A 72089-nucleotide genomic window follows, 5' to 3' on the forward strand; every position below is an offset into this window, starting at 1 on the left:
AGTTCTTTGTTGTTGTGTGTGTGTGTGGAGATTCTGCCTTGGATCGCTTTCTTCCTTGTATTTCTGATGAGTTGGTGGTGGGTGTTGGTGGCGGCTCCGAAGCTGCTGTGGGCTTCTGTTGATTTGGAGTTCCTCCAGGCCTTTTCGAGGTGGCGGCATGTGTGTCTGGACTCTTAGAATTCGATGGTGAACCAGCTGGCTTTCCTGGCGTGTGTGTTGTTGTTCTTCTTGAGGGGGGCTATGGTGTTGGTGCAGTTGGAAAACCATCTGTGCAAGGTTCAGCTGCAGTCTTGGGATCATCGTTATCCATGATGGTTGGGGTGGAGTTGCAGAGTGAGGTGGTCAGCTGGTCATCAGTGATTTTAGTTCAATTTCTGTGTGGGAGCAGGTGCTGTGTTCTGTAGACGGTAGGTGTTCTGAAGGTGAAATAGATGCAACAATGATCTGTCCACGGGAGATCAGTGGTGTGTCTGAAAGTCATGGAGTTTACTGTGGTGAAGATGTGTTCAAGGGTGTGTTCTGCTGAGTGTGTGGGCTCAGTCACGATCTGGCAGAGACATATGTTGTGGAGGTTGTCCAGGAGGGATGTGGTGTTGGGGTCTTGTTGGTTGTCGAGGTGGAATTTGAAGACTACCAGCAAGGTGTAGTTGGTGGACGCAATGGCCTGCAGGGTGATGCTGTCCATGATGGAGATGATGAATGGTCCACAAAGGTCCGGGGGGCCGGGACATGAGGGTTCCCCAGAGGGTGGTGGTAGGGCTGGCCTGTATCTTGAAGTGTAGGTGTTCCATCAGGTCTGTGGGCTGGTCAGAAAGTGTGCTAAGTTAGAGGGTGAATTTCTGGGTGATGGTGATTCCCCCCCAGGGTTGGCAGGGCAGTCCTTACAGGAGATCTTGTATCCTTGGGGAATGGCGATGGTGATGTCAGGTCCTGAGGTGGTGTTAGTGCAGGTTTCAGTGAGGGATGCAACATCCGGGGTGGTGCTGTCTAGGAGGTCCCAGATTTCAGTGGCGTGTTTGTGTAGGGATCAGACATTGAGGAGGATGCATTGCAGGGTCTTTGTTGCAGTTGGGTTGCTGCGGTGGGTTGTGCTGGATCCGTGGTCTTGGTGGTGCTGCAAGAGCGGCAGCAGCAGTGACAGCCGAAGTTTCCGTGGGTGTCGGCTGGTGATGCTAGCTTGCAGTGCCGCTGGGTTGTAGTGTTGGTCGTTCAAAGATATCCCTGGGCAAAATACTACACTCACGTAGATTACGCTACTTCGCACTAGGTGAATTGCACGTAGCGTAGTGTAGCTGTCATTTTTTGCTTGCTCGCGGTCCTTAACATCAAGTTGGCGACCGCGAGCAAGCAAAATGACATCCTGGTGAGACCTTTTCCTCATTCGCGATCAGCAACATCAAGTTACCGATCGCGAGCATGGAAAATAAACCTCTCGGCGAGATTCTAATCGCGGGGAGGTCAGGTTTCTCATTACCAGTGGTCGCGAAAGCTCGCGACCGCTCGCGATGAGAAACTACCAGTCCACATTAAGAAAGCTGCTGCTCGAGTAGAAATATACTCGAGGGGCAGAAAATGACTGCTTGCCCTGTGCAAGATGTGCTTTGCACTGATTGCACAGTGCGGACAAACATTTGACACTGTGCAATCAATGCGCACAGCATTTTGCACAGCGCACTATGCAGTTTGCGTAGCTACGGTAGCTCGCATAGTGCAAAGTGTACTTCGTGTAACTACACGTAGCGCTACTACGCAAACTAAGCCCAGGTTTATTTGGAGGTCCAGGGGTTCCTGGCGCTGGTCGCATTCGGGTTCTGGACGGGCGCAGACGGGCTGGCCTTTGGTGCACCAGCGGCGGGCCCTCACAGAGGCCGCCATTAAGTAGGGGTCAGGGAGGGCTGGTCAGCCGGGAGGCGGGGAGGGGAAACTGGCTTCGACTGTTCGCGCTGGGGTAGGGGCTGCGGGGCTGCAGCAGCGTGGAAAAGCAGGAGAGTGAAAACAGAGTAAAAGTGAAAAGAAGGATGGAAAGTGATTGAAAAAGAGTGACAGTAAAAGGGTGGAAAATGTAGGTGAAAGAAAAGAGGTGAAAGGAAAAGACAAACAGAAAAAGGGAGCAAAAGAAAGAGTGAAGGGTCCACTGGACCACCAGGGATGAGGCGCAGGTATAGCCTTGAACACCAAAACCCGAGAATAGGGCCTCACTTGATGGTGGTGCTACGAGGGTAGGAGAGCAATTCCACTCACAATTCATCTGTGGTCTTGCTTGCCTGTCCCCTCAGTGGCGGCCATTAGGTAGGGGTCGGGGATGGCTGGACAGCTGGGAGGCGGGAGCGGGGAGGGGAAACTGGCTTGGGCAGGTCGTGCTGGGGGAGAGGGTCCACAGGATCAGCAGCAGCAGGGAAAAGCAGGAGAGAGGTGCACAGAATAAAGTAGAGTAAAAACATATTAAAAGGTAAAATGAGGATGGAAAGTGATAGAAAGAGAGTGACAGTAAAAGGGTGAAAAACTAAGGTTAAAGCAAAGAGGTGAAAGGAAAAGGCAAGCAGAAAAACAGAGTGAGAGAAAGAGTGAGAGGTCCACTGGACCACCAGGGATGAGGCGCAGGTATAGGCTGCAGGTGGAGGAGGACCTTGAACACCAACACTGGAGAGTGCAGGGACTCGGGAGGGCCTCACTTGATCGTGGAGCTGCAAGGGTGGGAGAGCAATTTCACAGACATTAAGTCAGTGGTCTTACTCGCCTGTCCCTGCAGTGGCCGCCATTAAGTAGGGGCCGGGGAGGGCTGGCCAGCTGGGAGGCGGTAGATGGGATGGGAAACAGGCTTGGGCTGGTCGCACTGGGGGGAGGGGCCATGGGAGCAGCAGCAGCAGGGAAAAGAGGGAGAGAGGTGCACAGAATAAAGTAGAGTGAAAACAGAGTGAAAGTAAAAAAGAGGATGGAAAGTGATAGAAAGAGAGTGACAGTAAAAGGGGTAAAAACTAAGGTGAAAGGAAAGAGGTGAAAGCAAAAGGCAAGCTGAAAAATGGAGCAAGAGGTCCACTAAATCACTAGGGATGGAGCTGATATAGGCTGCAGGTGGAGAAGGTCCTTGAACACCAAAACTCGAGAGTGTGAGGGACTCAGGAGGGCCTCACTTGATGGTGGAGCTGCAAGGGTCAGAGAGCAATTTCACAGACATTAAGTCAGTGGTCTTGCTCACCTGTACCCGCAGTGGCCGCCATTAAGTAGAGGTCGGGGAGGGCTGGACAGTGGGAGGTGGGAGAGTAGATAGGAAACTGTCTTGGTCTGTTTGTGCTGGGGGGAGGGGCCATGGGGGCAGCAGCAGCAGGGAAAAGCGGGAGAGAGGTGCACAGAATAAAGTAGAGTGAAAACAGAGTGAAAGTGAAAAGGAGGATGGAAAGTGATAAAAAGAGAGTGACAGTAAAAGGGTCAAAAACGAAGGTGAGAGGAAAGCGGTGAAAGGAAAAGGCAAGCAGAAAAACAGAGTGAGAGAAAGAGTGAGAGGTCCACTGGACCATCAATGATGAGGCGCAGGTATAGGCTGCAGGTGGAGGAGGACCTTGAACACCAACACTGGAGAGTGCAGGGACTCGGGAGGGCCTGACTTGATCGTGGAGCTGCAAGGGTGGGAGAGCAATTTCACAGACATTAAGTCAGTGGTCTTACTCGCCTGCGGGTGGAGGATTGCCACGGGTGGAGGATTGCCACGAACACCAACACTCGAGAGTGCAGGGGCTGAGGAGGGCCTCACTTGATGGTGGAGCTGCGAGGGTGGGAGAGCAATTTCACTGACAATAAGTCAGTGTTCTTGAACATACTCAAAGTCAATAGGACAACTTGGAGAACCAATAACAACATACCTGTCAAGCCAGCGGGAAACTAAGGAGGGGAGGGGTGCTGCACGACCAAGCACAGCCAGAGGCCTAGCATCATAGTGCACTGTGAGGTCTAACATTGCCCGAGTCAGAGGGGCTGGTCAGGGGAATGGTGGGTCAATCTGGAGCACAGCTTACAGTGTGCACAGTAGCAATAATTAAACAGACAGGAAGTGAGATACTCAGCTGTCCATCAGGTGATCCCATCATTCTTGCTTCAGCTCCTGTGCAACAAGGTTTGGCAGCCCCCATCAGACCCAGTTCATAGTGCGGGCAGATTTAGGGGGAGAGTGTGATTTGTTTCTGTCCTGAACCTGGGTGAGGACTGCCACTGCCTGCAGTGCCTGGGCTCTGTCTGACTGGGACCATGCTGCTCTGTCAGGGTCCCTGTTTCGAGCTCCACTTTCTTTGTGCCAGAGTCTGTCACAGAGAGCGAAGGCAGGGTCAGTGTCGTTCGGGGGTGAAATTCCATTGCTCTCGGTGAGAGAATGTCCATGTCCTGAGTAGAGAGTCGGTTCAGGAAGTGGCTAAAGAAGTCTTTTGACTCACCATCTCCGATGATCCTCAGCAGGCAGGTTGGAAGAGGCCATATTTTATGTCCAACTGGTGAAGCCGGGTTGGAGAGATAGGAAGGCCTTACAGCGGTCATTAGTTTTTCATTAGAAGTCCACTGCAATGGGGACCTCATGACCCTAGTATGTGTAGGGGTCATGGAAGGGGACCGCAGTTAATAGTTCTTTGTGTTTCACAGGAAGTAAGCGATGAGAGTCCAAGAACTTGCTTTATGATCTCGACGAGGCTGACCTATGGGGTAAGCTTGCTGTACCTCTAGCGTGGATCATAGATAAGGCCAGTGAGAGCGTGATGGTGACCCTGAGGAATTTTCTGAGAAACATAAGAGGCGGACGTTGTCCCTTCAGCTCCTAGCCTCTAGGTTGATGACTTTGCTACACAGGAATAGGAGTTCCTCGTCCCGCTTTGGCAAAATGTTCAGGTGGTCCTCCAACGCTGTGACACGCAGTTCAAATCTGTTTGTGCGGCTCTTGAATCCCACAACACCCAGGCATATGGACTTGGTCTTAGCAACAGTGATTTCTTGGAGGATGCATTTCGAATGTGGTAGCTTGTGTGCTGCCAGTGGTGGATGGGGGCTGACCGGGCGCCTGCGGTGCCATATCCCGAGTATTGGCCATGGAGTGGGTTTGGTTGACAGCCTCAGTACGCAGGAGCTGGCAGGCGGGTTTGCGGATGGTTTTTCCAGGAGACATCATCAGTCCTGCTGTCATTTGGTGATGTGCACAGCTGCACTCAGACCTGTCAGTTTCTCCCCTTGGAGTGCACCTGGGTCCAGTCCACTTGTACAGGGGGTTAGGGGTGGCGTTGAGTCCCAGTTCGACTGGGAGGGGGTGCCCCCTGTCAGCCCCACTCTCTGGCCTCTTTACTGCACCCACCGGGGAGGGCTGCATAGTTCCATTGGTATGGCCTTCAGGGCAGGGGCCCATAGGTTAGCGGAAAGGCAGCTTGTGTCTGCCATGATGCTGGCTTGGTCGCATGTTGTCCAGTCTCTCCAGGTTTGGGCAGCCTAGTATCAACAGAAGGCAGGTTCCCCTGTGGTGCTTCCTTCAGGGTGCCATACAGCCAGTGTATGGTGGTCCTTGCAGGTTATCAGCGTGGATCACGTGGGTGGAGAGTGCAGGCCGCTGCTACCCCCCTCTTGCACCAAGTGGGGAGAAGTTCATTGTACCAGGCCCTGGCGCAGATGTTTAGCCGCTTTGAGTGGGGGTCCAGTGGCTTGCGTGGTAAAGGGCTCTAATGCTTCAAGGACCCTCTGGTGCAGGCCGGCTGGGGGCAGGGGTGTGGCCAGTCCCATCCACAAGCCTTTTCTAGGGAGTAGGTCTGGTGTTATATTACATATTAAGTGGGGCACCACTGGGCTGTGATGATGTGGCAGTAAGACTGGTCCCCTGTGCTGCAGGCCCATGATGTCGTTGGGGCTCCCTACATCGCATGGCATCTGTCAGAGGAGGCCTGGGGAGAGGGAGCCCAGTTGCCACTGGTGGGAGAGCCTGGGTTGTTATGGCAGGCATCAGGTTCAGGGCAGGGCCAGTCATCCCCAGGGTCAGCAGCTCTCGGTCAGTGATGTGAAGGCTGGTTGCAAGGCATGTTGTGGGTCAAGGCTTAGCTAATGCTATCAAGCCTGAGGTGGGGCCAGCGTCAATCCAGTGCTGGACGGGCCCCCACAGGACAGTGGCTGCACTCTCGGAAGTCTGGGGATCTCAGTGGGGCCCATTTGCGGTAAGCCCAGATTGTCATTGGAGCTGCCTGCGCCCCTTGTTTCCGGCCAGTGAAGGTTCATGTGAGGGGGACCAGGGACTCAGTTACCTTTGGCAAGAATGCCAGTGTGTGGATAGCCCCCACTGGTTGCAGTAGGTGTGAAGTCTGAGGCTGGGCCGGTTTATGCCAACGGATGGTGGCCCTCGACCGGTGAGATGCAGGCTAGCCATGTGGTGGACTGTGGGCCAAGGCTGCACTCACGCATCCAAGCCCAGCACTCTTTGCATGTGGGTTAGGCCAGGAGAAGCCGGCCCTGTCTTACTTCCTCAGGCAGCCATCAGGGACTGGCAGCCAGTAGTTCCCCTCAACAGGTGTGTCTGTGGTGTGTTTCTCACGGCTCCCTCCATGTTGGTAGGGCCACAGCTGCCCTTTGAGGCCCATTGCTGCGCAAAGTTCCGGACTCAATCAGCCATCTTTACCTGTGGCCAGGCCACACTCCCTCTTGCCGTTTGAAGGGGTTGCACTTCACATATTTGGTTTTTGGCTGGAACCATGGGATTTTATTTGTGTGTACCCACATAAAATGTCCCAAAATGAAAGATATATATTTTTAAGCCTTATTTTTTCTGTCATTAGCCTGTTGGTACTGCAAGTTTAGAGAATTAGAAATAACACATCCACTGCTATTTCTTCAGTCATTCTTTGTATGGGGGATTATGCTCTTTCATTTTGATTACTGACAAACATGTTTATCATTGTGGATGGTCCAGACTCAGTGAGAATAACAAGTTTCTAGGTGTTACTTTCAGTTCACTTTAGTTCCAGCAGAGATATCTTTTGTCATTATCAGCCATTAGTTCTCAATTTCTGAGATTTCTACCAACAAGATCCTACCAAACTGAGGTAATTTTTGGATGACTGTAAAGGAGAAGACATGGATATTTCTAAAGTTTCTCACTAACTGAAAGCTATTTACTGATATGTGTATGAGTTCTGCTCACACACATATTGATGCAAATGTTTATTTTCTCCTTCATTCTTGCAGGTTACTTCAGTCTCAACCTTTGTCCCTGTGTATTTATGTTCCATCATACATGGTCACAACCTGATCAGTCTTGGAGAGCAGGATTACCGTCTTCATCATTTGGTCTCACCACCATCAACCTTTTGTTTTGTTGCAGATATGAGCCTTTTCCTGTTGTTTCCTGCTTCTCTTTAGCTTTCAATCTCTAATCTTTTCTAACTCCCTTTCCCATCTATTTTCCCAACCTCTCCTTTTCACCTCTAATCAAATTCTACTTTGTTTTCTTTATCAATTTCACAGATTCATGATTGATATGTATATATATTTATGTTTGCTCTTTATCAATAGTTTGAAGCATAGCTTTCTTGCTTTAAACTTAATATGGTATGGTATTTAAAGCAGTTTCCTGGATTGTCAAGAAATGTGGCTCTCTGATTAAAAGACAATGGGCCATATGTAGGTGATCTCTATTTACTGATTCTTAAATACCAAATTTTACCGATTCGGTATTTAAGAATCGGTAAATAGTATGTAGGTAAAAATTCAGTAAATGTTACCGATTCGGTTTTTGCTGATTCAGTAATTTCCCATTCATTGAATGGGAAGCCATTAACTATTACCGATTTGGTAAATACCGAATGGGTAATAGGGGGAACATATTCAAGGGTGGCAGGGTGTCACTTTGACACCCTGTTGCACCCCTGAATTGTGCATGTGTGCACATGTGGCACACATACGTGCACTAAGGGCATGTATGTTTGCCACATGGCACTTTTTAAAAAGCACAATATTGCTTTTTTAAAGGTTTTCGATATTTAACACCAACTAGTAGTTGGTGGTAAATAACAAATTCTTAAATCAAAAATGCACTCACTTGAGTGCTCCCTACATAGGATTTAAGGATTCGGTAATTTACCAATTCGGTATTTTAAGGATTCGGTAATTTACCGAGTCTTTAAATTACCGAATCGGTAAATTTCTGAATCCTTAAATCCGGCCACCTACATTAGAAAAAGCTAGATACCGGTCAGTAACGTCAAATTTACTGATTTTCGGCTGTTACTGACCAGTATTAAGCTACCTACATATGGCCCAAAGAGTTTTAGCTCATCTTGCCAATCTTAAAGCAAACATTAAAATATAGTAGGAAACCCATATTGTTGAAAACAAAATATTGAAGCTTAAAAAGTGCTGGATGGCTAATGTATTTTCATTTACAGGTTCAGGAAAAATATGGGGTTATCATTCCATGTGTTAAACATCCTGACATTCACCTAACATCTCAAGAGATTTATGATGAGAGAAGATGGGTGGCTCTAGAGTTACTTATTAGGAATGTTGATTTAGCTATTGTCAATGTATAATAACAACTCAAATTGACAATTTATTTTGGGGTACAATTTATGAAAAGCTAATTAAATATTCTGATGACAATGTAATATTTGGTGTACACTGGAACCAGATATCTGAAACCTTTTCTTGACAGGAATTCTAAATGTACTTTTATCCCAATCAAAATGTATAAACAATTTGTCAGCGCCTCAACTTAGAGGACACTTATTGATGCATGGAGACTTGGCAGTCCAACGTTAACTCTTTCCATGCTCATGACAAGCTGAGCTGGTCATGAGCCACGGCGCTCCGGTGCTCATGATGAGCTCAGCTCGTCATGAGCCGTGGAACGCTCGCATGCAGGGATAATTCCCCTGCTGTGCTGATCGTATCACGGGAACGGGTGTGGTCATGACGAGCTGAGCTCGTCCTGAGCACAGGAGCGCTGGGCCTCATGACGAGCTGAGCTCGTCATGAGCATGCGGGCGCCATGCGCACCCCCCTCCCCCCAGCACAGCGGGACAATAACCCCCGAAGCGAAGGGGTTAAGGGAATACACCTTTTTCTCTCCAATGCATCATGGCCAGTGTAAAATTGATCACATATTTGCATCAAACCATATTCCACAAACCTTAATCAATTCTGAGATTGGCAGAGTTCTAATATACAGTCATGCTCCTATCGGTATTAATCTTGAATCCTTATGTGCTCTGAATGCAAGCAGCAATGTAGATTTACCAGTACACTTTAAGTGGATGAATCCTACATTCACGCCTTTCAGAAATTTGCTATTGAGTTCTATATTATTCACTCTACTAGCAATGTTTCTATGTAAATGGTTTAGGCCTCCTTCAAGGAAGCAGCTAAGGATTTCATAATCACCTATATGTCAAATAAAAGAAGAATGCAAAATATAGAATTTGATATATAGTATTCCTTGGTGACTTTAACATTCCTTGGAACAATTTCAATTCCCAGCTTTGGAAATGTTTCAAATCCTTCCTTCAGGAACTCAACTCCTTACAAGTTGACTATATTCTCCCTTATGATTGGACCGACCACCAGCATATCACCTTTTCCCTAAATATGAAAGCAATCACCTCCAAGGGCCAACCAAAGAAAGCCAAACACTGGATCCACAACACCTGTAACATTAACTTACTTTATGTATCCAATGTTAGTTATGAAACCTTGCTTCCGCCTTCAACCATGACTGATGCCCAATACCACTATGATCACTATTTCAAGTCCATGTCAAAAACCATGGAAACCATAGCCCCTAAAACTAAAAAGATTCCTGTCCAAACCATAAACCCCTGGTCCAACAGTGATATTAACAAAGAGGCTCAGCTCCTTAGACTTTCTGAAAGAGCATGGAAACAAACCCCCTCCTTGGTCCACCCTAAAGTCCTACATCAAAGACGCAGCACGTACAATAGGTCCATTAGGAATTCAAAAGCAGTTTTCTTTCAAAATCAACTAGAGACTGCTACTAATGAACATAAGAAACTGTTCGAAATTAACAGAAACCAATCTACCTGCAAAAGTGATCTTTCTTGCACAAACAACAAAGCACCCTCTAATTGTGAAACCGTTGCCTCCTTTTTACTGAGAAAACGTTGTTAATCACTGATGACATCCAGACTGCTCTCAATCATCTTCCACCCTAACCGTTCCTTCACCCCTCCAAAATGGACCATGTTGCTCACCCATATAACCACCTCATCTCTCCCAAAAAGGATGCTACCTGGTCCAGCTTCATAACCCTTGATGAGATTGGCACTCTTAATCTTCTGACCGCCTTGAAATATTCTAACCACTTCATTGATCCACTCCCCTCCAAACTCCTAAATGAGTCAATTCACCTCCTACTACCACTGTGGACTCAGATACTCCATGCCTCTCTCACTCAATGCACTCATGGCACCTATCCAGAAAAAACTTAACTCCGACCAGCCCGACCCTAAAAACTACCGCCCCATCTACAACATCCCTACTCTAACCAAACTCCCAAAAAATGTGTGCACTTATAGCTCCAAAATCATATTGAACAGTTCCAAATCATAAACTATTACCAATCTGGCTTCCGATCGGGTCACAGTACGGAAACTGCAAGGTCCATACTGTCAACAATGCCCTTTGCTCGCTTAACCTTAACCCCTTTGCTGCAGGGCTAATTACCCCGCGGTGCTGGGGGGAGGAGGGCCGGCGCAGCGCCGCGGTGCTCGTGACGAGCTCAGCTCGTCCCCCTGCATGGTGGTGCTGTGCTCATGACGAGCTCAGTTCGTCATGACCACACCCGTTTCTTAGAACGCTCAGCACAGAGGGGAATTATCCCCGCTTTGGAGCACCGCAGGAGTCATGATGAGCTCAGCTCGTCATGAGCACAGCGCCGCCATGCCTCATGACGAGCTGAGTTCGTCATGAGCACGCAAGGTGTTAATGAACCTTGCTTCTTGATCCTACTGAATCTGTCAGCAGCCTTTGACACCATCAACCATGCTACCATGCTCGACCTTCTAGAATGCAGGAAGGGCTTCTCCCGCCTGGTGCTAAAATGGTTCTCCTCCTTTCTACACAACAGGTCGCAGAGCTGCTTAATTAATCACACTCCGAGCAGACTCCACTATCTCTGGGCGTAACCCAAGGTTCTATCCTCTCCCCAACAATGTTTAATCACTACACGGAGCCCCTAACCAATATCTTCAAATGCTCCCACATCTCCTACCCTATATATGCTGACGACATCCAACTCTGTATGAGAATATTCTCCATCAACGACATCCACACCCTCAATTTCACCCTAACGTTAACACAACAGTGGCTGACTTGCAATCACCTCAAACTTAATGCCCTTAAAACTGAATTCTTACTGATTGCACCACCCACTACCTCTTCTAATGTCAAAGACTGACTCCCCCTTCTTTCTGCCTTGAACTGTTCTCCACACATCATCGACTCCGCCAAATCCATAGGTATTATTTTAGACAAAGGCCTCTCCATGCAAAAACACATCAGCACCATTACCAAAGGAGCTCAACATCTGCTGCATATCCTCAGGAAACTCAAGTCTTTCCTCCCCATGACTGACCTTAAAGCTGTGATTCATGCAAGATAATACAAATTTAAGAGAAGTTCATATTTTCATTTAGAACCTTTCTAATTCATACTGACTATGTTGACTATGTTTTAAATATTCAGAACTATGGTCCGATATGTAAAGTGATTTAAAACTTAGTTGTTCACAGCATATTATCGATAAAGTTTTGTTGAAATGAGAAACATTCATGAAATGACAAGTATTTTGTTTATGATCATTGATAATGCATCAGGACTGATGTTTAATATAAGTAAGTGATGTGTAAAAAAACGGGTCATGTGAAAAAGAATGAAAGTTAGAAATGCGTCCATTTCTTTGCCAATAAATATTTTCATCAATTTGAGACCATGTTGGTGTGGCTTTTTTCTTCTGGCTACGAATGTTGTCAACAACCAGGATCACAATTGGACTACACATATATATATATATATATATATATATATATATATATATATATATATATATATATATATATATATATATATATATATATATATATATATATATATATATATATATATATATATATATATATATATATACATTACCTACTGGCGGTCGCCAGTAGGTATATATAGTTAGGATTTTTTCACTATGGGATTTCTGAAAATTCTATGTCTAATAACTTTGGCGTTTGTGGACGGAATCGGCTGAAATTTTCAGGAAAATGGCACATTCTGTTTCTGAGCAGCTCCTGGAAATTTGGGGGGGTTTCGTCAAGGGGGGGCTGAGAAAAAAGGGGGGTCCCAAAACGCGTTTTTAACATTGAGTTTTCCATAGGGCGGTTGGACTCACTTTTAGCTCGAACGGCTGAATGGATTTGCACGAAACTTGGCAAAATTGTAGGGACTGTTAGCCCGATGTGCCTTTGCTAGGTCTCAATATATGTGCTTCAGTGCATTTTGAGAAATTAACGTTTAAATCAAGATATATATCTGTAACAGCGCTCCGGGCAGCGCTCCGGTTCGCGTACTTTTCGCTTATCGGAACTTTGCGAAGCAAAGCTGATTGGCTCTCCGGTGTCTGTCAACATTCTAAACAGTCCGGTGCGGCCGCCATCTTGTCTCTCGGTAGGATCGAGAGACAAGAGGAGGCCAAAACAAAGGAGGAAATGAAGGAAAGGGGGCAAGGTAGACCCCTTCTGACCCCCTAGGATTGATGAGGGGATATTAAAGAGCCACGCTGGGCCCAAAAAAAAAAAAAAAAAATTCTGTTTTTTTCACCGTAGAGACGCGTCTTGGTACGCGAACCGGGCAGCTAACCGGGAAGCTAACCATCAGTGTAACGGGAGTCTGACGAGTAGCTGATTGGCTGTCAACATTGTAAACAGTTCGGAGCGGCCGCCATCTTGTCTCTCGGTAGGATCGAGAGACAAGAGGAGGCCAAAACAAAGGGGGAAATGAAGGAAAGGGGCAAGGTAGACCCCTTCTGGCCCCCTAGGATTGATGAGGGGATATTATAGAGCCACGCTGGGCCCAAAAAAAAAAATTCAGATTTTTTCGCCGTAGAGACGCGTCTTGGTACGCGAACCGGGCAGCTAACCGGCAGTGTAACGAGAGTCTGAGGAGAAGCTGATTGGCTGTTATCATTGTAAACAGTCTGGAGCGGCCGCCATCTTGTCTCTCTGTGGGATCGAGAGACAAGAGGTGGAAAAAAGGTGTAAATGAATGAAAGGGGTAAGGCAGACCCCTCCTGAACCCCTAGGATTGATGAGGGGGCTATTAAAGTTCCCTGGGGGGTGAAAAAAAAAATGCGATTTTTTGCGGTAAAGGTGCTTCCTGGTATGTTAACCGGGCAGCTAACCGGCAGCGTAACGGGAGTCCGACATATTGTGTTTTTTGAACGTTTGTGATATGTGCACGTGTGGATTTTGTCTAATTAAGGTTAAACAAATATATATATATCTTTAAGCGTGTTTTGGCGCGCTTACGTTTTGGGTTTGGTTTGCGCTGCAGAGACGATACGTCACGGTTATGCGATGCATCATGAGGCGTCTCACGGGCTACGTGATACGTCACTTAATAAAGAATATATTTTACAGCTATAGATATTAGCTTTTAAAAAACCAATGAAATTCACAGAAAAAACCATAGGTTATAGACCATATATAGTTAGGAATTTGCATTTACAAAACCTTGAAAATTCACTGAAAAAACCATAGGTTATAGACCATATATAGTTAGGGAGTAGCATTTAAAAAACCTTATTTTATTTGCACAAAACCATTGAAATTCCATATATAGTTAGTTGCACTAACTATATATCGCGGACCCGCAATCCACTGCTAATGATGTCACATATTACATCATTCATGACATGGCCAGTGACATCACTGATGACATCACTGATGACATCTCAAATGACATCACTGATGACATCACTGATGACATCTCAAATGACATCACTGATGACATCACTGGCATCTCATTTGACATTACTGATTACATCACTGATGATATCATTTATGTGATAATACATCTTCAGACTCTAATATAACCTTAGATACACTCAGTGTAAACAGGCACTCACAGACTGTCACACATCCATGAAGTTACTCACACACCTAGTCAGTCATGCAAAGAATCAATCACACCTCCATTTCCTCAACTATACAGTTATACACACCTTACTTATTCAAACATATACTAACACATATTTACTCTCTTATACAATCCTTGATACAAGTTCACAATGATTCATACAGCTACTCTCACATTCACTGGCTCTTATGTTCAGTTATTTATATATGTCAACTCTCACATGGAGTGTGTTTTACATATGTACTTACTTTGACATGTAGAACTGAGATATCCATTCACTCACCAATATACTCATGCACACAGTCAACTGTCCATACAGCTGTTTCTACATGCACTTTTGAAGCCATACACCTAGGGAATCAACTGCTCACACATCTATGCACAGAGTTATACACCCCCCAGCCACCGAAACACATACTCAGTCTCCCATACAAATACTTGGGCAACCATTCAATAACCCATATAGTTACTGATATAGCTACTGATTTAAACATGCAGCAGTTTACAGAAGAACATAAATAATGATTGCCAAATTAAGACACTTTAATCACTAACCCATGCACTCAGTGAGACACATTTAATCATTCTCTCATACAGTCAGTCATGCACCTACTAAATCCTTCATCCAGACACTTATACATCCACTCATTCTTCAATATGTAAGACATATTTTAACTTTACAGAAACATACAGTCACTGGGTGTTGTCATCAGTGATGTCATCAGTGATGCCATTTGAGATGTCATCAGTGATGTCATCAGTGATGTCACTGACCATGTCATGAATGATGTAATATGTGACATCATTAGCAGTGGATTGCGGGTCCGCGATATATAGTTAGTGCAACTAACTATATATGGAATTTCAATGGTTTTGTGCAAATAAAATAAGGTTTTTTAAATGCTAATCCCTAACTATATATGGTCTATAACCTATGGTTTTTTCAGTGAATATATATATATATATATATATATATATATATATATATATATATATATATATATATATTCACTGAAAAAACCATAGGTTATAGACCATATATAGTTAGGAATTAGCATTTACAAAACCTTGAAAATTCACTGAAAAAACCATAGGTTATAGACCATATATAGTTAGGAATTAGCATTTACAAAACCTTATTTTACTCACACAAAACCATTGAAATTCGCATATATAGTTAGTTGCACTAACTATATATCGTGCACCCGCAATCCACTGCTGATCATGTCACATATTACATCATTCATGACATGGTCAGTGACATCACTGATGACATCACTGATGACATCTCAAATGACATCACTGATGACATCACTGATGACATCTCAAATGACATCACTGATGACATCACTGATGGCATCACTGATGACATCTCAAATGACATCACTGATGACATCACTGATGACATCTCATTTGACATTACTGATCACATCACTGATGACATCATTCATGTGATAATACGATGAACCTCTTCAGACTCTAATATAACCTTAGATACACTCAGTGTAAACAGACACTCACAGACTGGCAAATTTCAGCCAATTCCGTCCATCAACGCCAAAGTTATTCAACATAGAATTTTCAGAAATCCCTATTCAAAAAAATCCTAACTATATATACCTACTGGCGACCGCCAGCAGGTAATATAAATATATATATATATATATATATATATATATATATATATATATATATATATATATATATATATATATATATGTATATATATATATATATATATATATATATATATATATATATATATATATATATATATTACCTACTGGCTATCGCCAGTAGGTATATATAGTTAGGATTTTTTCTCTATGGGACTTTTGAAAATTCTATGTCTAATAACTTTGGCGTTTGTGGACGGAATCGGCTGAAATTTTCAGGAAAATGGCACATTTTGTTTCTGAGCAGCCCCTGAAAATTTGGTGGGGTTTCGTCAAGGGGGGGCTGAGAAAAAAGGGGGGTCCCAAAACGCGTTTTTTGCATTGAGTTTTCCATAGGGCGGTTGGACTCACTTTTAGCTCGAACGGCTGAATGGATTTGCACGAAACTTGGCAAAATTGTAGGGACTGTTAGCCCGATGTGCCTTTGCTAGGTCTCAATATATGTGCTCCAGTAGTTTTTGAGAAATTAACGTTCAAACCAAGATATATATCTGTAACAGCGCTCTGGGCAGCGATCCGGTCCGCTTACTTTTCGCTTATCGGAACTTTGCGCGCAGAAAGCTGATTGGCTCTCCGGTGTCTGTCAACATTCTAAACAGTCCGGAGCGGACGCCATCTTGTCTCTCGGTAGGATCGAGAGAGAAGAAGAGGTGGAAAACGAAGGGGGAATTTAATGAAAGGGGGCAAGGTATCCCCCTCTTGACCCCCTAGGAATGTTGTTGGGGTTATTAAAGGGTCCCGTGGGGAAAATAAAAAAAAAATGATTTTTCACGGTAGAAGCGCGGCCGCGAACTGGTAGCGAAACGGGAATTCACCATTTTGTGCTTCGTAAATTAAATTACTAGTTATAAGTGGGTGCGGGAGACGTATCCTAATCCCCTATGTTTCCTGAGGGTGGGTGAGGAGGCTGATATATGTTGATACATCTCTTCCAGCGGCTGTGCGTGAGCTTTTTTTTTTTTTTTGCTGCGTGACAGTCCGGAGCGGCCGCCATCTTGTCTCTCGGTAGGATCGAGAGAGAAGAAAAGGTGAAAAACTAAGGGGGAATTTAATGAAAGGGGGCAAGGTATCCCCCTCTTGACCCCTAGGAATGTTGTTGGGGTTATTAAAGGGTCCCGTGGGGAAAATAAAAAAAAAATGATTTTTCACGGTAGAAGCGCTTCACGGGCCGCGAACTGGACCGCAAACTGGTAGCGAAACGGGAATTCGCCATTTTGTGCTTCGTTAATTAAAGTACTAGGTATAAGGGGGTGCGGGAGACGTATCCTAATCCCCTATGTTTCCTGAGGGTGGCTGAGGAGGCTGATATATGTTGATACATCTCTTCCAGCGGCTGCGCCATCTTGCCTTTTTTCGAATGCCACAATTTTGTCGTGCACTGCAGCCATTTTAGATGCCAGGCTGGTCCCAGGCTATCACCTAACCCTGCGGATGTAGTTTATGGCCCCAGCTGTAGAGAATTCAGACATGCCAATCCTCCTGATTCAGGCGTGTGAGTACTGATTTCAGTGCTAGTCTCCCGCCTCCCGATTTCTGCAAGCAAAAACCCGGGGGCATATTACGAACAACTAGCGATAATTTTTGTCTCTAACTTGTTTAGAGACAAAAATTATCGCCGCACATCGGCGATTTTTATCGCAGATAAACCTTGCTATTATCGCAGAAAAGTCAGCGATATTCATGTATTATCGACCTAATGCTCTTAGCCATGTTATCCACCTCCCATTGGATAACATGGCTAAGAACTGCTCAGGGCAGGTGTTAGATTTTGGAGATATTCGCGCTTAGCGCGAATATCTCCAAAAGTTGGTAATAGAAGGTAGCGATGTTAGGGACTGTTTCCAGTCGCTAACATCTTGGCACGCCACTTTGCATGTCATTAGTGATAAGTATCACTGACATGCAAAGCGGGGCCCAAGATGGTCGCTATCTCCTTTTAGCTGTCACTAACTGGTGTTAGCGACAGCTTGATAATAGGGAAATAATTTTATCTCCGCTTTCATGGTTTTTAAAGCCAAAAAAGCGGAGATAAACCCCCTTGATAATATGCCCCACGATTCCTTGGGGGTTTCAGCTGACAGGGCTTGGTATTGTGTTACATGGTAATTTTTCCATGAAACGTCAGAGGGTCGATGCAGGGGTTCTAGAAGAGGTGATAAACCATTTAAGCCTCATGAACAAGCGCATGGTCTTTTAAAGATTTGTGAAGTACTCGGGGCGGCGGTGTGTGTGTGCCCTCTTTCAGGAGCGGGCGGGGGGGCACTGCCAGCAACTTGCCAGGTCAGGTAGTGTTCAACACGTGCATCACCCTTTCTCTGCCTGCTATTGCGCTCCATGCTTCGGAAAGGTAAGAAAAAGAACGTGCATTTGAGTTTGAAATGTCCGATCCTGCAGCAGCACACTTCCAAAGCCCACACATGACAATAACCCGATTCAAGGCCCCATTCATCCGTTTTTAAAAAAATAGATAACACTCCAACAAAATAAGGTTATAAAACTTTATTAACTACTAACTTTAACGAACGGAACAAAAACTAAAAACATTTAAACATTTCTCAATACAAAAAGCAACAATGGTTAGAAGCTGTCTTTTGTGCGAATAGTCCCAAGGCAGCACAACGTGCAGAGTTCTGGACGGCACCCAGGTGATGTCGCCTGGGTGCCGCACTGGTTTAGGGATCCTACAATGCTGCTCCGAAAATTGGCGTGGGGCGTCCCGGGTGGGGCGGGGGGAGGCCTCGTCAGTAGCGGTCTGTTGTGCGAATAGTCCCAAGGCAGCACAACGTGCAGAGTTCTGGACGGCACCCAGGTGATGTCGCCTGGGTGCCGCACTGGTTTAGGGATCCTACAATGCAGCACAGAAAAACAGCGTGGGGCGTCCCGGGTGGTGCGGGGGGAGGCCTCGTCAGTAGCGGTCTGTGTCCAGTGTCACATGGCTGACACAACATGTACGACAGGCACCCAGGTGATGTCCAGTAAACTGCCGCACTGGTTTTGGTATCCTACAATGCTGCTCCGAAAATTGGCGTGCGGCGGCCCGGGGGGGGGCGTGGGGGAGCCGGCGTGAACGGGCCTCCCTAGGTGGCGGCCATCTAGCTGAGTTGCGCTCGCTCTTGCGGCCACAGCGTCTCGCTCACCATGTTGTTGAGTTGCTCCCACTCTTGCAGTGCAGCGATAGGCGGCTGCCACATGGCTCTTAAAATGGCGGACAGCTCCTCGGTTTTAGGCCTGGTCCACTGAAATGGTCCTGGGACACTTTGGAACTCGGACGCTTGCCTGCTAGGGCTTGGGTTCCATTCTCGAAAAGCGTCCCCTCAGCCGTGAAGATTGTATAATAGTCTTGGGGGCCCCCGACTCCCGCAGGCTTCCGGTGGGGAGCGGCTGCCATGATTGCTCGCGGAATGACCACGACGGAGCCACGAGATGGTGGTGCTCTCATGCTGACGCCAGCTTCAGTCTGAATGATCCAGAAACAAGGTGGGGCTTTCATCGTTTGGGAAAAAAATATTTTCTAAACCAATGAAAAGTGTTATTTTTAGGTCATATGACCAAGCCTTCCATCTTTAGGAAACCAAAAGTAAAATGAACCAATGAAAAGTTTTATAAACAAGTCACATGACCTGTTATGCGGCATAGGGCTACAAAAAGCGTAGAAAATCCGTTGGCACGTGAGGCGGCGTCAGTAGCGGACCGATGTGCGAATAGGCCGAAGGCAGCACAACGCGCCGAGATCCGGATGGTACCGAGGTGGTGTCCAGCTAATTGCCGCACTGGTGTGGCCATCCTACAATGCTGCGCCGAAAGACGGCGTGTCCAGCTGAATTGCGGTCACTGTTGCGGTACAGTGACTCGAACGCGCCGAGATCCGGATGGCACCGAGGTGGTGTCCAGCAAATTGCCGCACTGGTGTGGCCATCCTACAATGCTGCGCCGAAAGACGGCGTGTCCAGCTGAATTGCGGTCACTGTTGCGGTACAGTGACTCGAACGCGCCGAGATCCGGATGGCACCGAGGTGGTGTCCAGCAAATTGCCGCACTGGTGTGGCATCCTACAATGCTGCGCCGAAAGACGGCGTGTCCAGCTGAGTTGCGGTCACTGTTGCGGTACAGTGAGTCGAACGCGCCGAGATCTGGATGGCCCCGATGTTGTGTCCAGCAAGTTGCCGCACTGGTGTGGCCATCCTACAATGCTGCGCCGAAAGTCGGCGTGGGGTGCCCCGTTGGCTTATGAGGTGATGTCAGTAGTGGACCGATGTGTGAATAGGTCGGAACCAGCACAAGGCACCAAGATCCGAATGGCAAGTCCTGGATGTTGAGTGCCTCAGTTGAGATTTCTGAGCAGTGCTTGTAAGACTGTCTGAAGCTTATTTGCACCTGCTGCAGCTTCACTAGGTCCGGCGGAACTTTTTGCCTTTTCCTTTCTGCTTCTTTTCCTACAATGCGTTTCATCTGAAGACACGACCAGGTCCCTGAATGTGTGCAGGGGGACGCTATTGATTGAATGAACGCGCCGAGATCTGGATGGCACCGAGGTGGTGTCCAGCAAATTGCCGCACTGGTGTGGCCATCCTACAATGCTGCGCCGAAAGTCGGCGTGGGGTGCCCCGTTGGTTTATGAGGTGATGTCAGTAGTGGACCGATGTGTGAATAGGTCGGAACCAGCACAAGGCGCCCTGCACTGTTGAGCCTTTTCAATGCCTGTTTTTTGTTGTTTCCCCTCCATCAAAAACAAAACAAAAATACAAGGCGCCAAGATCCGAATGGCAAGTCCTGGATGTTGAGTGCCTCAGTTGAGAGTTCTGAGCAGTGCTTGTAAGACTGTCTGAAGCTTATTTGCACCTGCTGCAGCTTCACTAGGTCCGGCGGAACTTTTTTCCTTTTCCTTTCTGCTTCTTTTCCTACAATGCGTTTTATCTGAAGACACGACCAGGTCCCTGAATGTGTGCAGGGGGACGCTATTGATTGAATGAAAATAGCGGCTTGACACAAAGCTGACTCAAGCGTTACTGTTGGTGCTATACAGACAAAAATTGGTTTTCAGTTTGTACATTCTTCTGGTTTTTTTTTCCATCCAAGTCTGATTGAGAGTTTGTAGAAAAATGGCTTCAGATTTTCCACATACTACTCTTCAACATTCTTCCTAAATGTAACAATGTGAAACTCACTAGGAGAACGGCTGTTTCTGTTTCCTTTCAAAATGCTGCCACCAATATTTTCTGAATGGAAGACACCATCTTGTAGCATAAAGGGCCGAAAGGGGTTCTGGTCTGGCCGATGGTTGGTGGAGACATTTTGACTATATCTTGGACCTGCCCGGCCTCGCCCAAAATGGCGCCGGTATAAATGGGACTCGTAACTCTTTGCCCGCAAATGTATATCTAGAAAATGTTATTGTAAGTGGCCCTGTCGTATTTTAATTACAAAATGTACGTCCACCGATTCCGCAACTGTTAGACACCTTTGTTCTTGTCACCTAATGGCCCGCTCGTTACGTTCTTCTACAGTGTAAATGTCTCCTCATCATATACGATTTCAGTTTGCTCCGTGGCCGGCCCACGTGGTTATAGGCCCGTATTTGTATACTGACATTTTCACAATAAAGGTTTTTAAAACAAAACACGGTAGTAGTATTTTCATTTGTAAAGTTTTTACTTTTAGTGACTGTTTTCGAATCAGTAAAAGGCAAGTGAAATAAAGCAGTCCAATTACATGACGGATAAAAGGTATAATATGTAGGAACGCAGTAAAGATAAATGGTCAAGGGCAGTTGTGTTTTTCATGTCTGCAACATAAAGTGATCGATAAGAATCTGATAATCAGGCGTATCGGCGACTAAGACAGCAGGCCGAATCTCTTTTACTCAACGGCTCCGTCATGGAAGGAAGAAACGCCCTTTTTCTTGTCATGTGCTTATCTAGGTTCCTGATCGATACTGTGACCTTATGCCCCTATTCGGCTATAAAGCCCCTTTTTCCCTATATTGGCATAACCGTTCAAGTACGATTTTCTGAAAAGTCATCTCTGGCCTCACACGAGCAGAGCCACAGAGCCACATTCCAGCATGACTCTCTGCTACTTCCTTTGCGACCAATTAGTGCAATGACAGAGCAGCAGTCACTATCTGATATTCCTAGATAACACTCCGAGTTCTTCAACAAGATAAAAACTTAGCAGACCTGGAAATCCCCGCTTGCTATGTTTTGATTAGTAATGGAACTCTAATGAGCAACTGATAACTATCACTTCCTAGTGACATCTTTAATTGACGTATTATGTCCAGCAAACTTGCGTCAAACCCGGCACCTGTCAGGTATAAATATTACCAACGTTGCCTTAAGCAATGAGCGAACATGTTGCTGATGCCAGCTGCCTGCATGACCCCGTGTTGGTAAAAACTAGCACTCTGTCGCTGCAGCCTGCTATCCTGTGGTGGTGAAGCTACTGATTACCATTATCGCCGCTACAGCGCGACCTATGGTGCAGTACGCTTGAGGAGCCGTGCAGCCGTCCTCTGCGAAGACATCCAGCCCAGCTGCCCGCGGACGCTGTCACCCCTCCTTCCTCGACGCGCTGAGAGAAGCCGCTGCCTTTCTCGTGCAGAGAAATCCAGTCCCGGCGCTTCCAGTTTACCCTCGCAGGTGACTGGGATATCGAGAGAGACCCCTGAAGGAGATACCAATCCTCCATCATTCTATTCAGAGGTATGGTGTTGACTAAACCCTTAGACGAGAATTCTTGAAACAAACCTTGGCAAAACCAACTTAACTTAAGCTACTTACTTACTCCCCCTTCTCACGTGTTAGGCTTAGGTCAGGCACACTGGGGTAGGCTTAGTTAGAAGCACCAGTTGAGTATGTTAGCCTAATGTATATATGACTGTATATATGTTTTATTACTTTTAAACCATTGTATGGCTAAGAAACCATATCAATGCTTTTACAGTTCTATTTCGCTATTCTTATCTTACTGTACGTACTTTTCATAATAACAGTTATTGCAATTGTGGCAATACATTTCTCTTGTATGAGAAGAAAGACTGTTCAATAAATGTTAACCTTTATTGATACACGCCCGTCTCTCTATTCTCTACATACTGTGAAAGTAAACTGCACTAGACTGACTGAGTGAAATCTATGTCTATTGTTTCACACGACCCTAGAGATCGACTCTTGATCTGAGGAGCAAAGTTGTCATGTTGCACGGTTGTTGGAAAGCTGAATCCCTTCTTGTCTGTGCCAAGGAAGCTGATCACTTCCTATGCAGAGAAGAAAGTTTCCAGTGACCTCTGAGCTAGTTGGTAACACAACCCAATTAAGTTTAGCATAGTCAGTGGAGGCCTGGAATATAAGCAGTTCCACGTCGATACTACTGTTTATGTTATTCCAATGCGCAGGGCCTAGTGGGAAACTAGGAACTACACTACATGGCGCCCTAACGTTTGGTAAGGCCATAAACTAACGTAAGACTTGTAGAGTAACTCAGTCGTGCATATTTCACACCCCTTTCTCCCGTAAATACTCCAATAGACGTCTGGAGTGGGTGAAAGGTTAAAATCCGCCCGACCTTAGTAGGAAGAGATTCCTATGTAAAGCTCTGGTTTATTCAACGTTGAAGGATACAGTGTTCCAAAATATTGTGCATCTAATCTTTGTCTCCTTGGAGACCTACTCTGCAAACCTTGCATTTTTTACAATGCCAGGAGGAAATAACGGAACCAATGGGGCCGCAGTAAATGCGACTCAGCAGGATTCCGACGACACAGACCCGGATGCTATTATCATCCCGGTCCAGTTAAGAAGATCTATAACTTTAAAACTTATAGAACATGGACTGACACCTCAGGGTGGTACAGTAATTTTCGTGATAGAGGCTCACGAGTATCGGCAGACAGAGGTATTCTATTCATGGATAAACTTTCCAGCGGTAAACGCTATAACACAAGAGTTTCACTATTACAAAATAGAGGAACCTCCGGGTGAGTACGCTCCTTTCGAGGAGGTTGAAATCCCACTTAAATTTCAAGAGCACCTGCTCTGGTTTAATGGCGCCCTAAAACACAATGATCACATAACCAGGCTCGGTCCACTAGGTAGACCAGGAGCCACGTGGCCGGTTCTAGCCAGCTACACACCACATCCTGACATTATAAAAATGTCTAGAGAAGAGCTGTTAGTACAGCTAAACACATTAATAAAAATACATAGGCAATTAGTCCAATATGTAATACGGACTGCAACAGTCCAGCCAGCTGTTAATTCACACCAGCTGACCCCTCATCAGGGAAACACAAATAAAATTACACCACAGAACATACAGTCATGTCTTGGTAAAACACCCGTAAAACGGGAACAAATTCCTTTCTGGTTAGCCCAGAAAATCACTCAAATAGAGGCAGTATTTCCTGATTCTACCCCTATTGAGAAACACAGAATCTTGACCATCTGCCTTCCTATGGGAATCGCACCACACGTGGAGGACTGTGACACTTGGGGTACAGTCTTTGCTTCCATTTACACAAAAACACACGGTGTTCCGTCTATGGCGGTAATACCAGACGTGCTAAAACAGATTCAAAATGAATTCGGTCCAGAACCAGCTTTAAATCTAGGTATGAAATTACTGAAAGACTTCAAGCAGGTCACGGCTATATTATTAGCCAATGTAAAGGGAGAAGCAGCATCTGTGGCGATTCGCCAGAAGTTGAGGGAAACCGATATAAAAGATCCTGTTGAGCTTGCCAAAATCATAGAAAAATGCTATGAAGAATTAGGTAGAGACAGCTTGGGTGGAAAACCAGTTAAGCCCCAACTGCTCGAAAATCCTGAAAAATTATTTATTAAAAATAATTCAAACACTCCTAAAAAGAGCTGGGATGGAAATAAACAATCCACTCCCAAGGAAAAAGTTTTCCAGTCCAGAGGAAGGTCTCCTCGACGGAGGAAAAGAACTCCGACTCGAGAACGCCAGTCTCCCCAACGGGAGCCCTCTGAGAAAAGATATAACCTTAGAAATAGGGATAATATAAAAAAACCTGATAGATATCAAAGTATTGATACACGTCCCTCTCGATCTTTTCCACAGAATTCGGAAAGAAGAGGACGGTCAGACCCAGGAGAGCACACCAAGTCCAAAGACAAGGAACCTGCTCAAAATAAGAAATCTCAATTTCAGAAAAAGAAGGTAGCCAGTATTAGAGTAATCAACCATGCCGAGAATACTGAGGACACAGTTGAAAAACGGGGAGTGGGCATTGACAATGTTGGACAGTGCAGCAGAAATCAGTATAGCGCGCAAGATCTTGATGAGTCATCTGGAGACAGTGGACACGAATGAATACATTCAGGTTGAAACTGCCGACGCCAGACTTAGCGAGCCCCATAAAATATACGAAATAACATTGCGTATGGAGGGTGATAAGACTAGGAAAATTAAGGGTCTATTTTGGGATAAGCTCTCAAAAGGCTATGATATTCTGTTAGCTGAAAAAGATTGGCCCCCAGAGTTTGTCAGGGAGTGCCCTCGTGGCGAAGAAGTGATTATGCCTGCCTTCTCGAATCACATACCGATTCATAAAAAATACACATATGCAAGGAAATGGGCAGTGGCCCAGGCACCTGCATTGTATAAAAATCATGTAGGATGGGATGAGGATTCTCCGCCTCACAAAATCCAACTAAAAAGTGAACCAACTGCCCAACGGCAGTATCCCATAAAGCAAGAAGCTAAAAAACAAGTCAGGGAGATCTTAGATCAACTTGAGTACCAGGGGGTGATTGAAACATGCACCTCTCAAATGAACAATCCTTTGTTTCCTGTCTCCAAGCCAGACAATTCATATCGTCTAGTTTTGGACTACAGACACCTTAATACATGTTGCAAAACTTTTGCAGTACAAAACTCGCATAGTGCAGCCCTAATGAATAACATAGTTAGGAAAAAATATAAAACGACATTAGACATTTCTAATGGGTTCTTTTGTCAAAACATTGCACCAGAAAGCAGATACTTGACCGCTTTCTCCGCATTTGGGTCACAGAAAAATTCTGTCGACTCCCACAGGGGTTCAAGAACAGCCCAGGACTATTCTCAGCTAGGGTAACAGAGTTACTACAAATCTATGATGATGAAGCATTATCTTACGTAGATGATATTTATCTCACAGACGACGACTTGGATACTCACTTGAAAAGAGTGAACACCATTATACTTGGGTTCGCAGCAGAGGGTTACAAATTCAACTTTAAAAAGTCTCGAATTGCCCATCTGACAGTACTGTTTTTAGGGTACGAATTATCAAGTGAAGGAAAAAGTCTAGCGGACAACTTCTTAGAGAAGTGCGCTGTACTCCAAGCTCCAAAAACGCTGAAGAATTTACAATCAATACTAGGTTTTCTGAATTTCGGAAGAACTTACATTCTAAATTACGCAGAGAGGGTTAAACCTCTCTACGAACTAATAAAACCTGATTTAAAACAAATCAATTGGACTCAAAAACACACAGAAATTTTGAGATCACTGCAAACAGACATGTTAGCAAAAACAAAATTAGATACACGTGACAACACGATCGATCTTGTAATCCGAGTCATCCCAGGAAGATGCGGATTCACGTACCTAACCTCTAATGAGGGAGAAAAGGTACCAATTTCAATTAAGTCTCACTTGTACACACAAGCAGAAAAAACATTCAGTCGCGCAGAAAAAACTGTGAACGCAGTGCAAATCGCATTAGCAAATGAAAGAGAACTAGCACACGGCAAACGGATTAATATCCTTACAGCGGAATCCGCCTTCGAAGCGCTATTCAGCCCAGTAAACCTGCCTACAGTGTCACTGGATCCAAAATGGATACAGTGCATAGATTCTCTAGGAGCGGAAGACGTGAAATACTATTTCGCCCCGCAATACGAAGAACTGAATGATTTAGAATATGAAGAAGAATATCCTCTGCCAATCGAAATCCTGCCTCTCCCACAATACGCATGTATAATCTATACAGATAGCTTTGTACAGCATTTCAACGTAGAGAGAAAATCCTACGATGCAGCATGTGCGATTATTAAAGGTCGTTGGCTGTGCGGTAAATTCAGACCGAAAGTAACAAAAACTGAATCTGTAAGAAACTGTTCGGTTCAGAGAACTGAAATCAGATCTTTAAAGATGGCGCTCGAAAATGCAGAACGCGAATTCCCCACACTTATCGTGTGCGATTCTCATTTTTGCGTCAATTCTTACAACAACAAACTGCAGAGTTGGATCGAAAACGACTACAAAGATGACACAGGTGCCACAATAAAGCATAAATTGCTTTGGGAACAAGTAGCTCTTTTACACAAAGAACTACAAAAGACTCACGTGATTCACGCACAGAGTCTTCAACGTGATGGCGTTCACGTTGCAGGGAATTCATTGGCTAATACAGCCACCACGGAAGCAACTAAACCGGCTTCCGTAGCCACAAAAAAGCGTACAGATAAGTATATAGACGGGGAAACTATGCTAGCAGTAAAAACGACCGTAAAAGGCGACTGTGCAGCACTACCCGTAAACTATCCACTCAATTATGCATACATGATCGATGCAAACTCCGTTCCTTTTGCTCGAATCCCTGGAGTGGGGGATAGAGTAATTCCAAACATGAACAGGAGAATATTTTTAATAGCAGACGCACACATGGGTTTGGGTCTAAGGCACAGAGAGATCAAGGAATCACTGACTGAATTACAATCAGTATTCTGGTGGCCGGGAATGAGTGTAGAACACCAAATATATGCAAACAACTGTGAGAACTGTAATAGGGATCGCAGTAAGGAACCTTGCTACCGGCTACCAATCAGAAAGAGCGTAACGCTGCCTACACCCCATCCTGCGTCCTATTAATAGTTAAGACGAAAAGCACTTAAAAAATGAGGTCTCCAGCGCTCGGCTGACGCTAGAACGGTTATAAAAGATTTGCGAGTCCATATCGGCACATACGCAATTACCACGTTCCATTCTGACCAGGGTCCTGCTTTTGGCTCTCGAGCCTATAAGGAGGCCATGGCTAGCATGGGAATTGGGTTGCGGTATTCTTGTCCATCGCACAAGTGTGGTAGAAAGAAAGAACCGGGACGTAAAGCAATCTATAACAGCGAAGGTATTAGGTTCAGGTGCTGGGTGGGTCAAACATTTAATAAGTGTCCAGACTAGTCTTAACAACATGCCAAGAAATTCTCTAAAAGGTTTCAGCCCATACGAACTATTGTTCGGAATAAGAATGAACGTTCAGGACCTCGATAGTCAGATGTCAGTGGTACAAGAAGAAACAAAGCAGTTTGATGTAAAAGACCGTTTGGCTGTTTTACAGGAACTGAATGAAACAAGAAAATCATTAAGCAACATAAAGTTAAAGCAACAGCCAAGTACCACTGACGAGGCACCACCCGCAACAGCCCCAGCAAGGCCTGTCTGGATTCCAAAGATTGGGGATCTAGTCAGAGAAAAGATCGCGGTGAAGAAGGAATTTGGGCCTTCTTACAGAAAAGCAGTACCTGTCTTGGCAGTCACCGGAACAAGATCAGTTGTGCTACCGCCCCTTGCTGGTAAAAAGGAGAACAGAGTCGTGTCCATCGATCTGGTAAAACCACAAGCATGTTGCCTATAATCAACAGTAGGCCCAGTGGACTCCCGAGAAACAACAGAATACCCAAACTTGCAACAATCCAAGAGGTTCAAACTGAAAGACTAATCACATTCGATCAGCCTGCAGTGCACAATGAAGGACTATGCAATACAGCCATGGAACTCGTGCCTCTTGAAACACAGATTGAAACAGTTCGTCAAGAAACAACACCAGTATACAATGATGTGGCATCAGAAAGTGCTACCGAGAGACAGATTGAAAGAACAATCCCATCAATTGACAGAACTGCCTCTGGTTATTTCATCAACTTCGACAACTTCTCTGAAGATTTAAATGACCCGGAAGTGATGCCAGAAACAAAAAAGTATTCTAAAGAAAATACAACAGGACTCCTTCAACAAATCAAAGAACTTTATCTGGATTCGCCGTTGATTGAGCATTGGATTATCACAGGGGTATTCATACTCCTACTCTGCCTAATTTTAGTTTTAATTTTAGGGAAGTTCATTACAATTGAATGGACACAGCAAGTCAGAACATCAACCTAGTCCTGAAACCACACAGATCATCCCACGTGAAGAAAAGAGAACTGTCAACAGTTAATGTCACAGCAATTCCAATACCTGGTGGGGTAGTATGGGTGAAAACAGACTATGAGATCTATGGTCCGGTCGAAATCCTGAAGTATCCTCATCAACTAAAGGTTTCCTTAAGTGACTTTGTTACACCTAGTACATTCTCTGATGATTGGGACTTTAACAGTATTAATGACATGATGTCTGATTTAGTAATGTCAGCTAGATTCACAGATCATGATTATTTACAAGGTTCATCTAGTTATGAGCAGTTATTCTGTTACACCCACTATGGGGATCATTACTTGCATAAATCTGCACAGCCTAGAAATGTTTTTATGTATAATCAATGGGAACATTGTTCTACACCACCTAAAAGCAGTTCTAAAGCATTTTTTGAGAAATTCAAATATTTTTCAGGGTTTAACACCAGTGATGCAGAAACATTTTATTATAAACTGTTAGATAAAACAGGAATGAAAACAATGCTGACAAATTCTAAATTGATATATTCAGAAGCATTTTATGACAAAATGATGACAATTGGTTTTGATTATTGGAAAAATAATATTGAAACGAAAACAATTTGGGGTACAAAAGATTGGCAGGTGCAAGGCATAGAAGCACTGTTTAGAACCTGCATGATACCAGAACAAATGTTATTTTTAAATGACACTGTACACCAAACATCTTGTCTTGGCCTAGCTAAGAACAAAGACCTTAAAACACCGTCTATACCAAAGCCAATAGCTGAGAATACAACTGCAGATAATGAGTTAGACGTGTCACACATTTTACATTTCAACAGAACACATCCTGATTGGAAAAAATGGTTAATCTGGCCTACAGACACAAATAGCTGTCAAGATAGATTCCTGAACAAAACACAGGGGTTAAAAATGACCAGATTAGACCCTAGATACTCCCAGAGACAACATCCAGGAATTATAACCACATACAGTGTAGGCAAACTCTGCCTAGAATGGCTAACTACATCCACACTGGCTGAAATTAAGCAACACTTGTCTTTGCTAAAAGATGGTGCTGATTTGCGCGACTTCATTCTTGGACCACGCAAACGGCGTCAAAAGCGTTTCATAGCGACCAGCATCTATGCTGCTTACAACGAGGCTTGGAAAGTAAAGCAAATTGAAACTGCTGAAAAAATACGAGAAATTGATCGTATTAATTTGGAAAAATCACTTTCTGTGGTAGACAATGGGTTAATGACTCTGTCTTCCAGAATATATTCTTTGGACAATATTGTATCCTCTGCCTTTGATGTGATAGACAGAGATTTGCTAATGTTACAACATGGCCAGTCTCAATTACGCTCTATTATAGAACTAGGCTGGACGCTGCAAAATCTTCGTTCAGGCTATGTGCCTTGGCGGCTGATAAACACAACGTCATTATTTTCCATTTTTAACCTTACTGATAAACAGATCAGTTTGGCACAGAAAGGAGCAGACTATACAATCTTGAGCATCGAGAAACTCGAGAGATTACCATTGACAATGTCAGAGAGCCCTGTCATTGAATGGATAATACACGGGATTATCACAATTCCGATAACAACTTTCCGTTTTAAAAAGTGCCTTGAATACATACCTGCTGGCCAATATGAACAATTGGGTAAGGGATATGTTAAATCCGAATGGAAATTACCATACACTCATTCTTGCTATAGTGACAGCGACAAAAATGTATTTCTTAGTGGTGAAAATTGTAAACACTCACTAAGCGGTATACTTTTGTGTCAGGGTATTAATTTACACGGAGCATGTGATGGCAATTCAAACAACCTTTCATGCCACCAGCTAGTCACACCTGCAACTCAGATAGAGCCCTTCTTTATGCAACTCGCAAACGGGAGTTATATTCTAAGAACGGATCACAGGTGCTGTGGCCTCGCGCCCGGACTAAGTTATCTAGTAGAAGTAACGTCCATGGTCAAATGTTGCATGCAAGCATTGTTCCCGAGCGGGCCTCCAGACATAGTGACTCCCATCTGGCCTCGTCTGAATCTCTATTCTATACAAATTGATACATTAAGCAAAATGAAATCTGTGCTTTTACAGACAACAGTGCCTATAACGTCATCTAAAGAGACGTATGATCTTCTAGTCGCAAGGACGGCTACAGAAGTCCATGACCTTTTATCAACAAATTGCCCTGTGCATTTCGTACAAATGCTCGACCAACTCCTTAACATGTCTAGTGCTACAAGCATCCCAGGCATATTTAAGACAGTCTTTACGGGACTGCTGACACCCTTCCAGGCAATTTTGGGAATCTTTCCTAATTTTGTGCACTCCATCTTTGGTGGTATTCCACTATTTTTTGGACTCATCGCAGGGATTCTATTTTTGACCATCCTGCTACGTTATGGCAAGCCTCGGCTCAGACATAGCTCCCATGGGAATGGAAGAAACAATCCTAGCAATGCGCTACAGGGACAGGATAACTAACGTCCTCGGATTGGCCAGGCTGAGAGATCTAAACATGACCTGGTTCCTTTCATTCAGACCAATATGGCAAAATTGCATTTTACCTGTGCTACGGTGTATGCTTTGCGGCGAGGAATGCGTGTTGGACATCTGTCTTTCACTTCCATCAGCAGTACCAATGGACGTCGATACTTTGCTAAGTCCAATAACGGCTCACGCATTGTGTTGTCCCCAGCGGCTACCAATCCTGATGACGGCATTCGTGGAGACTCCTGTACTACAGCCAAGTGGTAACAGTGGAGCGAGTGACAAAAGCAACATCATCCAGGTACAACGTTCTGTGAGCATTGCTGGTCCTGCCCATGATGACAGCAATCATTCTCACACCTGCCAAGTTACAGCGCTATCTAATTTGGTTGAACTATCACCTGATTTTGTAGACCAATTCTTTGCGAGCCTGTCTGATACGATGTTCTCACCCACAGAGAAACAATAACTTTTGAAAAGCTTTCCGACACACGGCGTTCCCATGAACTCTGAATTCGGCCTTCAGTTTTGATCAACATAAAACTGCCAGGAGCTTTGGTAAACTGATTTTTCTTTGAATTGGACAATTTTTTTAATATTGACCCTTTTTGGCACGAACAATTCTTTGCTTAACGTAAAAACTATTCTTAGAGAACAGAAGCTTCACACTTCTATTTCTAAACACATCTAGAGACATAACAACATAACACCAGCCTCTAGCACACATATTATTACAATGCATTTTTATGTGATGATTTATCTCGCATTTCTTCTGTCAGAGATACTTCATGTGTAATTCTTTTTGCATAATCGTTCATTGACTTCATATGCAATACCTTTTGAATGATTACTATGCTTTAAAAAACGTACAGTACCTAAATTCCATGTATTACAAGTACGCCTATTTCGAATGCATTTATGTATTTTGGGGTGGGCTATGTTACACAATGTTACACATGCATCTAATTGCTTAGTTTTAGTAATTTTGATGGACATGAATTCGTGGAGTGGGTGTCATGTGCTTATCTAGGTTCCTGATCGATACTGTGACCTTATGCCCCTATTCGGCTATAAAGCCCCTTTTTCCCTATATTGGCATAACCGTTCAAGTACGATTTTCTGAAAAGTCATCTCTGGCCTCACACGAGCAGAGCCACAGAGCCACATTCCAGCATGACTCTCTGCTACTTCCTTTGCGACCAATTAGTGCAATGACAGAGCAGCAGTCACTATCTGATATTCCTAGATAACACTCCGAGTTCTTCAACAAGATAAAAACTTAGCAGACCTGGAAATCCCCGCTTGCTATGTTTTGATTAGTAATGGAACTCTAATGAGCAACTGATAACTATCACTTCCTAGTGACATCTTTAATTGACGTCTTATGTCCAGCAAACTTGCGTCAAACCCGGCACCTGTCAGGTATAAATATTACCAACGTTGCCTTAAGCAATGAGCGAACATGTTGCTGATGCCAGCTGCCTGCATGACCCCGTGTTGGTAAAAACTAGCACTCTGTCGCTGCAGCCTGCTATCCTGTGGTGGTGAAGCTACTGATTACCATTATCGCCGCTACAGCGCGACCTATGGTGCAGTACGCTTGAGGAGCCGTGCAGCCGTCCTCTGCGAAGACATCCAGCCCAGCTGCCCGCGGACGCTGTCACCCCTCCTTCCTCGACGCGCTGAGAGAAGCCGCTGCCTTTCTCGTGCAGAGAAATCCAGTCCCGGCGCTTCCAGTTTACCCTCGCAGGTGACTGGGATATCGAGAGAGACCCCTGAAGGAGATACCAATCCTCCATCATTCTATTCAGAGGTATGGTGTTGACTAAACCCTTAGACGAGAATTCTTGAAACAAACCTTGGCAAAACCAACTTAACTTAAGCTACTTACTTACTCCCCCTTCTCACGTGTTAGGCTTAGGTCAGGCACACTGGGGTAGGCTTAGTTAGAAGCACCAGTTGAGTATGTTAGCCTAATGTATATATGACTGTATATATGTTTTATTACTTTTAAACCATTGTATGGCTAAGAAACCATATCAATGCTTTTACAGTTCTATTTCGCTATTCTTATCTTACTGTACGTACTTTTCATAATAACAGTTATTGCAATTGTGGCAATACATTTCTCTTGTATGAGAAGAAAGACTGTTCAATAAATGTTAACCTTTATTGATACACGCCCGTCTCTCTATTCTCTACATACTGTGAAAGTAAACTGCACTAGACTGACTGAGTGAAATCTATGTCTATTGTTTCACACGACCCTAGAGATCGACTCTTGATCTGAGGAGCAAAGTTGTCATGTTGCACGGTTGTTGGAAAGCTGAATCCCTTCTTGTCTGTGCCAAGGAAGCTGATCACTTCCTATGCAGAGAAGAAAGTTTCCAGTGACCTCTGAGCTAGTTGGTAACACAACCCAATTAAGTTTAGCATAGTCAGTGGAGGCCTGGAATATAAGCAGTTCCACGTCGATACTACTGTTTATGTTATTCCAATGCGCAGGGCCTAGTGGGAAACTAGGAACTACACTACATTCTCGAAAAAGGAATATATTTTACTTGCAAGACAGTTGTAAATTTTCCGGGAAAGTACATTAGCCTGGAATATTATAACATATGTTTGAAAAAAAAATATTGTTCGAAAATAATAAAAAGCGTAATTTTTAGGTCATATGACCAAGCTTTTCATCATTAAATTAACAAAAGTAAAATGAACCAATGAAAAGTTTTATTAACAAGTCACATGACCTGTTATGCTTACGTTACGCGCTGCGCGCCGCGCCTCGGATCACTTCCGGGTGCGCTAACGCGGCGTGTAATAAAACGCATTACGCGACAACGTAGGTCAAGAATATAGTCTAAATGTCTCCACCAACCAGCGTTCAGAACACAACCCCTTTCAGCAGTCCAAAAAGTTCTGTTAAATGACAACAGAGGGGACAGGCAACAAGAACCATCAGTCAAAGAGGGGAGGGCAAGTTCTTCTCTTCCGGGTCATGTTGGGGCGCTACCGGAACTGATCGAATTGGTAGTCTACAGTGTTTCTGGATGTTTCAGACTAAAGCTGGCGTCAGCATGAGACCACTACCATCTCGTAGCTCCGTCGTGGCCATTCCACGAGCAATCATGGCAGCCGCTCCCCACCAGAAGCCTGCGGGAGTCGGAGGCCCCCAAGACTTTTGTAGAATCTTCACGGCTGAGGGGACGCTTTTCGAGAATGGGACCCAAGCCCTAGCAGACAAGCGTCCGAGTTCCAAGGTGTCCCAGGGCCATTTTAGTGGACCAGGCCCAAAACCGAAGAGCCGGCCGCCATTTTGAGAGTCCTGTGGCAGCCGCCTATCGCTGCACCGCAAGAGCGGGCGCATCTCAACTACATGGTGAGCGAGACGCTGTAGTCGCAAGAGCGGGCGGTAAACAGCTGAATGGCGGAAGAGGCACAGTGTAGCAAAAGCGGGCGGAATGGCAACTAAAACGATAAAGGGGCGCCCCACTACAGCTTGTCTTCAGGTCAAACGGATTGTGGGACAAGGTCCAGAATTGAAGAGTCATCAAAAGGCAAAAAGTTCCGCCGGACCCCGGGAGCCGGCCGCCTATGTCGGGGGCGATCTCAGGCTACACCAGTGCTATAAGACTTGGGGAGGGTGTCGGAGCAAAGCGTCTTCTCCGAGTCCATGGCCATCACACCGCCCCTCAGGGGCCTCCGTCAAGCTGTTTAGGAAGGTAACATATCACATTGTTTTCTAATGCAGTCAGGTCCACAAACGACACTCACTTACTTTGAGAATAGTGAAGCTGCAGTAGGTGGAAATAAGCTTCAGACAGTGTTACAAGCACTGCTCAGAACTCTTAACTATGGCACCCAACATCCAGAACTTATGCTATTTGAGAATGGTAGTGACATCGAAGCATCTCAGGGACCAAAACCATTAACGTACTTTCACGTATGAAAATCTTACTTGGGGAGGGGGCAGGAGCGAAGCGCCCCCTCCCAGTCAGCGCCACCACACCGTATGTTGAAAATCTGAAGCCATCGTTCTACAAAGTCAACCAAACTTGGATTGAAAAATCTAGAAAAATGTACAAACTGAAAACCAGTTTTGGTCTGCATAGCATCAGTAACAACGCTTGAGTCAGCTTTGTGTCAAGCCGCCATTTTGATTCAACAAAGCACAGGCATTGAAAAAGGCTGAAATTCAGAACTCTAAACTATGGCACCCAACATCCAGGAGCTTGCTATCCGGATCTTGGAGCCTTGTGCTGTTTTCGATCTATTCACACATCGGTCCACTACTGACATCATCTTATAAACCAACGTTATGTAAATAGTTTTTTAATAAAATGTTTTACCCTGTTTCTTTGCTGGTGTGTTGTCTATATTTTTAATATTTGCATAGGGTTTGTCGTTATTTTGTGCGGGATGGGTGATGGAGCCGAGCTGTCTTGCAGCCCTCATGGTGTGGAGCTCAGTTCATCTCACTATTTTCGTATTTCTCAAGAAGGGTTGTTCCTAATATTTCTATTTTAGCGAGGTCAAAAAGAGATCCAATTAGTGGCCTACTGATTTTGCTCGATTACTTTTATTTTTTTACACGATTTTTCACTATCTGCAAAGACTAAACAGAGTATTGCGACTTTGTGCTTGTTTGTAAATAGAGAATGATCCAAAGAGAACCAATTCTAATAAATACGAAAATGTTTTTATCTATCACGTACTTGACATTTTAAAGCTTTTCATATTTGCTATTAAAAAACCAATGAAATTCACAGAAAAAACCATAGGTTATAGTGGATATATAGTTAGGAATTTGCATTTACAAAACCTTGAAAATTCAATGAAAAAACCATAGGTTATAGGCCATATATAGTTAGGAATTAGCATTTACAAAACCTTATTTTACTCGCATAAAACCATTGAAATTCCATATATAGTTAGAAGCGCTAACTATATATCGCGCACCCGCAATCCACTGCTGATGATGTCACATATTACATCATTCATGACATGGTCAGTGACATCACTGATGACATCACTGATGACATCTCAAATGACATCACTGATGACAACTCAAATGACATCAATGATGACATCTCAAATGACATCACTGATGACATCACTGATGACAACTCAAATGACATCACTGATGACATCTCATTTGTCATCACTGATCACATCACACATGTGATAATACAATGAACCTCTTCAGACTCTAATATAACCTTACATACACTCAGTATAAACAGACACTCACAGACTGTCACTCATCCATGGAGTTACTCACACACCTAGTCAGTCATGCAAAGAATCAATCACACCTCCATTTCCTCAACTATACAGTTATACACATCTTACTTATTCAAACATATAATAACACATATTTACTCTCTTATATAATCCCTGATACAAGCTCACAGTGATCGATACAGCCACTCACACATTCACTGGCTCTTATGTTCAGTTATTTATATATCTCAACTCTCACATGTATTGTGTTTTACATACGTACTTACTTGCACATGTAGCAATGAGAAATCCATTCACTCACCAACACACCCATGCACAGTCAACCGCCCATATAGCTGTTTCCACATGCACTCTTGAACTCATACTCCTAGTGAATCAACTGCTTACACATCTATGCACAGAGTCACGCACCTCCCAGCCACCCACACACACACTCAGCCTCCCATTCAAATACTTGGGCAACCAATCAATAACCCATATGGCCACTCTTATAGCTACTGATCAACACATGCAGCAGCTTACACAACAACAAACATACTGATGCACGAATTAAGACAGTTTAGTCACTAACCCATGTACTCAGTGAGACACATTTAATCACTCACTCATACAGTCAGTCATGCACCTACTAAATTCTTCATCCAGACACTTATACATCCACTCATTCTTCAATATGTGAAACATATTTAAACTTTACAGACACATACAATCACTGGATGTTGTGATCAGTGATGTCATCAGTGATGTCATTTGAGATGTCATCAGTGATGTCATCAGTGATGTCACTGACCATGTCATGAATGATGTAATATGTGACATCATCAGCAGTGGATTGCGGGTGCGCGATATATAGTTAGCGCTTCTAACTATATATGGAATTTCAATGGTTTTATGCGAGTAAAATAAGGTTTTGTAAATGCTAATTCCTAACTATATATGGCCTATAACCTATGGTTTTTTCATTGAATATATATATATATATATATTACCTACTGGCGGTCGCCAGTAGGTATATATAGTTAGGATTTTTTCTCTATGGCATTTCTGAAAATTCTATGTCTAATAACTTTGGCGTTTGTGGACGGAATCGGCTGAAATTTTCAGGAAAATGGCACATTTTGTTTCTGAGCAGCCCCTGAAAATTTGGGGGGGGGGTCGTCAAGGGGGGGCCGAGAAAAAAGGGGGGTCCCAAAACGCGTTTTTCCCATGTTAATTTCCATAGGGCGGTTGGACTCACTTTTAGCCCGAACGGCTGAATGGATTTTCACGAAACTTGGCAAAATTGTAGGGACTGTTAGCCCGATGTGCCTTTGCTAGGTCTCAATATATGTGCTTCAGTGGATTTTGAGAAATTAACGTTTAAATCAAGATATATATCTGTAACAGCGCTCCGGGTAGCGATCCGGTTAGCGAACTTTTCACGTATCGGAGCTTTGCGATGCGAAGCTGATTGGCTCCCCGGTGTCTGTCAACATTCTAAACTGTCCGGAGCGGCCGCCATCTTGTCTCTCGGTAGGATCGAGAGACAAGAGGAGGCCAAAACAAAGGGGGAAATTACCATAAGGGGGCATAGTAGATCCTCGTTGACCTCCTAGGTTTTATGTGGAGGTTTTAAAAGGGCCTAGGAGGGTCCAAAAAAAAAAATATATATCTTTTTTTTTTGCGTGGTAAGCGCCAAGTTCGCGAACCGGAAAGCGTTCTGGGCAGCGTACTTTAAGGATAAAAGAATGATAGACTTTTCTAATATTGTATGTTAATTATTTGTTGTTTTTGTTCGTTTTTTTTAATTTATTTATTTATTTTGATTTTAAAAAAAATTATTTATTATTTTCATAGTTCATTAAAACTTCCAGCATTATATCATCTGGTATCTCGTCAAACATGGATGTTTCTGTCTCTTGTAAGGTTTGAATAAATTGTTCGTCAAAAGATTGATCCATAAAATCTTCATCCACATTTTCTTCAGGTAAAATGTCTTCGGATGTAATCTCGAAGGAAACATTAGTTTTTTCTTGCTCCCCTTCCATTTTTTTGCTGTAAATTGCATAAAAAAATAATTATATTAGAAGAGTTAGGGCACTGTTGGGTTTAAGTTCAGACATGTAGTTCTGTTTTTTTAACAGTGAAGTTAAAGTAAGTAAATTCATAATTATAGCAGAGAAGTGTAAGTCAATCAATAAATGTAACAGAGGAGGTTATCTGTAACTATAACTATAGCAGGGGGACAGTAAATAATTATCAATAAACGTTTTTACAAATTAATTTAAAGTGCCACTTACAAATTATCAAATAAATTTACAGGGAGGTGAAAAGGCTCTTGAAATGTAGTTCAGGAAGTAGCAGTGAAAATGGCTGTGTTTCCTTTTCTTCCTTTATATATATTCAGGTATATAACCAATCAAATGTCAGGTAATAAAAATTGTAAATGAAAGTAAAGTTTTCATTGGTTGTCAATTCCAATATTTTAGATGTGTTTTGTGAAGTAATTTACCTCAGGGTATTTAGATAGGTCTACAGGCTAAATGGCTAAATGAAATTTCAATCAAATTTGTGAGAATGAAAGGGATTGTTATGTAGTATGAGCTAATCTATATTTGGTGAGAGTGTCTCTAGTGGTTTTTTTGCTAATTACTTTCCCACCTTTTTCAAGGACCGCTTTCTGGAAAGCGGCCCGGTTAGCGAACCTCAAGCGTCACGGGAGTCCACCATTTTGTGTTTCGGTCGCATTAAGATACAAGATGGAGGGCAAATAATGTTCAGAATGTGTAGAAGGGGGCACGGTAGACTTATCTTGACCCCCTAGGTTTTCTGAGGGTGGCTGAGGAGGCTTAAATGTGCGGACAAAAATAACATTTTTTAAAAAAATTCCGCGAGGTTAGCTTTCGGTTAGCGAACCGGGGAGCGTAATTTGTGGAAAAAAATAATAATTGTGAGTGATTAGATGAAGGGTAGCTCTGAGAAGAGCTTTTGGGTTTATGGTACATTTAGGTACTTATAAGTAGGTACCAATGCACATTCTTAAATTCAGAATGAAAATTCTGTTGCCCTCATCTGAGAAGTGAACTCCATCTCCTCTGTAGATATCTTGCATGTAGTAACGCAAGTTATTATTGTACAGGGAGCCCATTCCATGGTCTCTCATGAAAGCTGAAACAGATTTGTTTACATGCTTCCTCGACTTCTCAATTTGTGGACAAAATTGGTTGGACCACCTCCATTTCTGTCTTTGGCATATATTGGAATATACCAAGGCAGTTTGAGGAAAAAGTGCCATTAATTGCTCAAAGGTGTCCTTTAAAAGCATTTCCAGACCTACCCCTGTCAAAGTGCCCAAATCATTACCTCCACAGTGCACTATTAACAGGTCAGGTTTTGGCAAATGCATAAAGGTTTTCACCAATGGTATCAATTGGTGACATTTTAATCCTCTTTGGCCCAACCACTTAATTTCCACATCTTGTAAATTGAGGTTGGGTAAATTTCTGCTCTCAGCATACCTTTGAGCCCAGTGGATGTAACTATGTCCAACAATCCAGACGTTAAACATGGTGGGAGAAGGTTGTGCTGCAGTCAGATGAAGTGTGGTAATGAAAGGGCAGTTGAAACAGTAGGAGTTTGTAAAGAAAAAAAACTGTGGAGTTCCAATGCTAATGATTCATTAGCAGTGATTGGTGTATTTCCATTTCTGAAAACAGAAAGTTAGGGTGCATGGATGTGTTCTTTGAAAGATGTAATTTGAATGGTCAAGGAAGAAACTTTTAATGAAAGATTGCACTGGATACGCAGGTGCACTGAGAGTTCAGAGTTCAATTGAAACATTGTTGTGTGAATTTGCAAACATGAGAGGTCTTCCAGGAGGTCGTTGCTATGGAAAAAAGGCAGAGAGGGCAGAGGGGGGAAGGGTTTTGATTTGAAAAAAGTGAGGGAAGAGTTATGATTGGCTAATATGAGAGATATGTGAAATGAATATCTGTATTTCTGTGCTTTCAATAGCTGCAGCCTCTGGAGTGCATACTCTTTGTTCTGCTGAAGACAATTTGGTGTATTTCTGAGACTGTTTTCAAAACTCAAAAAGTATTTGCTATGGTGAGAAAAGATTTATTTATTTTAGATAGAGAATAGTATGAATTAAGGAGAAAATGATGAAGAAAGCTGTGTTTTTAAACTGTGGCTTTGTCTGTAGTGATATAGAAATAGATTTTGTTACTTTGAGAAATTGTAATTGCATATTCGGTGTAGCATTCTGGCATGCAGTAACACAAGTTATTGTTGTATATGAAGCCCATTCCATGGTCTCTACTTTGATAAACAAGTCACATGACTTGTTCCGCTCACGTTACGCGGTGCGCGCCGCGTCCCGCATTGTTTCCGGTTCGCGGTCCCGAGCTAAAGCGGCGCGTCATAAGACGCATTACACGACAATGATACGTCGCGCTTCCGCGACGCGTCACAGTTCCGCTAACGTAACGTTTACCGGTTCGCGTAATAGATCGCGGCATTAAGATGAGCTAACGGAAAGCTTCCCGGTTCGCTTACCAGAAGCGAAGAAAAAAAATATTTCAATAAAAATTATCAATAAACATCTAAAATATATTTTGGGTTTTAAAGAAGAATACATTTTAGAGCTACAGATGTTAGCTTTTAAAAAACCAATGAAATTCACAGAAAAAACCATAGGTTATAGTCCATATATAGTTAGGAATTTGCATTTACAAAACCTTGAAAATTCAATGAAAAAACCATAGGTTATAGTCCATATATAGTTAGGAATTTGCATTTACAAAACCTTATTTTACTCGCATAAAACCATTGAAATTCCATATATAGTTAGATGCGCTAACTATATATCGCGCACCCGCAATCCACTGCTGATGATGTCACATATCACATCATTCATGACATGGTTAGTGACATCACTGATGACATCACTGATGACATCTCAAATGACATCACTGATAAAATCACTGATAACATCTCATTTGACATGACTGATCACATCACTGATGATATCATTCATGTGATAATACCATGAACCTCTTCAGACTCTAATATAACCTTAGATACAATCAGTGTAAACAGACAGTCACAGACTGTCACTCATCCATGGAGTTACTCACACACCTAGTCAGTTATGCCAAAAATCAATCACTTCTCCATTTTCTCAACTATACAGTTATACACACCTTACGCATTCAAACATATACTAACACATATTTACTTTACTCTCTTATACAATCCCTGATACATGTTCACAATGATCCATACAGCCACTCACACATTCACTGGCTTTTATGCACAGTTATTTATAGATGTCAACTCTCACATGTACTGTGTTTTACATATGTACTTACTTTGACATGTAGCACTGAGATATCCATTCACTCACTAATACACTCATGCACAGTCAACTGCCCATACAGCTGTTTCCACATGCACTTTTGAACCCATACATATAGTGAATCAACTACTCACACATCTATGTACAGAGTCACACACCTCCCAGCCACCCATACACACACACTCAGTTTCCCATACAAATACTTGGACAACCAATGAATAACCCATACAGTTACTCATATAGCTACTGATCAACATATGCAGCAGTTTGTAGAACAACAGATATAATGATGCACAAATTAAAACAGTTTAGTCACTAACCCATGCACTCAGTGAGACACATTTAATCACTCACTCATACAGTCAGTCATGCACCTACTAAATCCTTCATCCAGACACTTATACATCCACTCATTCTTCAATATGTAAGACATATTTTAACTTTACAGAAACATACAGTCACTGGATGTTGTCATCAGTGATGTCATCAGTGATGTCATTTGAGATGTCATCAGTGATGTCATCAGTGATGTCACTAACCATGTCATGAATGATGTGATATGTGACATCATCAGCAGTGGATTGCGGGTGCGCGATATATAGTTAGCGCATCTAATTATATATGGAATTTCAATGGTTTTATGCGAGTAAAATAAGGTTTTGTAAATGCAAATTCCTAACTATATATGGACTATAACCTATGGTTTTTTCATTGAATTTTCAAGGTTTTGTAAATGCAATTTCCTAACTATATATGGACTATAACCTATGGTTTTTTCTGTGAATATACATATATATATATATATATATATATATATATATATATATATATATATATATATATATATATATATATATATATATATATATATATATATATATATATATATATATATATATATATATATATATATATATAACGCTCCAAATCCCTCCGACTCCCGGAAAGAATACAACAGCACTCGAGGATGAAGTTTTCAACGCGCTAGATTTTATTTAGCGGAGGGGTGCACACAGACGCGTTTCGGCGGTCTGCCTTTGTCAGTGTGTGATGCACTGTGTTTACTCCCGACATTGTTTTAAACAGATGATGATCACTCCCACATTCAGTAAGGCATGGACATAAACAAGGGGACTTACACCTTGCATGGAATAGGTGCGGCCATCTTGTAATGTGTGTTATATATATAACACTGAATGACATTATACATAAGATAGACTAAAGTGGTTAAGCCCACAGATGGGCAGACGCATTATTCCATGCGTGGCGTATCAAAATTAAACGTCATAAGTTAGACAAAAAACATATATATATATATATTCACTGAAAAAACCATAGGTTATAGACCATATATAGTTAGGAATTAGCATTTACAAAACCTTGAAAATTCACTGAAAAAACCATAGGTTATAGACCATATATAGTTAGGAATTCGCATTTACAAAACCTTATTTTACTCACACAAAACCATTGAAATTCCATATATAGTTAGTTGCACTAACTATATATCGCGCACCCGCAATCCACTGCTGATGATGTCACATATTACATCATTCATGACATGGTCAGTGACATCACTGATGACATCACTGATGACATCTCAAATGACATCACTGATGACATCTCAAATGACATCACTGATGACATCACTGATGACATCTCATTTGATATTACTGATCACATCACTGATGATATCATTCATGTGATAATACGATGAACCTCTTCAGACTCTAATATAACCTTAGATACAATCAGTGTAAACAGACACTCACAGACTGTCACTCATCCATGGAGTTACTCACACACCTAGTCAGTCATGCAAAGAATCAATCACACCTCCATTTCCTCAACTATACAGTTATACAAACTTTACTTATTCAAACATATACTAACACATATTTACTCTCTTATACAATCCCTGATACAAGTTCACAATGATCCATACAGCCACTCACACATTCACTGGCTCTTATGCACAGTTATTTATATATGTCAACTCTCACATGTACTGTGTTTTACATATGTACTTACTTTGACATGTAGCACTGAGATATCCATTCACTCACCAATACACTCAGGCACACAGTCAACCGCCCATACAGCTGTTTCCACATGCACTTTTGAAACCATACATCTAGTGAATCAACTGCTCACACATCTATGCACAGAGTCATACACCTCCCAGCCACCCACACACACACTCAGTCTCCCATACAAATACTTGGGCAACCAATCAATAACCCATATAGTTACTCATATAGCTACTTATCAACACATGCAGCAGTTTACAGAACAACAGACATAATGATGCACAAATTAAGACAGTTTAGTCACTAACCCATGCACTCAGTGAGACACATTTAATCACTCACTCATACAGTCAGTCATGCACCTACTAAATCCTTCATCCAGACACTTATACATCCACTCATTCTTCAATATGTAAGACATATTTTAACTTTACAGAAACATACAGTCACTGGATGTTGTCATCAGTGATGTCATCAGTGATGTCATTTGAGATGTCATCAGTGATGTCATCAGTGATGTCACTGACCATGTCATGAATGATGTAATATGTGACATCATCAGCAGTGGATTGCGGGTGCGCGATATATAGTTAGTGCAACTAACTATATATGGAATTTCAATGGTTTTGTGTGAGTAAAATAAGGTTTTGTAAATGCAAATTCCTAACTATATATGGTCTATAACCTATGGTTTTTTCAGTGAATTTTCAAGGTTTTGTAAATGCTAATTCCTAACTATATATGGTCTATAACCTATGGTTTTTTCAGTGAATTTGCAAGGTTTTGTAAATGCTAATTCCTAACTATATATGGTCTATAGCCTATGGTTTTTTCAGTGAATATTACCTACTGGCGATAGCCAGTAGGTATATATAGTTAGGATTTTTTCCCTATGGGACTTCTGAAAATTCTATGTCTAATAACTTTGGCGTTTGTGGACGGAATTGGCTGAAATTTTCAGGAAAATGGCACATTTTGTTTCTGAGCAGCTCCTGAAAATTTGGGGGGGGTTCGTCAAGGGGGGGCCGAGAAAAAAGGGGGGTCCCAAAACGCGTTTTTCCCATGTTAATTTCCATAGGGCGGTTGGACTCACTTTTAGCCCGAACGGCTGAATGGATTTCCACGAAACTTGGCAAAATTGTAGGGACTGATAGCCCGATGTGCCTTTGCTAGGTCTCAATATATGTGCTTCAGTGGATTTTGAGAAATTAACGTTTAAATCAAGATATATATCTGTAACAGCGCTCTGGGCAGCGATCCGGTTAGCGAACTTTTCGCGTATCGGAACTTTGCGATGCGAAGCTGATTGGCCCTCCGGTGTCTGTCAACATTCTAAACAGTCCGGAGCGGCCGCCATCTTGTCTCTCGGTAGGATCGAGAGACAAGAGGAGGCCAAAACAAAGGGGGAAATGAAGGAAAGGGGGCAAGGTAGACCCCTTCTGACCCCCTAGGATTGATGAGGGGGATATTATTGAGCCACGCGGGGCCCCAAAAAAAAAAAAAAAATCCGATTTTTTCGCCGTAGAGACGCGTCTTGGTAAGCGAACCGGGCAGCTAACCGGGCAGCTAACCGGGAAGCTAACCGGCAGTGTAACGGGAGTCTGAGGAGTAGCTGATTGGCTGTCAACATTGTAAACAGTCCGGAGCGGCCGCCATCTTGTCTCTCGGTAGGATCGAGAGACAAGAGGAGACCAAAACAAAGGGGGAAATGAAGGAAAGAGGGCAAGGTAGACCCCTTCTGACCCCATAGGATTGATGAGGGGGATATTATAAAGCCACGCGGGGCCAAAAAAAAAAAAAAAGAAAAATCCGATTTTTTCGCCGTAGAGACGGGTCTTGGTACGCGAACCGGGCAGCTAACCGGACAGCTAACCGGGAAGCTAACCGGCAGTGTAACGGGAGTCTGAGGAGTAGCTGATTGGCTGTCAACATTGTAAACAGTCCGGAGCGGCCGCCATCTTGTCTCTCGGTAGGATCGAGAGACAAGAGGTGGAAAAAAAAAAGGTGTAAATGAATGAAAGGGGTAAGGCAGACCCCTCCTGAACCCCTAGGATTGATGAGGGGGCTATTAAAGTTCCCTGCGGGGCAAAAGAAAAAAAAATTGCGATTTTTCGCGGTAAAGGTGCTTCCTGATACGTTAACTGGGCAGATAACCGGCAGCGTAACGGGAGTCCGACATATTGTGTTTTTTGAACGTTTGTGATATGTGCACGTGTGGATTTTGTCTAATTAAGGTTAAAAAAATATATATATATCTTTAAGCGTGTTCTGGCACGCTTACGTTTTGGGTTTGGTTTGCGCTGCAGAGACGATACGTCACGGTTATGCGATGCATCATGAGGCGTCTCACGGGCTACGTGATACGTCACTTAATAAAGAATATATTTTACAGCTATAGATATTAGCTTTTAAAAAACCAATGAAATTCACAGAAAAAACCATAGGTTATAGACCATATATAGTTAGGAATTTGCATTTACAAAACCTTGAAAATTCACTGAAAAAACCATAGGTTATAGACCATATATAGTTAGGGATTAGCATTTAAAAAACCTTATTTTATTTGCACAAAACCATTGAAATTCCATATATAGTTAGTTGCACTAACTATATATCGCGGACCCGCAATCCACTGCTAATGATGTCACATATTACATCATTCATGACATGGTCAGTGACATCACTGATGACATCACTGATGACATCTCAAATGACATCACTGATGACATCACTGATGACATCTCAAATGACATCACTGATGACATCACTGACATCTCATTTGACATTACTGATTACATCACTGATGATATCATTTATGTGATAATATATCTTCAGACTCTAATATAACCTTAGATACACTCAGTGTAAACAGGCACTCACAGACTGTCACACATCCATGGAGTTACTCACACACCTAGTCAGTCATGCAAAGAATCAATCACATCTCCATTTCCTCAACTATACAGTTATACACACCTTACTTATTCAAACATATAGTAACACATATTTACTCTCTTATACAATCCTTGATACAAGTTCACAATGATTCATACAGCCATTCACACATTCACTGGCTCTTATGTTCAGTTATTTATATATGTCAACTCTCACATGGAATGTGTTTTACATATGTACTTACTTTGACCTGTAGCACTGAGATATCCATTCACTCACCAATATACTCATGCACACAGTCAACTGTCCATACAGCTGTTTCTACATGCACTTTTGAACCCATACACCTAGGGAATCAACTGCTCACACATCTATGCACAGAGTTATACACCTCCCAGCCACCCACACACATACTCAGTCTCCCATACAAATACTTGGGCAACCATTCAATAACCCATATAGTTACTGATATAGCTACTGATTTAAAAATGCAGCAGTTTACAGAACAACATAAATAATGATTGCCAAATTAAGACACTTTAATCACTAACCCATACACTCAGTGAGACACATTTAATCATTCTCTCATACAGTCAGTCATGCACCTACTAAATCCTTCATCCAGACACTTATACATCCACTCATTCTTCAATATGTAAGACATATTCTAACTTTACAGAAACATACAGTCACTGGGTGTTGTCATCAGTGATGTCATCAGTGATGTCATTTGAGATGTCATCAGTGATGTCATCAGTGATGTCACTGACCATGTCATGAATGATGTAATATGTGACATCATTAGCAGTGGATTGCGGGTCCGCGATATATAGTTAGTGCAACTAACTATATATGGAATTTCAATGGTTTTGTGCAAATAAAATAAGGTTTTTTAAATGCTAATCCCTAACTATATATGGTCTATAACCTATGGTTTTTTCAGTGAATATATATATACATACATATATAAACATATATCATCTGTATATCTATATAAATACAAACATAAATGCATGCATACATATACTTATATGCATACAGATGCATGTTATTTACATGAAAGTTGAAAAAACACTAATAAAAGCAAAGCTAAAAAGCCACCTCATTACAAACAGAATGGCTTTAACTTAAACGAGGGCGAGATCTATTGCATTTTCAATGCTTGTTTACTTTGGTTCCATCAAGAAGGCATTCAGATGTGTCACACATTTGCCATAAATTCTGAATGTTAGCACTCTAGTTGCACATTAGATCACTGTAGTAAAGCTACTGCTCACCAGGGACGTCTGCTGCTGGTATTCAAAGTGCATGTTTCAGTCTGCATGTCAGAATTTTTTTAATGAAATAGAAGAGGATTTGAGAAGTCACTCAAAATGATCCCTAATTTTTCTTTCTGAAGCACTAATCATACTTTATATGGCAAAATTAACCCCCTCATGTTGTTCCTTTTTAAATTGAGTGTTTTCAGACTTACCACTTCATTCCAATCAAGATGGCTTCTGGTGTGCCATACTTTTGTCATAAGTAAGACTGTTAGCGCTCTAGTTGTTCTTTAGAACACTCTGGGACATTCTGTCATTGGGCTATACTTGGGGTACATCTGGGTGATATTTGGGCTACATTTAGGCTCTTTTGTCTCTGGTGGCCATCTTGGGAGACTGTATGTCAGAATTTTTTAATGAAATTGAAGAGGGTTTGAGAAGTCACTCAAAATGTGCCCTAATTTTTCTTTCTGCAGCACTAATCATAATTCATATGGCAAAATATACCCCCTCATTTTGTTCCTTTTTAAATTAAATGTTTTAAGAGTTACCACTTTATTCCAATCAAGATGGCTTCAGGTGTGCCATACCTTTGTAATAAGTAGGACTGTTAGCGCTCTAGTTGTTCTTTAGAACACTCTGGGACATTCTGTCATTGGGCTATACTTGGGCTACATCTGGGTGATATTTGGGCTACATTTGGGCTCTTTTGTCTCTGGTGGCCATTTTGGGAGACTGCATGTCAGAATTTTTTAATGAAATAGAAGAGGATTTGAAAAGTCACTCAAAATGTGCCCTAATTTTTCTTTCTGCAGCACTAATAATACCTTCTATTGCATAATATACCCCCTCATTTTGTTCCTTTTTAAATTAAATGTTTTAAGAGTTACCACTTTATTCCCATCACGATGGCTCCAGGTGTGCTATACCTTTGTAATAAGTAGGACTGTTAGCGCTCTAGTTGTTCTTTAGAACACTCTGGGACATTCTGTCATTGGGCTATACTTGGGCTACATCTGGGTGATATTTGGGCTACATTTGGGCTCTTTCGTCTCTGGTGGCCATTTTGGGAGACTGCATGTCGGAATGTTTTAATGAAATAGAAAAGGATTTGAGAAGTCACTCAAAATGTGCCCTAATTTTTCATTCTGCAGCACTAATCATACTTTCTATGGCAAAATATACCCCCTCATGTTGTTTCTTTTTAAATTAAATGTTTTAAGAGTTACCACTTTATTCCAATCAAGATGGCTTCAGGTGTGCCATACCTTTGTAATAAGTAGGACTGTTAGCGCTCTAGTTGTTCTTTAGAACACTCTGGGACATTCTGTCATTGGGCTATACTTGGGCTACATCTGGGTGATATTTGGGCTACATTTGGGCTCTTTTGTCTCTGGTGGCCATTTTGGGAGACTGCATGTCAGAATGTTTTAATGAAATAGAAAAGGATTTGAGAAGTCACTCAAAATGTGCCCTAATTTTTCATTCTGCAGCACTAATCATACTTTCTATGGCAAAATATACCCCCTCATGTTGTTTCTTTTTAAATTAAATGTTTTAAGAGTTACCACTTTATTCCAATCAAGATGGCTTCAGGTGTGCCATACCTTTGTAATAAGTAGGACTGTTAGCGCTCTAGTTGTTCTTTAGAACACTCTAGGAGGCTGCAGTAGAACACAAAGGAATCAACTGACAGTCTCTGTCCTTGTTGGATGTACATGTTTTACTGAGAATGTCAGACTTCATTTTCACATGACTGAGAAAGATAATGTGAATTTACAGAAAATATGCTTTCAGTTTAGCTTATAGATCCCCTTCCAAACCACTGTGGGAAAATCATGAGATATTAGTTTTCTTTCAAACAATATTCATGATATCACAGCAGAAGGTTTTTTCACATGGTAAAATCACCTTAGAACCCACCACAATTCCTAAAACGAGTATGGTACCATCAACAAATGATTTATAATGTAACTAAAGTCCTAAAACCCTCTATTAACTACAATGCTTTTTAATGAGGTGCTATCATGTATATTGGTCCCAAGATGGCTGCCAACACTTCTTGGATGAAGTGCTGACAGCCAATCAGATCAGATGTGTGGTTAGGCTCCGCCCAGATATATATCTTTTTTTGAACCTAAATTACTCAAAATCCACTGGAGCACATATATTGAGACCTAGCAAAGGCACATCGGGCTAACAGTCCCTACAATTTTGCCAAGTTTCGTGCAAATCCATTCAGCCGTTCGAGCTAAAAGTGAGGCCAACCGCCCTATGGAAATTAACATGGGAAAAACGCGTTTTGGGACCCCCCTTTTTTCTCGGCCCCCCCTTGATGAAACCCCCCCAAATTGTCAGGGGCTGCTCAGAAACAAAATGTTCCATTTTCCTGAAAATTTCAGCCAATTCCGTCCACAAACGCCAAAGTTATTCGACATAGAATTTTCAAAAATCCCATAGAGAAAAAATCCTAACTATATATACCTACTGGCGACCGCCAGTAGGTAATATATATATATATATATATATATATATATATATATATATATATATATATATATATATATATATATATATATATATATATATATATATATATATAACATTTCTATGGCAAAATGAAACCCCTCATTTTGTTCCTTTTCAAATTAAATGTATTAAGTGTTACCACTTTATTCCAATCAAGATGACTTCAGGTGTGCCATACTTTTGTCATAAGTAAGACTGTTAGCGCTCTAGTTGTTCTTTAGAACACTCTGGGACATTCTGTCACTGGGCTATAGTTGGGCTACATCTGGCTGATATTTGGGCTACATTTGTTTTTTTTTTGTCTCTGTTGGCCATCTTTGGGCTACATTGGGCTACATTGGGCTAATTTGGGCTACATTGGGCTACATTTGGGCTCTAACATATATATAGCCCAATGTAGCCCAATATATATTTTTCAAAGTTAATTTTCGTAAAAACCACTGGAGCATATATCTTGAGACATAGCAAAGGCACATCGGGCTACCAGTCCCTACAATGTTGCCAAGTTTTGTGAAAATCCATTCAGCCGTTCGAGCTAAAAGTGAGTCCAACCGCCCTATGGAAAACTCAATGTTAAAAACATGTTTGGGACCCCCCTTTTTTCTCGGCCCCCGCTTGACAAAAACCCCCCCAAACTTTCAGGGGACACTCAGAAACAAAATGTGCCATTTTCCTGAACATTTCAGCCAATTCCGTCCATCAACGCCACAGTTATTCAACATAGAATTTTCAAAATCCCTATTCAAAAAAAATCCTAAATATATATCGCTACTGGCGACCGTAGCGAAGTTGGTGGTAATTTGCGATTTCTTTGAAAAATGCACTTTTATGCATTTTTCCAAGTGCAATGTGAAGGGCATGTATGTGCACAAAATGTGCACCCATGTTTATTTCAGGGCTACCTCATGGTGTCCTTTTGACACCCCTGCACCCTTCAAATTATTCTCAATTTGCGATTCTCAAATTGCGAATCGCAAATTGAGATTAACTTCCCATTCATTCCTATGGGCCTCCTGGGCCATAGAAATGAATGGGAAAGTATTTCTTAATTGTGATTCACAGTTTGCTAATCGCAATTAAGGAATATGAAGAAATCGCTAAAAAATTGGGATTTTTTACGTACATCCCTATTTGCAATTCTCAAATAGCGATTTCTAAAAAATCGCTATTTGAGAATCGCAAATCAGGCTGTTGATACATATGGTCCTAACTGTTTTTTGTGTTTTTAATAATTGCAAATATCTTATGTTAGCTTGTAATGAAATACAATAATACAACATCTAAACATACACAAAGGATAAAGTACACAATAACACTATCAACTACACTTCAAACATATCACAACCCAAACCCAAGCAAATTGAGTGAATTAAGAAGAAATTCAAACTTATGATATTCTTGAATTAGCTTTTTGCGTACTGCTCTCTTTCTTTTGTATTTCAAAAAGTATGGTACAAAATTATTCTTTTGAAAATGTGCATTTTAGGCATGCTTGAAAAAGTGTTGTAATCTTTTAATTTTTCACAACAATAAAAAAAAACAAATATAAAAGTCCCAAGGCAAAAGCAATACCAAACTTTAATCTGCGTGTATAAGCAGGCTAGTGCAATAGTGATTTTATAGTCAGAAACACCATTTGCCAAACCACTTGCCATAGTAAGCTTCCAAAACTGCATGCAAAAAATATTAGGATATTTATACCACAACAACCACCGTAGCAGTCATGCTAGAACGTCTGGCCCAAAACAACAATGTACACACCCATTATTCATTAAGTCTTTTGCTGCGGTGGCTATTCCGTCGCAGTGCTAAGGGGCGGGGGGGGCCGCCCGTCGCTCCGACGCTGGTGACGGAACCGCTCCGTCACGCCCCTCGGGTGAGCTGTGCTTGTGACGGAAAGGTTCCGTCACTGCCCCGCCCGCTCAATAGAACGCGCCATGAAGGCGCGAAATCAGCGCCGCGCAGGCACAGCGAGCGGGCCGTGACCAAACCGTTCCGTCACCAGCACAGCCCACTCGAGGAGCGTGACGGAGCCGTTCTGTCACCAGCGTGGGAGGGGTTAAAGCTGTTGGGTTAAATGATGACAATGAGAGGTAGTGGGCACTTTTTATTATCAGCATTTTAGGTATTCTTAATCTATTGAAAATAATAACATTAAAACATGTTTAACTGCATTTCTCATTAATTGTGTCTATTCTTAGTTAAGTGCGGAAATTTGTGGAGTATGTCTAGGTGACCAGGTATGATCGAAATTCTGACACTCTCATTTCGAAAGGGTCGATGGGGTAAAAGAAGGGGTAATGTGAAAAAATATTTTGCTGTGACAGAAAAAAATCTTCACTTCATTTGATTCCATGATTGAGAATCATGCCCTAGTGTAAATAAGGGAATCAAAACGTGTTGGGTGGTCAAGGCTTGATGCAGAGAGAAGATGGCTGCTTTCTAGTTCATCTCAATGACCGGAAATGAATTTAACAATGACAGCAGTGAATACCAAAACTAGATGATAACAAGGTGTTAGTCATCCCATTCTTTAATTTCGAAACTGAAACTGTTTTTCAGTGCTGCTGCTATGTGAAAGGCATTTTGCATGAAGCAACCAGCAGTCTCTTCAGGTTACAGCCCCTTTTGTGTTATTTATGCATGGAGAGGTTGCTGAATATATTTCTGACTTTGTTCTTTGAAGCATTTCTGTTTTCACCTACTTTGTTTGCTTTAGACGTCCACATTAAAAGCTCCAACACTGCTTAGAATAATGTGCTGTCTAATTAAAAGGTAAATACAGCTGGAGAGGAAATATTGTAATCTTCACAAGCTGTACACTAAAGGTCATGGGCATGCCAAAATCTCCAGCAGTGAAAGTCACATTTCTAGCTTCAAATGCAATACGAATTGCAATGAGTTTATTTTAAAATACCAACTAGGAAAGAAAGGAATACAATTTTATAGTCAGATGCTGGAGTGTTATGTTGCCTTTTGTGTTGAATTTCTTTATTGAGAACAAAACCATATTACAAATGCACAGATTGGAACAGAATGCTCATTACAGTAGGGGGGAGAGGAAGAGGGGGGAGGGGCAGGGGGAGAGGTAATACAGTGCAGATAATGCTGATAGCCCCTATACCTTATACATCTTTAATTGCTAAATGTTGGCGGCCCAGCATCCCCAGTAGGGGGAAGGGTGTGGTCTGCCATCCGCAAGAGTGGAGCGGGACTTGCCCCAGAATGTGGGATTTTGTGGGCATCGGAAGAAGTACAGTGACCAATGTGGAGAGCAAAAGTAGCTCTGTGCTACCAATCTATTGTATTCCATGTTGCTCTAGTTGGGGTGCAGTCTAATTTGGCACATGCAGAGGGGGGTGGCAGAAGTGCCAGAGACCCATGGTGCAGAAAGGGGTCAATACATGTATGTGTCTATGGAGAAGGGTGGGTGTGTGAGCGGGAGAAAAACAGGAGCAGGTGGGATGAAAAGGTGGAAGAGCAGGGAAGGCTGTAGTAGGTGTGGTGGAATAGAGGAGTGGTACAAGAAAGAGATGAGGGTGGGAGCTAAACAAGGAAAAAAGAGGGGGGAGGGGAGACCACAGGGAGAGTGGGATGGTGGGAAAGGGATGGAAGTTCGGAGTGGGGGAGTGGCGTAATGAGGATGTTTGGCTTACATCAATTAAAAGCCCTCCCAGCATTTCGTTAAGAAGGACCTTCATGGTCCGCAGGCATCAGGGCCACTTTATTCAGGGTTTGAGTGTGGTGACGGTGCCATGCTTTAGGGATTGTCTCAAAAGAAGGGTAAAAACCACAGTTGATGGACAGAATGCAGAACAATGTGATACATTTACCCCAGTACAGAGATCTGGGCCTAAATCTATCGTTTTTTTTGTACTCCACAACACTGCAGTTCAGACATGGCCATATGCAAATCAGTCTGACCCTGTGCCTCGTGGGAACAGTCCAGCCCAAACTGCCAAACCATGCCTTCCCTGGACCGGAAACAAGCTTCCGAAGACCAATTTCTGGCATTCCAGCTGTCGTTAGCCCAGCTTGCTTGAATCCAGTGGTGTGGAGTGCATGGGACTCACGTCTGAGCATACCCATCCCACTCGGGGTGACAAATTCAAAAACCACAGTTGATGGACAGAATGCAGAACAATGTCATACATTCACCCCAGTACAGAGATCTAGGCCTAAATCCATAGTTTTATTGCACTCCACACCACCCCAGTTTAGACATGGCCATATGCAAATCAGTCTGACCCTGTGCCTCATGGGAACAGTCCAGCCCGAACTGCCAAGCCATGCCTTCCCTGGACCGGAAACAAAGAAGGGTATCCATGTCTGCCTGAACACTTCCGATTGGTCTTGCAGGTTGTAGAAAACACTTCAATACGTTGTTGTCTATATCATCACCACTGTCCAGTCTTCCTGCGATGGGGGTGTGGTGGACCTCTATTGGCAGGGGATGCATATTTTGGCTGTATCCAGCACCATGTGGAGGAGGCAGCACTGCGGGCGGGAGAGGTCCAGTGAGTTCCAGAGGTGATGGGGAAGGATCAGGGAGGGAGTGGGGGGAGAGTTGCAGTGTCATGGATGCCCCCAGGCTGTTCCAGACGGCCATCCAGAAGGGTTAGATCAAGGGTCGCTGTGGGGAACTGTGCATCTCCAGAAATATGTATGAGGTAAGAGCCCCACCATGTTCAGTCTTACTGGGTTCCAATGCCATTCAAGGCGCATCTGGAGGCAGAACTTTAAACATGCCTCATGGGTTCCCTTGTCCAGGGCATCCAGAATGTCATCCCAATCGTCCTCTTTGAGTGTTATTTGTAGGCAGGTCTGCCATTTGATAGGGAGGTTGTGGCTGGGGGCTGTGAGAAAAGGTGGCGTGTGAGTGTGTTATAAATCCCCAACATCATTCTTGTTTGGCAACCCCATGTGGCAAGATATGACACCAATGGCAAGGTATGCAGGGACCATGGGCAAGGACCCAAGTAGCATCTTAAGCAGTGTTTCAGCTGTGGTTGGCACCAAGCCTTGTGTGGTTGGAGACTGAATTCTTCCCTCAGGCGTTCAAATGGTTTAAGGTCCCCATTGTCCAGGACCTGGTCTAGGTTGCATATGCACATCTCTATCCACTGTTTCCAGTGGTGGGCCCATCCATCAATGCACTGGCTGTAATTGCCCCAGAGGGGCTCATTGTCATGCAGATATGGGTACACACCAAATAGACAGTGTGCTTGCTGTCAGGCCCTCTGTATGGCCTGTAACACAGGGTGAGGAGGGCAAGACCGGGGAGGGGACTTCTGTAAAGGGGACTGAGTCAATGGCCTTTAGATAGTAGTAAATGCAAAAACAACAATTGATGGACAGAATGCAGAACAATGTCATACATTCACCCCAGTACAGAGATCTGGGCCTAAATCCATCGTTTTTTTGCACTCCACACCACCCCAGTTAAGACATGGCCATATGCAAATCAGCCTTGACCCTGTGCCTAATGGAAGCAGTCCAGCCCAAACTGCCAAGCCATGCCTTTCCTGGACCGGAATCAAGCATCCTAGGACCGGTTTCTGGCTATCAGCCGTCTTAAGCCAGGAAAGCTTGACTCCAGTGGTGTGGAGAGCACAGGACTCACGTCTGAGCATATCCTTCCCACTCGGGGTGACAAATGCAAAAGCAACAATTGATGGACAGAATGCAGAACAATGTCATACATTCACCCCAGTACAGATATCTGGGCCTAACTCCATCGTTTTTTTGCACTCCACACCATCCCTAACTGCAGGCTATTGACATTCCAGTCCAAGACACAGAGAGGGTAGGGGTGTGTGGGGCATGACCTGCCATGCGCTCTTAGTCAGTGGGTGGTGGTAACCTATGAAGATGGGGTCAGGGAGGAGGTGGGGGCAGTCTGAAGATAGAAGAAACTAGTGTGTAGTAAGGTGGCAGGCTCGGGAAGCAAGAAGGTGGGAGGCTAGATAGTGGAGGAGGGAATGCGGGAGCAGGAGAATGAGCAAGAAGGGGAGGAAAAAAGGGTGACAACATAAGGGGTAAGATGCCTTGTGGGAGGAGGGGAGGTGAAACGAAGGGACAGACAGGCAATAGGGCAAAAAATCCTTTGACATAGCAAAGAATACCCTTTGGGGAGCACCAGCAGGGGTTTGAAATGGGCGTGTGGCTAGGGGGCACCAAGGGAGTATGCGTTGGGGGTATAGGAAAGTAGGGGGAGGTAAATGTGCATTGGGGTAACTAACTCTAACCGAAGATAAGCCCAGTGATCTCTGGTCTGTTTACTGCAGGTCAAAAATTGCAGAGTGAGCATGCCATGGGGGCTCCTTCAGGAAGGCATGGCAGGCAAGGTGGGCAAGCCATCTAGTGTGGGTAGAGGGTTCTGCAACAGCTTTAGGGGTCTTTCAGAGGACAGTCATATATTACCAGGGGCAATCCAATGGAGGCACATGTGTCTGTGGGACAGGGGTGCTGTGGGCATTTCCCCCTTGACCGGAAGACATGCTGCCCTGTTCTGTGTGAAGGGCGAACAAGAGGCCAGGGCTAGGAGGTAATAAGTGATGAGGGGGCTGGCACCAGGTGAGCCATGGATGGCCTTCTCAGGTGTCAGGGTGCCCCCGGCAAGGGTAATGCGAGAATGGACATACAGAAAGTGGGTCAAGGATCGAGGACCACTTACACCATGATCCAGCACATTTATGTAAACATGTGGACAAATGGAGTATCCATGCATCACACAATCAATCAATCATGGGTTTGTTGAGCACGACTACACACCCGTAAGGGTCTCAAGGCACTGGGGGGAGGCGCAGGGTCCTGTCCATCAAGGAGGAGGTCTATTGAAGAGCCATGTCTTGAGGTCTCTCGTGAAGTTGGGGAATGATGTTGTCTGTCTGAGGTGGAGCAAGAGGGCGTTCCGGGCTCTGGCTGCGAGAAAGGAGAAGGAGCGGCCTCCTGATCTCGACTTCCTGGTGTGAGAGACCACAGCGTGGGAGAGCTGGGCTGACCTTTGGGGTGCGTGGAAAATTGAGTCGGCTACTCAGGTATGCTGATCTGGTGTTGTGGAGGGCTTGTGTGCATGGGTGAGAATCTTGAAGGTGATTCTTGCCTCAATGGGGAGCCAGTGTAGTGTGTGCAGGTGCTGGGTGATGTGGCAGTGTCATGGCAGGTTGAGGATTAGTCTGGCGGCTGCGTTTTGGATGTTTTGAAGTTTGCGGTGAGGTTTTTGTTGATTCCGGGGTGGAGAGCATTGCTCTAATCTGTGTTTGAGGGGGGATCCATTTGAAGTTCTTGCTTAGGAATCAGAGGGTGTGAAAGCAGGAGGATGCGATATAGTTGATCTAGCAGTCCATTTTGAGTTCGGAGTCCAGGATGATTCCGAGGTTGCGTGTGTGGTCCGTGGGGGTGGGTGGGCTTCTGAGGGCAGGAGACTACCAGGGGTTGTTCAAGGTGTCGGGGTGTGGGCCCATGATGAATACTTCTGCTTTGTCCATGCTGAGTTGTCGACAGCTGCTCTTCATCCTTTTGGTGACTGCTTTCATGCCTTCCTCAAACTTGTGTTTGTGTGCTTTGGGTTCCTTGGATCGGGAGAGGATGAGTTGGGTGTCGTCTGCATATGAAACATCCATTTGAAGGTCTTGCTTAGGAAGTAGGGCCTCACTTGATGGTGGTGCTACGAGGGTGGGAGAGCAATTCCACTCACAATACGTCTGTGGTCTTGCTCGCCTGTCCCCTCAGTGGCGGCCATTAGGTAGGGTTTGGGGATGGCTGGATAGCTGGGAGGCGGGAGCGGGGAGGGGAAACTGGCTTGGGCAGGTCGTGCTGGGGGAGAGGGGCCACAGGATCAGCAGCAGCAGGGAAAAGCAGGAGAGAGGTGCACAGAATAAAGTAGAGTAAAAACATAGTAAAAGTGAAAATGAGGATGGAAAGTGATAGAAAGAGAGTGACAGTAAAAGGGTGGAAAACTAAGGTTAAAGCAAAGAGGTGAAAGGAAAAGGCTAGCAGAAAAACAGAGTGGGAGAAAGAGTGAGAGGTCCACTGGACCACCAGGGATGAGGCGCAGGTATAGGCTGCAGGCGGAGGAGGACCTTGAACACCAACACTGGAGAGTGCAGGGACTCAGGAGGTCCTCACTTGAACGTAGAGTTGCAAGGGTGGGAGAGCCATTTCACAGACATTAAGTCAGTGGTCTTGCTCGCCTGTCCCTGCAGTGGCCGCCATTAAGTAGGGGTCGGGGAGGGCTGGCCTGTTGGGAGGCAGGAGATGGGATGGGAAACAGGCTTGGGCTGGTCGCACTGGGGGAGGGGCCATGGGAGCAGCAGCAGCAGGGAAAAGAGGGAGAGAGGTGCACAGAATAAAGTAGAGTGAAAACAGAGTAAAAGTGAAAAAGAGGATGGAAAGTGATAGAAAGAGAGTGACAGTAAAAGGGTGAAAAACTAAGGTGAAAGGAAAGAGGTGAAAGCAAAAGGCAAGCTGAAAAATGGAGCAAGAGGTCCACTAGACCACCAGGGAGGGCCTCACTTGATGGTGGAGCTGCAAGGGTCAGAGAGCAATTTCACAGACATTAAGTCAGTGGTCTTGCTCACCTGTACCCGCAGTGGCCGCCATTAAGTAGGGGTCGGGGAGGCCTGGACAGTGGGAGGTGGGAGAGGGGATAGGAAACTGTCTTGGTCTATTTGTGCTGTGGGGAGGGGGCCATGGAGGCAGCAGCAGCAGGGAAAAGCGAGAGAGAGGTGCACAGAATAAAGTAGAGTGTAAACAGAGTGAAAGTGAAAAGGAGGATGGAAAGTGATAAAAAGAGAGTGACAGTAAAAGGGTCAAAAAGGCAGGTGAAAGGAAAGCGGTGAAAGGAAAAGGCAAGCAGAACAACAGAGTGAGAGAAAGAGTGAGAGGTCCACTGGACCACCAATGATGAGGTGCAGGTGTAGCCTGCGGGTGGAGGATTGCCACGAACACCAACACTCGAGAGTGCAGGGGCTGAGGAGGGCTGAGGAGGGCCTCACTTGATGGTGGAGCTGCGAGGGTGGGAGAGCAATTTCACTGACAATAAGTCAGTGTTCTTGAACATATCAAAGTCAATAGGACAACTTAGAGAACCAATAACAACATACCTGTCAAGCCAGCAGGAAACTAAGGAGGGGAGGGGTGCTTTTGACCAAGCACAGCCAGAGGCCAGGCTTCATGGTGCACAGTGAGGTCTAACATTGCCCTAGTCAGAAGGGCTGGTCAGGGGCATGGTGGGTCAATCTGGAGCACAGCTTACAGTGTGCACAGTACCAATAATTAAACAAACAGGCAGTGAGATACTCAGCTGTCCATCAGGTGATCCCATCATTCTTGCTTCAGCTCCTGTGCAACAAGGTTTGGCAGCCCCCATCAGACCCAGTTCATAGTGCGGGCAGATTTAGGGGGAGAGTGTGATTTGTTTCTGTCCTGAACCTGGGCGAGGGCAGCCACTGCCTGCAGTGCCTGGGCTCTGTCTGACTGGGATCATGCTGCTCTGTCAGGGTCCCTGTTCCGAGCTCCACTTTCTTTGTGCCAGCGTCTGTCACAGAGAGCGAAGGTAGGGTCAGTGTCGTTCGGGGGTGAAATTCCATTGCTCTCGGTGAGAGAATGTCCATGTCCTGAGTAGAGAGTCAGTTTGGGAAGTGGCTAAAGAAGTCTTTTGACTCACCATCTCTGATGATCCTCAGTAGGCAGGTTCGAAGAGGCCATATTTTATGTCCAACTGGTGAAGCCGGGTTGGAGAGATTGGAAGGCCTTACAGCGGTCATTAGTTTTTCATTAGAAGTCCACTGCAATGGGGACCTCATGACCCTCGTACGTGTAGGGGTCATGGAAGGGGACCACAGTTAATAGTTCTTTGTGTTTCACAGGAAGTAAGCGATGAGAGTCCAAGGTCTTGCTTTATGATCTCGACGAGGCTGACCTATTGGGTTAGCTCGTTGTACCTCTGGCGTGGATCATAGACAAGGCCAGTGAGAGCGTGATGGTGACCCTGAGGAATTTTCTGAGAAACATAAAAGGCGGACGTTGTCCCTTCAGCTCCTATCCTCTAGGTTGATTACTTTGCTTCACAGGAATAGGAGTTCCTGGTCCCGCTTTGGCAAAATGTTCAGGTGGTCCTCCAACGCGCTGACACGCAGTTCAAATCTGTTTGTGCGGCTCTTGAATCCCACAACACCCAGGCATATGGACTTGGTCTCAGCAACCGTGATTTCTTGGAGGATGCATTTCGAATGTGGTATCTTGTGTGCTGCCAGTGGTGGATGGGGGCTGCCCGGGAGCCTGCGGTGCCATATCCCGAGTATTGGCCATGGAGTGGGTTTGGTTGACAGCCTCAGTAAACAGGAGCTGGCAGGCATGTTTGCGGATGGTTTTTCCAGGAGACATCATCAGTCCTGCTGTCATGGGGGAAGGACACCGCCCCTATTTGGTGATGTGCACAGATGCACTCAGACCTGTCAGTTTCTCCCCTTGGAGTGCTCCTGGGTCCAGTCCACTTGTACAGGGGGTTAGTGATGGCGTTGAGTCCCAGTCCGACTGGTAGGGGGTGCCCCCCGTCAGCCCCACTCTCTGGCCTCTTTACTGCACCCACCGGGGAGGACTGCATAGTTCCATTTGTATGGCCTTCAGGGCAGGGGCCCATAGGTTAACGGAAACACTGCTTGTGTCTGCTCCGATGCTGGCTTGGCCGCTTGTTGTCCAGTCTCTTCAGGTTTGGGCAGCCTAGTATCAACAGAAGGCAGGTTCCCCTGTGGTGCTTCCTTCAGGGTGCCAAATGGCCAGTGTATGGTGGTCCTTGCAGGTTATCAGCGTGGATCACGTGGGTGGAGAGTGCAGGTCGCTGCTACCCCCCTCTTTCACCAAGTGGAGAGAAGTTCATTGTACCAGGCCCTGGCGCAGACTTTTAGCCGCTTTGAGTGGGGTCCAGTGGCCTGCATGGTAAAGGGCTCTAATGCTTCAAGGACCCTCTGGTGCAGGCCGGCTGGGGGCAGGGGTGGGGCCAGTCCCATCCACAAGCCTTGTCTAGGGAGTAGGTCTGGTGTTATATTACATATTAAGTGGGGCACCACTGGTTTGTGATGATGTTGCAGTAAGACTGGAAAGGGGCGACCACTCGGTCCCCCCGCACGTATGGCGGAGTGCCTCGATCCCCCCGGGAAGCCATTTTTGGGCGGGAGGCGCGTCTCGGCTGGTATGCCCGAAGCGGCGTAGCCGGGGCGCGCTTTTTCCCGCCCTAGAGTGGGCTGGCCTAGACACCGACGTAGCCAGCCACGCCCTCGGGGCAGGCAGGGGCGGGTTTACGCCCGCCCTGAAGACGGATAAAAAGGGACGCAAGACCAGAAGACGTCCTCTTGTTCTTGTGCTCCGAAGCTGCACCTCCTCGCTACACGTGAGCTCGGGACAGAACGAAGAGCCAATTTTGAGCGTTTTGATCTTTTTCTTTGTCTTCTAGATACTTCGTCGGAGAGATGCCCAAGAAAGGCGCAAAGAGAATGTCGACTGATCAGATGGTTCGGGCCCTTTTTAAGGATATGGCCGACATAAAGAAGCGGCTGGCTGAGCGAGACGGGGAGGAGGGATCAGGCCAACCACCGGCTGGAGGGAGACCTAAGAGGCCGAGAAGGGTTCCAGCCGGGGGAGATGTCCCGGCTCCCTCTGCCCCGCTCGAGGCGCCGACCCCGCTACCGATGGAGGGGAATCCAATCCCCGTTGTCATCACCCCGACATCCAATGAGGATATGCCCCCCGAGCTGGCAGCACAGCTAGCAGCGTGGTTGGGCGATAGTACTGAGGGCGCCACGGCTGCCGAGGCACAGGCGCTGATAAGAAAGCTGCGTAGGGAAAAAGACGCAGCCAAGGTGACCGCGCCGGTGGCGGTGATAGAAAAGCCGCAAGTGGCGGAAGCAGCATCCGGTTCAGGTAAGCGGCCATTGCCGATCGCAAGGGATGAGTCAGCACCCTCTCGTAGAGATAGATTGGGGCAGCATGTTCCTTTAGCAATAAAGGAAAAGATTTGGGCGGGGGAATACGTGAATATTTTCTCCTTGCTCGTCGATCATTATGAGATAGAGCATGTCAAGAGTCAGAAGGACCTAATGCATCCAAGTGTTTGGCGCGCAAAGATGGCCGCCTTTAATGTAAATGAGAATATTGGCAACTGGGGCAATGCGTGGGGTATTTTTACATCGATTTTGGGGGAACGTAGGCCCGAGTTGCTTCCTGAGTTTCCCATTTATCAATCACGAATTATGGGTTACTCGACAGCGTATCAAGGTAACCATTGGTTCTGTTATGACAATCTATTCAGGAAGGAAAAGGAACATAACAAGAGTTTGACTTGGGATTGTTACGATTCTGTGACATGGGATAAAATGAAAGAGTCAGGAATGTTAAAAATGCCATTAGTTGGGAGCAATGTTGTCGATTACTCCCGCCAAAATGCGGGGACGCCCTTTCGACCAGGTACGAGCACCGACGATTATTCGAGACCTGCCGGCAATACAGGGAAAAGGGGTTTCTGCTTTAATTTCAACAAAGGTAAATGTACTAGGCCTCCGGGATCGTGTAAATTCAAACATGAATGTAGTACTTGTGGGTCGTCCCATCCTGAGTCCTCGTGCAGAGCCAGAACGAGTGAGAATGGGGGTAAGGGAGGCGCCAAACAGGTCTAAGATAGTCCGAGGGGCGCCTTTACCAACCCCAATTGATACCTTGGCGATGATTCCCTGGCTCAGCGAATACCCGGATCGTACTTCTGCTGGGGTGCTGCGGAACGGTTTTTCACATGGTTTCCGCATCCCGGTAGGGGACTTTCAGGGTGTAGGGACGTGCAAAAATCAACTTTCCGTCTTGCAGCATACATCTGTTGTGCAAGATAAGATCCAGAAAGAGGTTAGCCGGGGACGGGTCGCCGGCCCGTTTAGTGTACCCCCGGTACCGTATTTTGTCTGTTCTCCGTTAGGGGTGGTCCCCAAGAAGGACCCAGGTGAGTTTCGATTGATCCATAATCTGTCAGCTCCACATGGTCTTTCGGTGAACGATGCAATTAATCCGGAGGTTTGTTCGGTGCGGTACGCATCATTTGATGAGGCAGTAGCCATCTTGAATCGCCTGGGGCCCGGGACGTTGATGGCGAAATCAGATATCGAGTCAGCGTTTCGGTTGCTCCCGGTACACCCAGACGACCAGCGTCTTCTGGGATTCAGGTTTCAGGGATCATACTACATGGATAGGTGTATGCCAATGGGATGCTCTATATCATGTGCTTATTTTGAGAAATTCAGTACTTTCCTGCAATGGGTGTTCACGAAGAAAACGGGTTTCCGAAATGTAATGCACTACCTTGATGACTTTCTGTTTCTTGGACCCGCCGGAAATCCCGAATGTGCCCAGGCCTTAGCTGAATTCTGTGAGTTGATGGGTCATTTTGGCGTGCCATTGGCACCAGGTAAAACTATGGGTCCCACGACTTGCCTCGAGTTTTTGGGGAGGGTTGTTTCCGTCTACCGGCTAGCAAAGTGTCGAAATTCAGGGCAGCCCTGCAAGTATGTTTAAATGCATCTAAGGTTACACTGCATCAGTTGCAACAATTGGTGGGGAAGTTGAACTTTGCCTTGAGGGTGATCCCAATGGCCCGCCCCTTTTCCCGTTCAATTGCCCAAGCGATGGTTGGCCTAAAGGAGGGTCATCATCGCACGAGGTTATCGGCTGAGGTCCGCCAGGACATGCGTATTTGGTTAGCATTTTTGGCGGACTTCAATGGTCGAGTCGTCTGGAACAAGCCAGCCGTGTCCTCTGAAGAGCTTGGGCTATGGACAGATTCAGCGGGAAGCATAGGCTTTGGCGCCATCTTCGCCACAAAATGGTCGGCACAAAGGTGGCCCCCATGGTGGCATGAGGAGGGGCTGACGAGTAATATTGCTTTCCTTGAACTGTTTCCCATTCTGGTGGCCCTGAGAACCTGGCCCGAAGGGTTCAGAAATCATTCTGTTGTGTTCTGGTCTGACAATATGACCGTTGTAGAATGCATCAATAGTCAGGCAGCCCGTTGTAAACTGATTTTGAGGCTGCTCAAAGAAATTGTCTTACTGTGTATGCAACTGAACGTGATATTCAGAGCAAAACATGTCCCGGGGGTGATGAATCAGGCGGCTGATGCACTGTCTCGTTTTCACATGCAGGCTTTCTCGGGTTTCCTTCCCTCAGCGGACCCAGAGCCGGCACCCTTCCACGAAGCTCTCTGGTCTCTCGGTGCCCCGAACTTCGTCACCTCGTGGGAGAGAGTCTAGCACCCAGGACAAGGAAGGCATATGAAGGGGCGTTTCAGGCCTATTTAGCCTTTTTGGGGACTGAGAGAGGGGGACTTTGGGGTCAGGAAGAGTGGGTAGTACATTTTCTAATGTCCTTACGTAGGGCCGGGAAGTCGGTGGCTACGGCCCAAAGGCATCGTGCCGCCATTTCCTTTGTGGCCAGGGCCCATAACATCCAGGACCCGACAGCGTCTTTTGCAGTACAGAAGGCGCTGCGTGGGTGGCAACGCCTGGAGGGTCGCAGAGTAGATGAGAGGCGACCGATAGGTCTGGATAGGTTGTCCCAGTTGCTGGCCACACTCCCTACCACATGCTCGTCTCCTTTCGAGACGTGTTTGTTCCGGACTGCATTTACGCTGGCATTTCACGGGGCGATGAGGATAAGTGAGCTGGTTGTAAGGAACAAACAGGATGTGGTGGGGGGGTTGTGCCGGGAACACGTTCAGATCAGGGGTGATGCGATGATTGTCTCCTTTCTCAGGTCCAAGACCGACCAAGATGGGAGGGGGGACTGCACGATCATTCGCAGGGCCCCCGGGTCCTCCATGTGTCCGGTACAGTGTTTAGAAGATTACCTAGCACGAAGGGTGGCATCATGGGGGGGGACATTGTTGAGGCATGCAGACGCCACCCCACTGACGAGGTTTCAGTTTCAGCGGGTGCTTGCAATGGCCATTGCCGCAGCGGGCTTGGACCCGGGCGAATTCGGGACCCATTCCTTTCGAATAGGGGCTGCCACTGAAGCTACAGCCAGGGGTCTTAATGTAGAACAAGTGAAACGAGTGGGGCGTTGGTCCTCCAACTGTTATAAGAGATATGTGCGATTGCACATGTTGTGAGGCTGTAATAATGTACTCACGCTTCTTGTCTTTTGTTTGTTTTCAGTTGCGCAAGCCTACGAGGCAGGGCGGACTATGCAGTCGACCCAACACCAGGCCAGCGGTCAGACATCACCGGCTGTGAGACAGGAGGTGTGGGTCGTGGGCCACTCATACGTGAGACGTGCCGCAGACGTATTCAAAGCAGGTGACATGATTCACGTACCTGGGGAATACGGGTACAGAGTGTCCTTCTACGGAAGAGGCGGTCTCTGTATTGACCAGTTTCAAGCATTCTTTGAGGGTTTGTTAGGGCGGACGAGGTCACCGCCGTCTATAGTCATAGTACATTTAGGGGGCAATGATTTGGTCACCACCGGTAGACGACTTCTCCTAGAGGCAATGCTTTCCACGGTAAGTTGGTTAGCGAGGAAAGTTCCGGGGTGCATAATTGCGTGGTCTCATATGATCCCACGAAAAGTGTGGCGGAGGGCTAACTCGATCCCTGCTTTGAATCATTCTGTTAGAAAACTTAATAACAAAGTGAGTAGGTTGTTCCGTTCCAAGACATTACATTCTATCTCGCATAATTGTATTAACGATGACAGTATGTATTTGGGGGATGGTGTGCATTTGTCGAGGGTGGGAAATGAGTTACTCATAGGAGACTTCTTGGCTTGGTTAAAAACGTTAAAACATGACCTTTAGGTAGGAGTTTTGTGGGGGGTCCGGATAGCCGGTCAACTATCCGGACCTGTGGCGGTAAGGTCATGATCGGTGAGCACTAATTAGAAGATCCCTATGAGTGGGCGTCACCCAACACGGATGGGAGCGCTCGGGAGAGGTGGCCATTGGCCCCTCAATGGGGAGGCGGTCCCGTCTAAGGATGGGTCGCCGGAAGTAAAGGAAAGGCGGTCAAGGCCCCTTCCTTTGTAGGAGGGGTTACAGCCCCCTCCTGGTGAATTTCCCGGGGCCAGTGTCATCTGCGACGGCAGATGCTGTAAGTTGTGTGGGGTGGGGGGAGGTCCACGATACCTTCTAGATACCTCACACAAGTCTTCGAACGACCTTTAAATGGCGTCGAGTCTTAAGTGCCCCCGTCAAGTCAAGGGAAATTGTTAGTAGTTGCACTTGAGGTAAGCCTCTGTGCTGTCGCCCCTCCCAAGTGGGAGGGGTAAGTCTGGTTAGGGATCTTGACACCGGTTATGACCTTGCCGTTGGCCCTTAAACGTTAGGATGTACAATTTCAGTATTTCTAGAGAATGTTTTGTAGGATGCTAGTTCGGCTAGGAGAACCTCTGTATTAGAGAATATGTTAAGGTTAGCCAAACATCGCAATGTGGTAATGAAATTGTACATAACATGAAACGTTTAATGTTTTTAATTTTGTTTTAATAAATACGGCCGGGAGGGTCACTCCCTCCCACTTCCAAAAACTTCAAGAACTGTTTCCGGTTTCCCTCCTTTTGGGGATTGTGTTGAGAGGGGGTGGCGGGTATCTCAGCCATATGGAAAGGGGCGACCACTCGGTCCCCCCGCACGTATGGCGGAGTGCCTCGATCCCCCCGGGAAGCCATTTTTGGGCGGGAGGCGCGTCTCGGCTGGTATGCCCGAAGCGGCGTAGCCGGGGCGCGCTTTTTCCCGCCCTAGAGTGGGCTGGCCTAGACACCGACGTAGCCAGCCACGCCCTCGGGGCAGGCAGGGGCGGGTTTACGCCCGCCCTGAAGACGGATAAAAAGGGACGCAAGACCAGAAGACGTCCTCTTGTTCTTGTGCTCCGAAGCTGCACCTCCTCGCTACACGTGAGCTCGGGACAGAACGAAGAGCCAATTTTGACACACCCACCAGCCCCTGAGGACAGCCAGTTGTTTTATAATAAAGTGAATTTATAAGTATGTTTTCCGTTTCGTTTACAGGTTGTGATGGTATCAGTTTGATGTTGATCATAATAAAGAATGGTGTCTGTTGTCTAGGTTTTACGATTAAAATGATTTGATATAGTGTTGCATTTTTAAGCATGCTCTTTCGGTCGTAGCGACCAATGTTTTCATAAGTTTGAGTAGAATTGTCGTATTTATTTTTGGTAGGCGGTAAGGTCATGATCGGTGAGCACTAATTAGAAGATCCCTATGAGTGGGCGTCACCCAACACGGATGGGAGCGCTCGGGAGAGGTGGCCATTGGCCCCTCAATGGGGAGGCGGTCCCGTCTAAGGATGGGTCGCCGGAAGTAAAGGAAAGGCGGTCAAGGCCCCTTCCTTTGTAGGAGGGGTTACAGCCCCCTCCTGGTGAATTTCCCGGGGCCAGTGTCATCTGCGACGGCAGATGCTGTAAGTTGTGTGGGGTGGGGGGAGGTCCACGATACCTTCTAGATACCTCACACAAGTCTTCGAACGACCTTTAAATGGCGTCGAGTCTTAAGTGCCCCCGTCAAGTCAAGGGAAATTGTTAGTAGTTGCACTTGAGGTAAGCCTCTGTGCTGTCGCCCCTCCCAAGTGGGAGGGGTAAGTCTGGTTAGGGATCTTGACACCGGTTATGACCTTGCCGTTGGCCCTTAAACGTTAGGATGTACAATTTCAGTATTTCTAGAGAATGTTTTGTAGGATGCTAGTTCGGCTAGGAGAACCTCTGTATTAGAGAATATGTTAAGGTTAGCCAAACATCGCAATGTGGTAATGAAATTGTACATAACATGAAACGTTTAATGTTTTTAATTTTGTTTTAATAAATACGGCCGGGAGGGTCACTCCCTCCCACTTCCAAAAACTTCAAGAACTGTTTCCGGTTTCCCTCCTTTTGGGGATTGTGTTGAGAGCGGGTGGCGGGTATCTCAGCCATATGGTCCCCTGTGCTGCAGGCCATGATGTCGTTGGGGCTCCCTACACCGCATGGCATCTGTCAGAGAAGGCCAGGGAAGAGGGAGCCCAGTTGCCACTGGTGGGAGAGCTTGGGTTGTTATAGCAGGCATCAGGTTCAGGGCAGGACCATTCATCCCCAGGGTCAGCAGCTCTCGGCCAGTGATGTGAAGGCTGCTTGGAAGGCATGTTGTGGGTCAAGACTTAGCTAATGCTATCAGGCCTGAGGTGGGGCCAGCGTCAATCCAGTGCTCGACGGTCCCCCACAGGACAGTGGCTGCACTCTTGGAAGGATGGGGAGCTTAGTGGGGCCCATTTGCGGTAAGCCCAGATTGTCATTGGAGCTGCCTGCGCCCCTTGTTTCTGGCCAGTGAAGGTTCATGTGAGGGGGACCAGGGACTCAGTTACCTTTGGCAAGAATGCCAGTGTGTGGATAGCCCCCACTGGTTGCAGTAGGTGTGAAGTCGGAGGCTGGGCCGGTTTATGCCAACGGATGGTGGCCCTCGACCAGTGAGATGCAGGCTAGCCATGTGGTGGACTGTGGGCCAAGGCTGCACTCACGCATTTAGGCCCAGCACTCTTTGCATGTGGGTTAGACCAGGAGGAGCCGGCTCTGTCTTACTTCCTCAGGCAGCCATCAGGGACTGGCAGCCAGTAGTTCCCCTCAACAGGTGTGTCTGTGGTGTGTTTCTCACGGCTCCCTCCATGTTGGTAGGGCCACAGCCGCCCTTTGAGGCCCATTGCTGCGCAAAGCTCCGGACTCAATCAGCCATCTTTACCTGTGGCCAGACCACACTCCCTCTTGCCTTTTGAAGTGGTTGCACTTCACATATTTGTTTTTTGGCTGGAACCATGGTATTTTTTTTGTGTGTACCCACATAAAATGTCCCAAAATGAAAGATATATATTTTTAAGCCTCATTTTTTCTTTCATTAGCCTGTTGGTACTGCAAGTTTAGAGAATTAGAAATAACACATCCACTGCTATTTCTTCAGTCATTCTTTGTATGGGAGATTATGCTCTTTCATTTTGATTACTGACAAACATGTTTATCATTTTGGATGGTACAGACTCAGTGAGAATAACAAGTTTCTAGGTGTTACTTTCAGTTCACTTTAGTTCCAGCAGAGATATCTTTTGTCATTATCAGCCATTAGTCCTCAATTTCTGAGATTTCTACCGACAAGATCCTACCAAACTGAGGTAATTTTGGGATGACTGTAAAGGAGAAGACATGGATATTTGTAAAGTTTCTCACTAACTGAAAGCTATTTACTGATATGTGTATGAGTTCTGCTCACACACATATTGATGCAAATGTTTATTTTCTCCTTCATTCTTGCAGGTTATTTCAGTCTCAACCTTTGTCCCTGTGTATTTATGTTCCATCATACATGGTCACAACCTGATCAGTCTTGGAGAGCAGGAATACTGTCTTCATCATTTGGTCTCACCACCATCAACCTTTTGTTTTGTTGCAGATATGAGCCTTTTCCTGTTGTTTCCGGCTTCTCTTTAGCGTTCAATCTCTTATCTTTTCTAACTCCCTTGCCCATCTATTTTCCAAACCTCTCCTTTTCACCTCTAATCAAAATCTACTTTGTTTTCTTTATCAATTTTACAGATTCATGATTGATATGTATATATATTTATGTTTGCTCTTTATCAATAGTTTGAAGCATAGCTTTCTTGCTTTAAACTTAATATGGTATGGTATTTAAAGCAGTTTCCTGGATTGTCAAGAAATGTGGCTCTCTGGTTAAAAGACAAAGGGCCATATGTAGGTAATCTCTATTTACTGATTCTTAAATACCAAATTTTACCGATTCGGTATTTAAGAATCGGTAAATAGTATGTAGGTAAAAATTCGGTAAATTTTAACGATTCGGTTTTTACTGATTCAGTAATTTCCCATTCATCGAATGGGAAGCCATTAACTATTACCGATTTGGTAAATACCGAATGGGTAATAGGGGGAACATTTTCAAGGTTGGCAGGGTGTCACATTGACACCCTGTTGCACCCCTGAATCATGCATGTATGCACATGTGGCACACATACATGCACTAAGGGCATGTATGTTTGCCACATGGCACTTTTTAAAAAGCACAAAATTGCTTTTTTAAAGGTTTTCGATATTTAACACCTACTTGTAGTTGGTGGTAAATAACAAATTCTTAAATCAAAAATGCACTCACTTGAGTGCTCCCTAGATAGGATTTAAGGATTAGGTAATTTACCAATTCAGTATTTTAAGGATTCGGTGATTTACCGATTCTTTAAATTACTGAATTGGTAAATTACAGAATCCTTAAATCCAGCCACCTATATTAGAAAAAGCTAGATACCGGTCGGTAACGTCAAATTTACCGATCTTCGTCCGTTACTGACCAGTATTAAGCTACCTGCATATGGCCCAAAGAGTTTTAGCTCATCTTGCCAATCTTAAAGCAAACATTAAAATATAGTAGGAAACCCGTCTTGTTGAAAACAAAATATTGAAGCTTAAAAAGTGCTGGATGGCTAATGTATTTTCCTTTACAGGTTCAGGAAAAGAAATGGGGTGATCATTCCATGTGTTAAACATCCTGACATTCACCTTACATCTCAAGAGATTTATGATGAGAGAAGATGGGTGGCTCTAGAGTTACTTATTAGGAATGTTGATTTACCTATTTTCAATGTATAATGGCAACTCAAATTGACAACTTCTTTTGGGGTACAATTTCTGAAAAGCTAATTAAATATTCTGATGACAATGTAATAATTGGTGTACACTGGAACCAGATATCTGAAACCTTTTCTTGACAGGAATTCTAAATGTACTTTTATCCCAATCAAAATGTATAAACAAATGTGTCTGCTCCTCAACTTAGAGGACACTTATTGATGCATGGAGACTTGGCAGTCCAACTTTAACTCCTTCCATGCTCATGACGAGCTGAGCTCATCATGAGCCAAGGCGCTCCGGTGAGCTAAGCTCGTCATGAGCCGTGGAACGCTCGCATGTGGGGATAATTCCCCTGCTGTGCTGATCGTTCCACTTACAGCTCCAAAATGATATTGAACAGTTCCAAATCCTAAACTATTACCAATCAGGCTTCCGATCGGGTCACAGTACGGAAACTGCATGGTCCACACTGTCAACGATGAAAGGAACTGTCAGACATAAAGGAAGTGAACCATGGAAGAGCACTACGAGTAATGCTGATCTCCTGCAGCAGATGAAGCTCGATGTTATGTGAGACCATATCTGTGCAAATTCTGTGCTTTACCTTCGAATTTATGCTTGGTTACTTGACTACGTCCAATATTG

Source organism: Lissotriton vulgaris, chromosome 3_1 (genome assembly GCF_964263255.1).
Source record: "Lissotriton vulgaris chromosome 3_1, aLisVul1.2, whole genome shotgun sequence".
In the NCBI taxonomy this organism is placed as follows: Eukaryota; Metazoa; Chordata; class Amphibia; order Caudata; family Salamandridae; genus Lissotriton; species Lissotriton vulgaris.